Here is a 72,089-nt window from a genome sequence, read left to right on the forward strand (position 1 = left end):
ATAAAAGGTATATTCCGCATGTGAAGTTCACAGTGAGAAAGAACCAGTTATCAGAGGTTTTATCAAAACTTTTCACAGATTTCCTTCTCTAAAGACTGAAGTCCTCTTAGATCAAAGATTGAAATAGCATGAAGCTCAGTGGTTGGGTTTTTTTGGTGAAGGTACAGAAGCACTTTTTTCTGAAGTCTCCTAAAACTGCCTTTGTAAAGATCTACTATTTTGCTATCATCAAAAAATACCTTTCTAAATCTAATTCCTAAACTAAATTTGAAAACTTAACATTCTTGAGATACTTTCTCAATTCCTGCTTGTTTTTTCCAAGACAGCAACAGGAAATTGCCTAGTAAATAATGGACAATTTGGATTCAGACAGATTAACATAAAGCCCTCATGACTGGCACTGCAGAGTGAAGTAGCAGAGTGTTAACGGATCTGTGGCACGCTTCTGCGTCAGTTCAGGCATGTCACTGTGACTTCATTTGCTGGGGCAAAGCTCTGTCACCCTCCATTCACCACCCTCCTCTTTTCAGCTTTGGGTTATATCGGGATTTCTGTTTCCTGTGTGGATGTGAAGTACAAATGTGGTTTCAAGATCATAATGCCCACGCAGGCAGGCTCCTTGCCTTCTTGGGTATGTGATTGGTCACCGACACACTGTAAGTCGTCACACAATGCAAAGTATAAATGGCAGAAGTGCTAGCCTCGCTGAGGGTGTTTCTATGCCAACTGTCCACCAGTTCAAAGGCCTTCTGCTGTAAGCTTGATAAATGGTGGGTCTCCATTCAGACAGATTTATTGCTCAGGGATAGATTTCCCCAGAAATCCGATAAGCATTTCAACCAGCTTGATCTCATTTAGTTCAAGGCACGCCAAAGAAAGGTGGATCCTTGGTTTGTCTATCCCCCTTTGTCGGTCCTAACTCACGGTCTTTTTCAAAAATCAAAAGAATGACAAGCATTACTTCCGAATAGCTTGCCAAATAGCTATTTTGCATGATGCCCTATATTAAGAATCACTAATTTGCATTATAGTTTTATCTTGTTACTGTTATTTTATTTTGCCTACTCCTCATGTTGTTCCGCGATGCTGATCAACAATGCAGAAAAGCCTAAAGGAAAATACGTAGTTTCTGCATCAGGGTCTTCACTTTACAATACGTTTGTATGGCACTTAGTGCAGTGGAGCTTTGATGTGACTGGCTTCTGGAAACAACCGGCAATATCAATATTAAATAATGATAATAATACACAACTTCCTCACTTGCTTCATTTTAATCGTATGCTCAGTATAGTTCAAACATAACAGTTCACCATAAAGCAGTGTATATCTTCAATCTGATTCGCTCTTATTTACACTAAAGTAAAGCAGGAATACAGACGGCGTAAGAGAATGAAAAGAATGAATACATTCTTTTCCCCTAATTTTCTTAATTCTATTTTCTTAATCTATTTCCCTTAATTTCAAATTTTTTATGACAGCTTTCTTAAAACAGGTGTTGAAAAGCAGTTCAGGTTGCCTGAAATTTCTCACAATAAAAGCCTTACTTTTAATTGCACCCGATTTTGCCAGGCATCAGGCTACCAGCTGAAATTTTTCACACCAGATGTCTGGCTTAGATTGAATATTGATTTTCTTTTCTTCAGCATTTCAGCAAAAACAATACTAGTTGCTTCTAAGATTTGCGTAAACACTGAATAAAGCAGCAGCAGAAATCGACTGGAGCTATATTTTAAATATATAAATCTGTACAAAAATGCCACCGATTCCCTTAGCGTTCTCTGTAGACAAGATTACCCATATTCGTGAAGCGCTAATACTCTGCACTGCAGAAACACCTGGAGAAAATCACCAGTTTTGTTTTCATTGCAAAGTTGGAATGAAGTATAATGTGTAAGGCCACATGATTAACAAGGAAGACAAATAGAAATACTGATGATTTATTCAGAGAGACGGGCACCTCTGGGAAAAAGTAGTCTTTGATCATGCAGTTAAAGACTATCGTAAAAGGTACGTGGACAAGAGGACTGTATTAAGATTTCACACACAGTCTTAACTGCTTTTCTTATGTTTTTAAGTACTAAACTTCACAGTCTTTTCATTCTTTACTGGGTTTTTTTTACACTATAGACTGACAGAAACTATGGCACACAGTATTAAGCTTGTAGCATTTGCCACAGTAGGAAATAAAGAGCTGTTCCGTTGACATTTTATCCACCTTCCTATCAAAAGAGTCACGTCAGAAACCTACACTGTCTGGAATGCTGAAAGCTCAGTACTGCAGCTGTATCTGTATCTTCCCACAAGGTAACCGGGGACTGTCAATACCTATCAAATATATCTTCCAAAAGAGTTCTCATCCAGGTGGCTTTTCTGAGCTGTTGAGCAAATTGGTGGATAATTTCTTTGGGGACTCTATGGTTAATAAAGAAACTGCAGAGGGAATCTAAGATGGATGCTATCCCAAAACCCACACACTGATCGAGAGGCCCTTTTTTTAGAATAATTCTACCATAAACCTTTCTGAAGCATCTGTCTCAGGAAAGCTTTTATTAAAGGCCTTAAACTAAGCTGTAGTAAAAGCTTTCTTACTAAGTGAATGCTTATCAAAAACCTGTTGGTATTTTTTGAAGAAGTTAGTGGGTTTTTTTAAATAACGCTGTAAACCACTCTTATAAAATGCAAAATTTAAACATAGAAATCTATCAGAAAATAGAATTTTACCTCAAAGGTATATTTAGCCAGCTAGATACTGATTCTTTAGAGGTTTTACATCATGACTTAAACCTGTGGCTTCTCAAATACTGTGAATCACAGTCCTTAATGTAGATATTGACTGGGGTAAGACTTCAGTTTCTGTTCCTCACATTTCCTATTGTTCAGACTCCTCTGAAAGACCAGCCAGCAGGAAGCATTAAGAAAAAGAAACTGGGTGGGAGTTTAGCCTGACTGGCCATAAACAAATGTTTTTCTTTTGATCCGCTCCAGGAGTTGTATTCAGGGTGACTGTTTTCTAAGCAAAGTCTCAGTGATGGACATAGGTTCAAAGCACAAAAATCTTTACCGTTACCAAGAGAGAATTCAAATAACTATGTGTAGGCTCAAGAAACCTTGGGAAATATTGTAACATCCTTGCTTAAAAAAATGACAGATATTGTAGATGAAAGCTAACTTCCATTGTTTCCACAAAACATTCCTCAATAGCTGTGTAAAGAAATTAAGGAGGAAAGAGTACCAGATATAGCTGCTTAGCAAGAACTGGTCAGAAAAATAAAAGCTCAAGTTAAGCTATCTAATTTGGGAAGAAAAATTGTGTTCTGAAACAATCTGAATAAGGACCTGTGCCTTTAGCCTTCTGCTCCTTGATAGGTATCCTGCCTCTGCAAAAACTCTCCACAAAAATGTTCAAAGGATTTGATGGTCACTGAAATAAACATTCATTTCAATATTTGGAAAATGGCCACAAAAAAAAAAAAAAAAAAAAAAAAGAGGACTCGGGGCCAGTTTCTGGTAGTGGATTAAATCTCAAGTGCATTCAGCAACTTAGTTTGAAGTGTTCCAGGTTTGCACCGTGGCTAATTAAAGCAATACCTGGTCCTTCATCAGCATTTCATAAAGCCTACAAGGTAAAATTGAGAGCTGGATAGCCCAGTGCAGGATGAGCCCTTGGAAGCTTGCAGCTGGTAGGAGGGAAGATGTAGGGTTATTTGCAAAACTTTATTTAGCAAGGTACCAGTATTCATCAGATTACTCTTTCGTGCTTCACACTGATTGATCTAACTCAACCTAAAATGAAAAAGCAGTAAGGGATCTTCTGCCGACCCATCCTACCTGTCAACTTTGGACTGCCCCACGCTGGGGTTATCGGGTCTATTACTGTCACTGTTCAGAGCAAGACTTTCACAAGGGACAGAGGCAGCCCATGGTGATGGGCAGCCATGAACCACCAACAAGGACAGAAAAACTTGAACACGATTCAAGGTGAGTAAATGCAGGCTTCTGAGTCACCTTTCTTAAATATGAAAACAAAGTTTTAAGATATTTTTTCAAACAGCATGTTTTCAAGCTATACTTTTTTTGAAAAAAAAAAAAAAAAAGAAAATTATGTTGAAACGAACAATAAATGTTTTAGAAGCCACAAACTGCCAATGGCCTGCCTCTTTCCTGGAAAGGATGATTCAGTTCTAAGCGTTTCGATAGCAAAAGTAATTATCTTTGGAAATGCGGTCAGGTCTCGTACGGAATCTGCCTTGCAGTTGCAGTTAGTATCTCTGGCACCATAGTGTATCTTTTCCCAAGAGCCACAAAATGTACCGGTACTCATTTGTGCACACCCTCAGATATCCTGAGAACTGAGATTTGGGTATGGCTGTGGTTGATGGACGCTGTTGGGGTGCAGCTGACAGAATGCACACAGGGATCTGGAGTAGCAGGGTCCTTTCCCAAGACAAAGTACCAGAAAACTACCTGAAATACTAATAGTGGATGAGCAAAGAAGGGATAGTAAATTATTAAATCAACTAATGCTCACACCTCACCAAAATTATTGTCTTGGTCTTTGCAAGCTGCCTCCAGGTGAAAGCTTGTTCAAAACCCAAAGCTGTATCAGCTCAAAGGACCTATATCTTAAATGAAGACCTCATGAAAGAAAGTATGATTTAACTTATTTGTAGTTAAGTAACTACAGGAGTAGATATATATGTAAGGTGAAACTTGGCCAGCGCAGTTGATTCTTTGGGTGGAAGGTTGCAAACCATTCCTGAGTATCAAGGAGATAAAACTTGTCAAAAGAGGCTAACCAAATTAACAAATTTTCAGGATTCATAATGAAAAACAGGTGTTAATTAGGTGTTAATTAGGTGTTAATTAGGCCCTCTAAGGACAACTAGAATTTATTATAGTCCTCAATGAAGACCGAAGTTGGGATTTAAGCTAAGAAATCATTTATTTATTTATTGCCATTGGTTAGAATTTTTTTTAATTTACCTAAGACAGACTTTGGCTGACACTTTTTCCCAGAATTTTCCATACTTTGTGTTGCCATGTCTTCTTTCTCTGTATTAAGCTGGAGAAAAACAAAGTAAAATGTAATTAAAACTTTCTGTGAATTTAATGTAACATCCATTTTAACATCCAAGTATTTTCTATCACATTTTAATTGCTGGAACTTGTTTCTTTATTCCGAATTGACACACACTTAACATGGTTTCCAAAGTCTCTGACTTCTTCTCCTTATTTATATTGTGTTTAATTATGACAGGATTTCTGTTTAGAAGGCACCTTGATGCTCCCCTGAGTCTGAAATGTATCTCTGTTGCCTTTTACTGGGAGGTTTTTACTGCAGACTCCCAAAGCAAATGTTGCATCACTAGCGTCACTCAACAATCCATGAGATTGGCTGACAAAAATAGTACCATTTCTAACCTTTAATTCTTTGGCCGCCTTTATTTGGGCTTCTTCAACCGAGCCCAGGGACTTGAAAGCAGTATTACGCACGCAACTTATGAGTAGGCAATCATCATTTATTGCACATAATGTACATAATAAATGGCTGGGGCTAACATGCTACTTGGCATGACATGCTCCGCAGCCCGTGAGCAGGCAGCCGAAGCCGCTCTGCTGGCCAGGCAGTTGGCAAACAGGCAGGCAGGTGCCAGCCCTTGGGTCGTTCCTTGCAGTGGGCTGAGTTTTGCTGATTTGCCACCTTCCTCCTCTCCGTTTTTACATCTTGCCACATTGTGGTCTTCCTCTTCAGCCTAGGATGATTTTAGATTTTCTGCTTTAAATTAGTTCTTTTACCAATCTCGGTTCTGTACTCCTGTGGGCTTTTTATTTCTACTTTTCCATCGTTCCTGAGCCAATGGCACGTGCTACCTGCCTCTCAAGAGCTGACAGTGACTGCTACAGCTCGGTATGATCTTCCCTTTTCAAAAACTGGGGCAAGGGCACGTGTGGGTCTTCTTTGCACGTGTACCCTTACACTTATCACTTAGAGGCTCATTGTCAAGCATCATTTGGAGACAGAGAGCAAAAGGCCTTTCTCGGGAAAGCCGATATTACCATAGCTCTGCAGGTGAGGTTTATAAGAGGCAAGGCAAAAAGGGAGACCCCCAAGAACTAGCTGCCCCGCAGCTGGGAAATGCAGCTGCACATTCAACCAGGTTTGGAAGGGAGCTGTGGGGAAGGATGGTCCTGACCAGCCCCAGTGCCTTGGCTCTGTGCTTGCTCGGTGTTAGGTCCAAGGATGGTGCGGGGAAGGTGCCAGGGAGGGCAATGAGAGCACAGAGCTCAGCGTCCCTCTCCCTACCTCTGCTCGCTCCCCTTCCTCCAGCCCTTTTTTCAGCATGTCGCTTTTGATCAGCTCTTTCTTTTCTCCTCTTTGCCGTTGGTTTAGCATGATCCTGTTCCTTCCTTTCTCCCCCTCATTCCCTGTTCTTTCCTCACCCCAATTTTACTTCCTAACCCTGTTTTCCTGCCATGACACGACAATCACTCTCCCTTGAGTCATCCTTACCCCCCCAACGTCCCCTAGCACTCTGACGTCTTTCCCCCTTCCTCCCCCCAGCTCTGACGGACACGGTCCTCTCACCCCACTCAACCCTCCTCCTTTATAAAGGGATTTTCCTCTTTTTAATCCGCGAGCCCCTCGTCGCAGCCTCAGCGCCGCCGGCACCGCGGGGGAAGAGACGATCCTGCCTTTGCGCCTTGGCTTCCCCACACCCCTCTGAAGCAGGAAAACCCCGGGCGGGGGCCAAACCCCCCCCCCGCCCTCGGGTCAGCCCCGACGCCGCCCCGCGGGATGGGCGGCCGTGCCCCGGGGGCCGCGGGGCAACGCGGCGGCGGAGCGCAGGTGGGGCGGCGGGCGGCGGGCGCCGCTCCCCGACGGCGCGGGGCGGCGAGCGGCGGCGGCGGCGGCTGCTGCGGCGGGCGGGGGGGCGGGAGGTGGGTGGGATGCGCGGCCGCGCAGGGCGGTGCGGCGCCTCCGCGGAGCGCGGGGTGCGGACCCCCCCGCCCCCGGTAGGTAGGGCTGGGTCCGCGGGCTGGGTCCGCGCAGGGCGGCCGCGGAGCCGTCGGGGAGCGCGGGCGGGTGTTGCCGGCGCGGCTGTGTGGCGGCGGTCGGGGAGAGGGGCTGGGAGGGGGCTGCGGCAAAGGCTGGGTACGGGGCAGCCGCTGGTTATGTGGCCGGGTTTGGTTTTTTTTTTTTTACCCCGCTGTAGTTCGTCTGCCTTAACGTTTTTGCCGTTCGACAGCTTTTAAGCCTTCCGTTTGCTTCCCAGATTGCGAACGAGAATAGATTAATACTTTTAAGGCTGGACAATTCGATGTTGCAAAAAAGAAAGCGCAGATTTTTAAATACGGGAGATGATAGAAAGAGGAAAAGATTCAGCATTCCAACACAGAGACTCCGAAGATATGTGTTGCTGTTGTAGCTATTACTTGTCCATAGTTCTTATATAACTTAAAACAGTTTTGTCGCTTGCCTTCTAACTAAATAGAGACTTTTATAGCAGACCACATGGCCAAGATCTTCTATACTATTCCATGTACCAAACTATTTCTTGACTGGAGAGTTCCCAGACACTGGGGACCTGATGACACTAAAATAATGCGGTGCTCAGTAACTGATTTCTAAGAATTGTGTAGCTTTCAGCCACATCATTTGTCTCCCATTGTAATCACAGGTTACAATTGTTGCTTGTTGCTCCACGGGCATTCTAATTGGCATGTCAACTTAATTTCAATTACATCTGAAATACTCATTTCATAATTCACCCGAATAGTCCCTTTAATAAGCATCTGCGCTTTCTTTCTACGCTGATTCTAAAAAGCATCTTACCAGGTTTGTTAAAAGCAGACGTATCACTGCATTTTCTCCAGAGGTCTTAATGAAATAGCGATCACAGAAACAGTCGGGACTTCAACATGGCTTTCCATGTGGAGGGGCTGGTGGCCATAGTTGTCTTCTACCTGGCTATCCTGGCAGTTGGGATATGGGCTGCTTGGAAAACCAAGAACACTGGCAGCGAAGGAGATCGTAGCGAAGCTATTATAGTTGGTGGACGAGACATTGGCTTGCTAGTTGGTGGATTTACAATGACCGGTATGTAAAAAACACCTTTTTTTTTTTTTCCTAACCAGCGTATAACTTGTCAGTTTTCCATCTGAATGAAGAATGGTAATCTGCATGTTGAATAATGCAAAATGGAGAAAATATATGTACTTCTTTTCCAATTGCTGCTAATATTTTTTAATGAACAACCAAATGTAGCATCTATATAAAAACAAAAAATATTTTAAAATCATACAGGAAGCATATATTATATTTCTTATTCATTGCTTTCATATTCATCTGTAGAGCAGATGTGTTTGGGACAGAAGTATAGAATTTGTATAATTTAATAAGAAATCCAGTTTTAAAATAACTGTTATTGTTGTTAAAGCCATCCAAATTGGTGAGTTATTTTTGTTTAATCTGAGTAAAGCAAAGTTCATATGTAAAAAAATGGGGGGGGGGGGCGTAGCATCAATTAAGAATAAGTTTCTGAAAGAAAAATGGCATAAATCCAATCTTGCAATTCCACTGATTTCAGCAAACTTACTTTGTGGATTCTTTTAGCTTCTTCTGTAGCAGTTTGACAAAATAATACATTGCTGTGAATAGTACTATCAGTAGGAAAAGCCTGGGTGAAGGACGAGTTCTTCACTAATTTTTTAAGCAGTGCTGTCTTGACTCCCAGGGACAGTCAAAGCAGATGTCTTAGCTGGGTAAACAGGATATCCACAATATGGTCCAAAATCTCAAGTCTTACAGCTAACATACAGGATTGGAACAAAAATGCATTAGAAGAAGAGTGAATTGGCCCACCGTTTTTATCAAAGCAATTTAATTTTTCAGCATGCTTTGTTGATTGGTGGGGTTTTTTATGGTATTCTAAATCCCATTCAGGCAAAGCCAAATTGCCAAATTGGATTTATCCAGTTACATTTATGTTTTGCTGTTTTGCCCTGTTCTGCTTTCACAATTATCTAATAAGGGAGAGACACATACAAACTTGGGCCAAAATTCTCTGGTCTTTAATCGCGAGAAATTCCTGTCCCTTTGCAGGGGCATTTTGCTCCTTCAGAGGCTGAATATTTGGATATTGAGTAAAGAATGTTTGTGAAAGTCGATAAAGTTTGAATACAGGCAGATGTTCTACTTTTAGCACTTTGCTCTAATTTACTGTATCACGTATCCATTGGCTACTGAAGCATCAGATAGGCGGAGATTCTGCTCATTGCAAGAGCTGGTTTGACAGCTTTCTGCTGAATGAAATGTTTTCAAGAGCACTGAAACCAGAATATTTTGCAGAGATACCGCTTGCCACAAAACTGTAATCATTAGATCAGGGGAGAGGAGACGAAACAAGACATTCCCCACTCAAGTGGTTATGACGAACAGCTTTGCCTGTGGAAGAAGACACAAATTCTGGTCTCCTTAATGCTGTTTTACAGGAATACTTTTCATAACAGCTGAAGCAGAGATGAGACTTGGACTGAGGGTTCCTATATTGCAGGCAATTTCTATAGCCACCATGATTCACGCCCACACATGCTTATTCCATTTCATGCAACTTCTGGAGAGAGCATAGTATATCATCTCTGTGGTAGAATATCAGACTGATCCTAAAGCCTTTGCACAGCCTAAACACTCGTGGATTTTATACTATCAGGGCTCACATATTTTCTCACCTCTGCCTTCCATAATTATGGCAATTAGAGCTTGATATGGCAAGTAAATTACACTTTCAGTTTTGGAGAACCACGCCTGGCGCACAAAGTTAGGTGTGGGCACAAGTCTACCAAGACTCTGAGTTTCGTCTCAGTGAGGGTGATTGGGATACTGACTTTGTAAAGCCATAACAAAATAATTGCGAAGGTAAACTGATCAAAATCCACACTAATTTTTTACTAAATGGTCACGGTATTCCAGGGCATATTTGCTTCTTTACTAATCATAGGTGCAGATTTTGCACCTCATAACCATGCCTTCAGAGATATATGGCTATTCCAACATCATCTTTATATTTTACAGCTTTAATTGTTTAAATCTGAATTAAAAAGCAAAGCTTATCCCATAAATGGAAAACAAGACATTTTTGAAGATCTCCAGAAAGGATTTTGTTCGAATGGACATGAAGTACTTTGGGTTATTAGATAGGGCCTAATTCTGTCTCTCTTGCCTAAGACAAACACTACCATATTCCATGGATATCGGCTGCAAAAATGGTAGCGGTTTCTGGGGCTACTTGGTGAGGAGGATGACAGAACTCAGCCTATAAATTTAAAATCAAATTCAGAGCATAGGGACAGACTCAAAATTTCTAAGTAATTATAGTTAATTTCCTAAACGGCATTTAAAAGCCTTAGAACAAGTGAAAAATGGCCGTGGACGTATTTGGTGGATGGATGGATGGATGGATGGATGGATGGATGGATGGATGGATACTATGATCCTGAAGAAGCTGCTGTATCAACTAGCTACTGAAACACCTGAACACAAAGCCTGCCAAAGGCTGAGTGTGACTGCAGTTATTAAAACAGAAAGAATGAGAAGCTTGAATTGGGGATGGATCACAGCAGCTCATATTACAATGAGCTAACATTATGAAGTAGACACAGTAGACACGCCTTTAATCTGTTCATCGTTTTTACATAATTATAGTTAAAATGTTGCTTTAAATATTTGTGTTCCTTAATTTTGGGGTGAAATTCTTAGGAAGTGATATCTGCAACAAACTTGAGTGTATTTTGATTTCGGTGACTGAGTTTGAACCCCAAAGGAAATATTGGAGGTGACATAATCAAATACTTACAAACACAACCAAAAAGGTAATGATCTATTGATGTCATTTCTTCATTTTAGTTGAATGAAGCTACATATCCTTCCACAAGAAAAAAAGAAATATTACAAAATGTTATTTTTTTGTAATCCTTAGGTCAGGATTTTCATTTTGCAGGACTTGGTGCGTTTATTCAATAATTTGTGTGGTCAGACAAGGGATCGTTCACAAAGAAGTCCCAAAAACTCTGATTTTCATTCATGTGTCAATATATATAAGAAACTCTGATATTAATTTCTCTGTTCCTCATATGAACTAGGAGGAGAAATACACTCCATATCCTCAGTATTTGTCTGAGTATTTTTAGGGTGCATATTTTAAATGGATGTTGGTATTTGCTGCATTTTTTGGTCCTTCAGACAGCAGGCAAAGAGAGGATTAAAATAGATTATCACATGAGTGTTTCCATAGATTATTAAATTTTATATTCCTTTTGTCTGATTTAGAAAAAAAAAAAAAGAATTTCACCAAAAAAGGTATTAAACTAACTTTAAATTGTGGCTTAGCAAACTGAGGATCAGAAAATTAATATCTGAGGTTGAAATTCCATCCTATCGTACCCCATTATTTCTTTTCTAATGTATTTACTGATGTCATTGTACATGCTGACTACCCATTCACCCCCTCAGAAGAAGCCGTATAGCACCTTCCTAGAGCTCTGGGGTCCTTGGCAGATGTTCCGGAACAGTCACGTGCACAGAGAAATTGATCAGCAGCTATTTTTCAAACCCCAATCCATAAATCAAGAATAAAATTGAAAATAAGTGCACAATCCTCCATGACAGCTTACCCAGCCATACCTGTTCTCAGGGCACTGTTCTTGTCCCCAGCCAGGAGAGGGCAGTGGCCCCTGCAACATTTCACAGAAGGGAAGGGACCTGCCCCCCTCCACAAGAAGATAAGGGAGCTAGGCATAGCGCTCAAGTGCCCCTTGGAGAACACCCACCGCCTCAGTAGGAACCTCAGGTGTATCGATGCCAGACGTTGAAGCCTCCTTGCACCATAGCTGCAGCAATGCTGGGCAGCTGTCCTTGACTATGGCATATTATTCCTCATCTGGAAGTGGGTATTCTTCACATAGAATTCATGCTCATGTGTTTTCTAGGGAAGGAGGCAAATACAATTCCCTTTCTAAATATTTACTTTTGTTATTGTATACAGGTGCTTCCAACCTATTTCATAAGTTTATGCTGCTTGAGACACAACAGGCAACACACATGCCAGATAGTCATGGACTCAATGATCAATGGCTCAATGTCCGAGTGGAGATCAATGACAAGTGGTGTCTCTCAGGGATACGTATTGGGACCAGTATTACTTAACATCTTTGTCAGGGACATGGACAGTGGGATTGAGTGTACCCTCAGCAAGTTTGCAGAGGACACCAAGCTGTGTGGTGTGGTCGACACACTGGAGGGAAGGAATTTCCATCCAGAGGGACCTGGACAGGCTGTAGAGGTGGGCCTGTGCCAAATTCATGAAGTTCAGCACGGCCAAGGGCAAAGTCCTTCATCTGGGTTGGGGCAATCCCAAACATGGATACAGGCTGGGTGATGAGTGGATTGACAGGAGCCCCGGGGAGAAGGACTTGGGGGTGTTGGTTGATGAGAAGCTCAACATGAGCCAGCAATGTGCACTTGCAGCCCAGACAGCCAAAGGTATCCTGGGCTGCATCAGAAGTGTAGCCAGCAGGTAGAGGGAGGTGATTCTCCCCCTTTGTTCTCGTGAGACCCCACCTGGAGTACTGCATCCAGTTCTGGCTCCTGAGGCAAATCAAAACAGCATTACAAAAATCTAGTACTTGTAATGATCTGCCTGCCCTTGTTCAAACTACAGAACCAGATTAATAAAATTTACTCGCTATACATTAGAGAAAATCAAGAACTTTTTGCATGGAATCTGCAAACAGGAAGAGATAAACTTTATTACGTAATTTGTTATGAAATATGTTTGCAGTCGTACTCAAAATAAATTTTTGTGTTGGAGATTTTCTTTCATTCATAGTGTAGGACCCAATTTCTCAAATGTAAAAACTTCCCTTCAAAGCAGAGAATCAATTAATTAAGGGTCTGAGGTTAGTATATTAAAAATACTGCTGGTTCATAAAGAGATAAAATCAGAAATATTACAGATAGCACAGTTCAATTCTGGAATATGTCTTCAGGAAGCACAAAAATAAGTAAGTCAAAGTTTAGAACTTAAATAGCAACATAAAACCATTACAGCCCTATATGGAAATATAGCATTTAGGGAAGTCAGAGTTTACTAAATGTGCTTTGTGTAGCTGAAATTCAAAATTTATCAAGGTTTTAAGGGCATTTTTTTTTAATGGAGACCTTAGTAAATGATCCATTGATTAAACTCTTGTCTAATTTAAATGCTTTGAGTTTTCCCATCTGGGATGACTGTATCTTTATTGTTCTTCTTCAGATCCCCCCCTTATATATCTCCGTCATTTGGACTAACACAAAGAAAATGGTAATGTGCTTCATTCATTGTAAACAAGTAGTGAGGGACTCAGCCCTCACATCTTCACTGACTACACAGACACTTAGACACCTTGATGATTGTCTCAGTCCATTGGACTTCTTTTTTCGTATGCTTAGGTTGTAAGTTTTTCAAATTGGGACTATCTTTTATAGAAGGTTGTCATGTCTGGCACTTGTATAATACATATAATAAAAAAATAGCAATGTTATAAGTGATGACAGATTTATTCTATAATGTGGGAAGTTTTCTTTCTTTCTGCACATTAAAGACTTTTCCATCTCTTCTTTTTCAGCCACATGGGTTGGAGGAGGTTACATCAACGGGACAGCAGAAGCAGTATATGTCCCAGGCTACGGTCTAGCTTGGGCTCAGGCACCTATTGGGTATTCCCTTAGTCTGGTTTTAGGTAAGCAAAGAACTAAAGCTAATAGTCTCTCATTTTAAGCAGTTCTGATGGCAAGTCCATCGTGAAATGAAACAACTAGTGTCTGATAAAAGGACACTGAGGTAAACTAGATCCTTTTTGCTGATAGGTTTGGGTTTTAAAAAGAAAAGCCCTATAAATAGTCTGATATCTTAAGTCTCCTGAATGCCTTGGCAAGACCTAGTTGATTATTACGACCATAGTGATCGATGGAGGTCACAATAAGAAAGGTTTTGTTGTGGGATTTTTTTTTAATTATATATTCTAAGTTTTATACATTCAGGTTTTCTTTAAGTGCCTATATGATCTGGAACACAATATTATCAGGGCAGCTATAAATCTTGGAATTCAAGAGCAGCAAATATCCTTTCAAGTTAGGAAAGTGCTTGTACCTTACAGATCTTCACTAAGCATCTAAGTAACTTGTCTAATTTTGTGTAGGAAGGCTGTAGTAGATCCAGTCTATTTCCTTAAAATTGGACCATTCGTCCTTTTAAATGTGGTACAAGACTCCAAATCACATGTCAAAATGCAAATACACAATCCTACTCTATGCGGGGTCAGAGCGCAAAATACAGGCAGCATTATAATTTTTAATGCTGTCACCTCTAATTCCTGAAGCGTTGTCTCAAAACTTCCTTACTTTTCTTAAAAATAATAGCAATAAAAAATTTCTCACTGTGTCTCAACCACACGGAGCAGCTCACAACAAAGCATTGCCTCGTGAGCCATGATGAATAGACCAGAAAGGTGTCAGCTACATCCTCTCAGTTTGTGAACAGATCACGTCCCTAAGGCAACAGCTGATGCAACTGTTTAAAGAGAATGTTGTTACAAAAAATATCTTCATCTTTCATTAATGGGACTGGTGTATTAGCCTTTCTAATAATATTTGACCTCTCGGTCTATTCTGGGCCTTTCCTCATGGTCCTCCCACCTAGTCTGTCCTTTTGGTTGTGTATCCAGGTCTTCTTGCCCCTTTTATTTCTTCCTGTACAACTCGGTTGCCCTCCTGATTCTTTTTACCCCTCAGAAATGCTTTCCTATGGCCTGTCCTGGTCCTCCTCTCTTCCCAGGCAGAAACCTTCCCCATCGTAGATATTCCTCTCTGGCATGTGTGGGCCAGCTCCAGTTCCAGTAGTAGTTCCCAGCCCTGAGAGCAGCTCTATTTCCTGTAAGAAAAATAATAACAGTAAATGTCTGCCTGGAGATCAGTTGATGTCATTATGAGGTCATGAGGGTCGTCGTCCATTGATGTCATTAAGCGGTCGTTAGGATTGTAGCCACAAGCATCTTCCTGACTCTTAGCCTCTGTAGAGTTGACAAAAATTAATAATAGCCAAGAAAGGGTTGAGTTAGCGTCTCTCCTCATTTCCAGCTGTTTTTAAAGATATCCAGACTTTTTTTACTGGAAATTATCATGGCCGCTGCAAGGAAAAGAAGTCTGTGGCACATGACCATACATCTCTGCAGAGCACAGAGAGGAAAGCCTTTCTGTGGCATGATCTATACTTGCAGGTTTGCAAGGAGGAGTTGTTTATCCTTCTTTTTAAAAAAATAACTAAAATTATAAATGTAAGGCTAGAAGAAATATTACTGCTTCAGACTGGAAGGATTTAAGGTTGATATCATCTCCCTGTTAGTTCAATGTTGTTCTGCAAACCACTTTTCCTAATTTTTCAAGCAACATAGTTTTAACGGGTAGAATATCTCTGATTTCCTTTGACAGATGCTTGAATGTTCTAATAGATTATAACACTAGTGACTTTTGTTTTCTTCTTTTAGTTGTCTTTTCTAATGATGACATAACAAGTAGAATAGGAACAGGATCCATGACCAATCCAGGAACAGTTAAAAAATGCTGGAGTTTCTGCATCCAAACAATCTGTCTAAAGACAGTGTTACCATAAGCAGTATAAATAAATTGTGATTGGTAAGCTGGTACCTTCTGTTCAGGGAACGTAATGAAATGAAGAAATATGAGTGATATACGGCAATACGTAGAAATGTGGAAAATCTACATATCTTGTGATGAAGAATGTAACTAAGGGTCGACAAATACTGCACAGCAGATTTTATTGGGAACTGACTGATTTTCCAGGTTTCTTTATCGTACCTTTTATATTGCATTTCAGCAATTTTACTGTGGTAGAAGTCTGCTTAGTTATAGTCATGTGCAGCACTCTACTACACAGGTTTCCATACAGGGCTTTTTCAACTTTCCTGAGATACGTCCTTTTTTTTCCCCCAGACGGAAAGAATTTAAGGACTGTACATTAGAAAGGTGTGGCCTTTGCACGTTCATAAATGAACTAAGTGTGTGACAAATGTTCAGGGAGCCTGACACCTGCAGAGCCCGGAAGGCATCTGACCTACCCCGCAGGTGTAGTAAGGTTAATTTAAGCATACATAACAAATCTGAATTGTCCTGAAAGAATCATATTTACTGTGCGTGCACTAAACCATGTGTGAACTCCTATTTCTGACCCAGGAATCCCAGACGGTTTTATTTTTTGAGTAGGACCATGTGAAAATTCATACTGGATTCTGGTCTAAGAACGAATAGATTCGGTAGAAAAGCCGTTCCCTTAGGCTGATCCGAAATTAGACAAACCTCTGACAGCATCCATAATGGCAGATTGAGTAAATTGAACCAGACAAAATCAGACAAACTTATTTTTTGTCATCAGACCATAGACATTAATGGTGTGGATGTGTTTATGTAACTGTAGGCAGATGTAAGGTAAGGCTTCTTGGAGAATATTTTAACTGTACATATTTCTTTAAAAAAATCCCAAACAGTAATACTGACATTTTTGTACCCTTAACCGAAAATAAATGTTTTACCCCTTAATGACAATGCATTTCTCCACTGCAGCTGGTGTCTTATGCTACTTTTCTTTGTAGGTGGCCTTTTTTTCGCAAAACCTATGCGCTCCAAAGGCTATGTGACAATGCTAGACCCTTTTCAGCAGCTTTATGGAAAAAGGATGGGAGGGCTACTGTTTATTCCAGCTTTAATGGGAGAAATGTTTTGGGCTGCTGCCATCTTCTCTGCCTTAGGTAAGGAATAAGCAGTATAAATATTAATTTATCACAGGTGGAAAGGATAAACCAGAAATGCATTAAAATTCTGTCTTCAAATGCAAACTAGCCTAGCCGAATGATTCAGAATGTGACAGTTCTCAGACCTGTGCTAGCTAGTAATTAAACCCAGTAATGGTACCTCATTGAATATTTTGGTAATGGAAAGACACGCGTGGTATCTAGTCATTTCCAGGTACCTTTAAGTTGTCCCTTTTCAAAGAGAATGAAAAGATTTAGCAACAAATTTCCTTTAATTGTGAGGGTGACATGAGTGATTGCAAGTGTCCTTTCTATGTCAAGGCTGACCCAGCTTCTCTTTTACACCACTGAGATCACAGAAGCCAGTCAAGATTTCACTTAAAGATATGAAATGTTACTGCCAATGCATCTAAACAAAATAAACCTTGCGTATAGAAGACCTTCATATACAGCACTTTCCATATCACAAATAATAGAAGTAGAACAGATGCTGATCAATAAATTGAAGTATTATTGAATTCTAAATGACTTTCTACTTGACAAAATGAAGAAAATACTTAGAATTCAAGAAAGGATTCAGAGAATTAGTAGAACTATGACTCAATAGAAAATCACCCAACTACTCATCCAGTTCTGAAAAAAAATCAGTCTCCAGGGTTTTTAATTATATTTCAGGCCTGAATTTAGCAATCCCTTCAAGAACTGAGAAAGCCCTTGAGTTGAAGCACCAGTAGTTGACTTTTACCAGCTAATCATTCTCATAGCGCACATGCATGTGGTAATGCTTTCTAGCACAAGCTATTTTAAAAAGAAAATAAACTTTGAAGGTACTCTCCAACTGTGCTCTGATGAACTGCAAAGCAATGGGGAGCTTGTTTACCGCAATTTCATCACAAAACCCTTAAAGGACTAAGAACAAACTACATGCTGAGGTGATAGGAGTTGAATAACTTGAAGAACACTCTGAGTATTTGGAAAATACTTTCTTTTTGATTGAGGACAAGCTAATCTGTGATATTTCAAATCAAGTGGTATGAATACCTTTCTAGTAGGTTTATGTTAACAGCTGACAGTTAAAGACTGTCCTTGATTGTAAAGGTCATTGAGGGGTTTGATTTTAACTATTATTTTAACTATTCTGTGAATAGATCTAGTTATATTATAGCTCCAGATTTGCATGCCTATCCTCACTGATGAATATTTAATCCTAGTTCTCTTCACTTCTTGACCTTCCTCATGACTCTTTGCTTGGGATGGTTATAGAAGGGAAAGACAGGGCTTCCAGCTGTGAAAGAGGTCTGAGTTTGTAATCCTTACGCTCATGAACTTTGAAGGCTCCCTGTACAACAAAAAACCACCTGGCAGCTCCCAGCAGCTCGTATATACGACGCATCAGGTTGTGTTCTACTGCCAGATCTTTTCCAGCTATGTGGTCGAGAATATACGTCTAAAATACCTACAAGTACTAAAAGACATTGCAACACATTTTATTTAAATTATCCTAATTAGAAGGAGAGGATTTTTTTTAAAAAACAAAACAAAACAAAACATGGTTTTAAAAGACTGCAATCACTTGAAATAGCTAATACATCTTAGGAAAATATATAACTACCTCACTAGCTGCTGGAAGGGCAGTGCAGGAGGGCACAAGCAATTCAGGAGGTTTCTTGAGTGCACTGACAACAACTTCCTGACACAAATGATCAGGGAGATGGTGAAGGGAGGTGCTCTGTTGAACCTGTTATTTACAATCAAGGAAGAGCTAGTTAGGGATGTGAAGGTCAGAGGCTGCCTTAGCTGCAGTGTTCATGAGATGGACTTCACGGTCCTGAGAGGAAGGAACAAGGCAAAAATCAGGACCGCAACAATGGACTTCAGGAGAGTAGAGTTTGGCCTCTCCAGAGATCTGCTTGGAGGAATTCCATGGGAGACAGCCCCGGAGAGGAGTCCAGGAGAGCTGGTTGATATTCCAGCGAGGGCTTTTTACGCTGTCTCCCATAACATCCTCCTAGACAAACAGATGAACTACAGAGTAGATAAGTGGATAGTGAGGAGGACTGAAAACTGGCTGAACTGCTGGGCTCAGAGGGCTGTGACCAGCAGCATGGAAGCCACTGCATGGCCGGTCACCATTGGGGTACCCCAGGGGTCAATATTGAGCCCTGTATTGTGTAATGTCTTCATTAATGACCTGGCTGATGGGATCAAGTACACCTTCAGCTAGTTTGCAGAAAGTAAAAACTGTGAGGACTTGCTGACAGACCAGATGGTTGTACTGCCATTCAGAAGGACTTCAACAGAGCAGAGAAATGAGCTAACAGGAACCTCATGGAGTTCAACAAAGGGAAATACTAGGTCTTTCACCTGGGGAGGAACAGCCTGATGCCCCAGTACAGGCTGGGGGTTGACCAGCCGGAAAGCAGGTTTGCAGAGAAGGACCTGGGAGTCCTGGAGGGCAATGAAGTTGACCATGAGCCAGCAATGTGCCCTTGTGGCAAAAAAAGCCAGTGGCATCCTGGGCTGCATTAGAAAGACCATTACTTTTAAGTTAAGGAAGGTGATCCTTCCCCTTACTCAGCACTGGTGAGACATGTTTGAAGTGATGGGTCCAGTGCGGGGCTCCCCAGTACAAGAGACATGAACATACTGGAGAGAGTCCAGTGAAGAACCACGGAGACGATTAAGGGACTGGGGTATCTGGCATATAAGGAAAGGCTGAGACAGCTAGGGCTGTTCAGCCTAGAGAAGAGGAGACTCATGGAGATCTTATCCATGTGCATAAATAACTGATTTGGCAGTGGAGGGATTGGCATAAAAGAAGACAGAGCCAAACTCCTCTCAGTGCTGCCCAGTGACAGGACAAGAGGCAATAAGCACAAATTGAACTACAGGAAATTCCATTTAAACTTACGAAAAAACTGTTTTTACAGTGGAAGAGGTCAAACACTGGCAGACATTGCCCAGAGAGGCTGTGGAGTCTCCATCCTTGCAGTTATTCAAGACCTGACTGAACATGATCCTGAGCAACCTACTCCCCTTGACACTGCTTCAGTGAGGACTTGGACTTGAAAATCTCGAGAAGTGCCTTTCAGTCTTAGCAACAATTTGATTCACTGGGTTGGTTTTGGAGACCGGCAGCTCAACATTGTGGTTTGTTCTCTACAAACGAAATCTGTTTGGTGGTGCTTGAAGAAGTTCTTGGTTTCTAGGTTGACAATGGAGGATGGATTATCCAGTTTTCCAAGAAACCCACCCTTTTCCTATGTGAACAATTCACAGGCACTTCTAAAGTGGTCAGTGGACAATCGTCCCTATAACTGCTGCCTCCTCTACCATTTCTTCCTTGGTCAGAAGGGGCTAGCTCAGAGCATAAGTGAGATACAAAAGGGTGTGATACGTTGCGGCAGGCGTCCCCTGGCCACTGCAATGATACTTGTTCCCATGCAGCTGAAACTCACCCAGGGAGGCTTCAGCTGCCGGTGCGTGGCTGCTCTTCCCCAGGCAGAACAAGATAGTGTAGTCCTTGCAGAGCTTGAGCAGTATAAGGAAAGGCTGTTGGGACCCTTCCCTCCTCCATTTGGTGAGAACCTGAAACATGACGGACGCTGAACTTAGACCAACAGGAGCCTTCCTTTTCCCACTCACTTCACAGGTGCAGAAGAGATGTGTAGAAAATAGATAGGGGAATATCCTCATGCTGTTGCTAAGTGTCAGACAGCATAGCACATCAGCACCTGTATATGCAACTTAACCACGGTGAGCCTTCTCATCAGACGTACTGTGACATATACTAACATACAGTGTTTTGGTTTTCCTCATAGGTGCCACTATAAGTGTGATCATTGACATTAATGTCAATATTTCAGTCATTATTTCTGCCCTGATTGCAACTATGTACACGCTTGTGGGTGGGCTTTATTCTGTGGCCTACACCGATGTAGTTCAGCTCTTCTGCATCTTTCTGGGACTGGTAAGTTTGGCTTTTTTTCCCCCTTTTTTGTTGAGGATTTTGCCCCGAGCATTATGACGATTGCAAAGACCTATTGCCCACTTTTGATTTTGGAGTTACGTCTTCACTGAAAGCGTGGAGAAGGAATATCTCCACTCACAGAGCCGACTTTAAAGAGTCTGCATTTGCATCAACCTACAGCCAGTGCTTCGACAATAATGCTGACCGAGAGGCCCAATTCTTTGGCTTTTTCCAACCAATCTGATAGTGCAAACACTCTTGTCATTTTCCTGCTGAGTGTATACCTAACTCAGGATAGGACTGGAGCTGACTCCTTCCCTACCTGTCCATAGGACTGTGGCACAGGCGCTGGAAGGAGGCATCAGACATAGGAAGCGGTCAGTAGAGCAGTCCAGAAACACTGGCATTGGACTTGCAGAGCTGATACTCTCCTGCTTCTCTTTCCTGTAGCTGTCACCTACTCACGTGGCTCAGTTAACCTCCTGTTTTAGATCACCTTCTTGGTTTTTCTCTCGTTTCCCTCCTTTGGAGACCATAGTATAGGAAGTCTCACCAGATGACCTTGCTGTTTGAGTATGCTGGCATGAATGTCCCCTCATCAGCTGTCAATGATATGTTTGTGGGTAGCCTTTTCTTTTATTTACTGCTGTTCTTTAAGCCCTGCTCTGAAAAACATCAGTGCAACAGGGCTCAGATCACAGGGGTGCAATCAAAGAAGCTGCTGTCTTTGTTTTGCCGGTGGCACTAATAGATGGTCACAGGTGTGCAGAGATCTGAGACAGGCTGAAATAAATGGGGTGGCTCAAGGTGAAGGAACTGAATGGCACCTTGGGCACCTGGAGTTGTTTCTCTGCTTTCACCAGAGTTCCTGTGCAGCTCTAGGGAAATTGCTTGAGCCAGAGGTCACACAGGTGGTCACTAACCAACCCTCTGTGTGTCCTCACTCTGTGGCATCCTACCATGAGGCCTATGGCCTTATTTACAGAAGTGCTAAGCATTCACTTTTGTAACTGACTACATGGGAATGATGCTAAATACCCTGAAAAAGCAAATCCAAGTTCTAGCTGCCCACCTCAAATGAGAAGTTATTCCAGATCTTCTTCTCTCATACCTTTGTTCTTCACCTGCACAGTGGTGGTCCTTCCCTAACTTCCATGTTAATATTTGTGAACCATTCAGTTCCTACAGATGGTGTGCATTACAGAAATTCCCAAAGTTGTAGATAAATCAAAATACAAAAGTGCTTTTCCAATGAGAACAGCTTATGCACTGCTAAAGACCCTGATCCCGTGGGAATAACAACGTGTGATCCTGTATTAAAGGCAGCATGAACCTTACAGGGAGGGGAAAACAAATGAAGGTTGTATAGCAGTCTTCTAAATGGTTGGATCTGTAGCTTTAATACTGTTCTTTTAATTCAGGCTGGGCTTTTTATGTAAATTCCCATTTAAAATAAACAGCAATAATGTCATGTAGAGGGAACCGTATTCATAACCTCAAGAGTCGTTGGCGGGGCTGGAAGCCTCAGATAAATGGTCATGCTTTAGGTGAAGCAGTTTTAGATGAGATGGGACACTTTCACAGTAGGTGTCACAGCAGAATATGTCACAGGCTCAGGTATCCCAGCTTCCCCTCCAGGGTCTGGAGCAGGTTGTGTTCCCACTGGCACAGAGCTTTACTGCTCATTCCTCTGTAGTCTGTTCCTCTCCTGTTCTTTACCCAAGAGGAGATGCTGCTTCTAATCACTTCTATTTCCTACCCTGGCTCCTCATTTCAGCCACAGCTTCTTCCCTACGCTTCCATAACATCTGCCCCAGCCACTCCACATACTTCCCTGGTTTTCTCTTTACAATCCCATGTAGTCTCTCTCCTTCCATCCTCACTTTTCTGTACTCACATCTGCAATTCTCAGCTCTTTGTCTTTATCTTGCTGGGTGGGTCTTTCCCTGATCCTGCACTGTATCCCCCTGTCGTGGTTTAACCCCCACCATGCAGCCACTCGCTCACCCCACCTTCCCCCCATAAGGGAGGAGAGTGAGAAGAGGAAGGGAAAGAAAAAAAACTCGTGGGTTGAGATAAAGGCAGTTTAATGGACCAATATCAGAAAAGGAAAAATAACACTAATGATAACAATAATAATAACACCAGACACTCTCACCGCCTGGTGAATTGGCGTTGTCCTGAGCCGTGATCATGGATTCCTGCCCCCCTGGCTAGCCCCCATTTATATACTGAGCATGACATGTATAGTATGGAATGTTTCATTGACCATTCCATCCTTCTGTCTATTCTTCTGTGGGAAGCTGAAAAAAAAAAGTCCTTGAATAATGTAAACATCACTTAGCAACAACTAAAAACAATAGGTGTTATTGACATTCCTTTCACTGCAATCACGAGAAAGATTAACTCTTTCCCAGCTGAAACCAGGACACCCCACTATTTACTGACTCTTCATTTCAGATGTGTTATTAATTCCTCATTCTAAACTCTTTGCCACCAAGTAGAAGTTCTTTTTTTCTGGTTTCCAATCCCATGAGGTCTAGGTCTTTCTATTGACCTGCTGCTTCTCCCCCTGAGCTTCGGGTCTTGACATAAAATCCCAGTTTCTGCTTCACTTCCACGAGCTTTGGTTTTATTTGTCCTCCACTCAAAACAGTGAATTTTCTACTCCTGTTAGAAAGGGCTCAATGAAGAAATTGGATCTCTGCCTATATTAAATAAGTTAAACAGTTCCAAGGTGAAAACACAGGATCATCTGTAGTGTTAAATTGTTAACACAGTCCCAGCACTGTTTTGGCACATGTCAACTAGTATTTTCCCAGATAATTCTCAGAACAGTTGAGGGCTTTCCTTTTCGGCAAGGAAATGGATGCAAGCGTATGGATGCAAACCATGACATGTCAATAAACTGCAGGGCCAGAGAAAGTGTCTTGACTTGTTTTATTTACTAGTACAGAGGTAGTTCTTGAGACCACAAAGAGCTAGGTTACTGTCAGGAACTGGCATGGATTACAAAAGCTCATCGTGTATTTGCAGTACAGTCCCTATTAAATCCTGGGCTGTGGCATGCGGACTACAGATGGACCTTTAGAAATTTACCCTATGGAAAATCTCAGCTGAGTATGGGCAAACTACAGCTCTTCAGAAGCTCATCGCTTGGACATATTTGAGATTTGAGATTCACAAACAAGAATAAAAAAATCCATTTGATATTCTTGTTCCCCATGAATTTCACATCAAGAAGAGTATTAACATCCATTAATTTTGACAAAGCATTTATTTTCCCCTCAAAATATTTTGGAGACAGTTGAAACATTTTGGTGATCTTTCCCAGAAAAGCCCAAGCAGACAGCAAGAAAGGAATCTTTCTGCCTAAGTGCTTAAATTGGCAAAGTTTAATATGTAACTGAGAATAGAGGACTATGGTACATGATAAACAGCCTGAATAATAGGCAGTGCAGCAAAACATAGCCATAATTCATATATTCTTCATACATTATTGCAACAATTGTGGAACAAAGTAGAGGAAGATGTTTGATTTCTCCCCTCCTTGCTTCTGTTACCCCATACACTTAAATGTGGTGGACAACAGGATGACCATGAGCCAGGAATGTGCCCTTGTGGCCAAGAAGGCCAATAGTATCCTGGGGTGCATCAAGAAGAGTGTGGCCAGCAGGTCGAGGGAGGTTATCCGCCCCCTCTACTCTTCCCTGGTGAGGCCACATCTGGAGTACTGTGTCCAGTTTCGGGCTCACCCGTTCAAGAAGGACAGGAAACTGCTGGAGAGAGTGCAGCAAAGGGCTACAAAGATGATTAGGGGACTGGACCATCTTTCTCATGAGGAAAGGCTGAGGGAGTTGGGTCTTTTTAGTCTGGAGAAGGGGGGATCTGAAGGGGGATCTTATCAATACTTACAAATACTTAAAGGGAGGGTGCCAGAAGGATGGGAACAGTGTTTTTTTCAGTGGTGCCCAGTGAAAGGACAAGAGGTAACAGGCACAAACTTGAACATAGGAAGTTCCATCTCAACATGAGGAGGAACTTTGTTACTTTGAGGGTGGCAGAGCACTTGAACAGGCTGCCCAGAGAGGTTGTGGAGTCTCCCACTCTGGAGACATTCAAAACCCACCTGGACGCCATCCTGTGCAACCTGCTGTAGGTGACCCTGCTCTGGCAGGGGGGTTGGACTAGATGATCTCCAGAGGTCCCTTCCAACCCTCACCATTCTGTGATTCTGTAATTGGATTGTGGTAATCTGCGTGGTTTGGTTATCACTGGAGCCTTAAGGATGCTGTGCTTGCAATGGTCTATTCCATATAGCACAAAGCCTGGTTTTCCTCTCAGTTGGAGCTACTGAGGTTCTCATCATAGAGAGTCAGTGAGTTATACCGTTGCAAAATGAGTTGTCAAGTAAATGCGCAAAAAGTCAGTTGGTGAAGGAAATTAACCTTCTATCCAAAACCATCTCTGAGAAGGGTTTCATAACTGAGTTTTTGGTCTAGATCAAAAACAGAGAGACTGAAAATAGTCAGTCAAGAGCCCAGACTGAAATTACCCTCAAGGTAGAAAAGTGCTGTAACACTGGGCTGCCAGGTCTTCTGGAGCAAGAGAGATGGGGTTCACCAACAGCACCCCTCTCTTGTCACGATACAGTTTTGTGTTGAATTAAAAAAAATTCCCAAGCCTTCAGGGATGTTTGGGATGTATCATGCCTGTATACTGGCAAATCCTGATGCTATTGCACGCAAGTTGATATGTAGATATTTCTCTACAGTGTAGTCCAGGAAAGGGTGTAAAGACTCTAAGTAGAGTTTAGGAAAAACAAAATGAAGATGTATAAATGCATCTTTCCTGCTGATTTTGCGATTTGCACTCATTAATTCTTTGCTGACACTCACCCTTTCCAGGGCAGAGGTAAGCTATCCATTACCAAACTCTCTGGATTTCGGAGATGTTCCACTGGGATATAACGTGACTTTTGTGCAACTCAGCTCGACAACTTGGCTTTTAATCTGTAGCATGCAAGAAGAAAACCAGATCGATGTTAATATCAAAATTTCGTAGATTTAGAATGCTTTCTTTGGACTTGAACAAAGTGTTACTCTCTGGTTACAGTGGATCAGCGTACCCTTTGCGATGTCTCATCCTGCAGTGACAGACATTGGGCTCACGGCTGTGCACCAGGTGCACCAAGCTCCTTGGCTTGGATCTATCAACTCACTTGACATTTACACATGGCTGGACAATTTCCTTTTACTGGTAAGTGATGGCTTGTATGAAGGAGTGAAGCATTTGAGCACTCACACTGTGTTACTGTGACAGCTGAAAATAATAAAGAGTCTAGTTAAGAGTTTCCAGCAAACTGAAAACTTTTACCCTCTTGACTTCTGTTCAATATTTCTGCACATTTGAAGGATTTCAGTGAAATATCAGTAGAATATTGTAGCGCAGCTGTCAAAGTCAGCGTTGCCAGGAATGCAATTTAAATATCATCAGTCTGAAAGAGTTGACTTATGCTAAAATTAATTAAAAGTGTGCAGCTTAACTGATGTCATTGTTGGCAGCAGAATTTATATATTGCAGAAGGCAATAAAATGTTATACAAATGATTAAATATGCCTTAGGTATAGGTGATGTAGAAAAAGCTTTGCAGAGATGGATCGATGGATGAATTCATGTGTGCACACATGCCAGAATGAAGTGAGGTCTTTTGTTATTTAATACCTATGTATTACACATGGGATTGGTGGTTATTAAGTACTTTCCATTAGAAGATCTAGCAACATATGCTAACATTTTGCATTCTCAGCATCCCTGAGCAACTCTACACTGTTTTTATTATCATGTACTTTGGGATTCCTTTCACTGTTTTTTTTTTAAATAATCTCAACCGAAAATGTTCAGAGTTTTCTGATGATTGGGCTATTAAAATATATTGTTTTATCCAGCTTAAATTTTGTATAGATTCTCAGAGAGCCAAAGTATGACATGAGCTCAAGCAGCTGTATTCTGGCTGGTAAGCCTGAAGGTTTCATCTCTGCTGATGACCAAAGGAAAGCCTCTGACGTTGCCAAATTGTGACACATTTTCTTTTCATCTTGTTTGTTTCATTATAGCTCAAGAAATTTATACATGCTTGGAAAACTTTGTTAAAGGAACGTTATTAAGGTTGCAAAGGAAAACAGCCATAAATAGCAAGTCAAAATCAGAGTTGCCTGTGAAACATTCACTTGGTCCCTGTGCATACATTTTATGTGTATGAAACACCTGTGTACACACTATTGGGTCCAAATGCCTCCTGCCTCATTTAGTGTGTAGAACTGGATTGTGCGTGTTTAGTGAGCAATTTGCTTTATTTTCTTTCCATGCTGTTTAGTCATCAGTATTTATTTACTTAGCAGAGACTATTCAAATCCTGCTGTCAGGACAGAATTGTTAGCACTTGATTTTTAGCCTTTGATAATACTCTCTCGTGTCATACTTTGCAGACTTAATTTTAAGTCTAATCAGGATCTTCACTGTTATATATCCAAAACAAGAGAAGTGTTGCTACCATAAAAGAAAACTTTTTTTTAGTGCTTTCTCTTTTTCTCTTTAATTTCTATTGGTATCATGTTTGCTTAAGACAGTGGGAGAATGATTTTTCAGATTCTTATGTTCAGTGTATACAGAATGTGTTGCCTTGTTTAGATGGCCACATGCATTCATAAAGGAAGATAAAATCTTGCTTTCAAATCCTATCAGAGTTTAATTTTGGGAGGGGGAGGGTACTGGAGGCCAAATTCTTCAAATATAAAATATGAAAATAGTATTTTATAACCTTTCATAAGTCTTTATCAAGTATTAATACAGGTCACAATACTTAGGGATTACAGAGACTATGTAAGTGCAAAGTGTTGTTACAAAGGAATGACTTGTCTTAAAGAATGGGATTTAAGTGGACTTACAGAGGTTTGACATTACTTGTGAGAATGGAATTTACAGCTATTACTGACTGACTGATACTCAATAAATGTAGCAGCAACACGGCATTCAGCATTCAAGTGATGCTTCTACATGCTTTCTATATGGCAATAGCAAAAAAAAATCCAGAGTTCACTCCCGATGACGGGATGCTGCCCATTGTGTTTGCAGACATTAGGAGGAATCCCATGGCAAGCGTATTTCCAGCGAGTTCTTTCCTCATCTTCTGCCACATATGCTCAAGTTCTGTCATTTCTGGCTGCTTTTGGCTGTCTTGTGATGGCTCTTCCCGCAGTACTCATTGGTGCAATTGGAGCATCTACAGGTAAATGATTAAAAATTAATAGTAAAGTAAATGTAAAATTAATAGTTACTAATAACATACTGGTTCCATATTGCAGCCTGGAATCAGACTGAGTATGGTGTCCCTGACCCCATGACTAAAAAAGAAGCAGATATGATTTTACCGATTGTGCTCCAGTACCTTTGCCCAGTCTATATCTCCTTCTTTGGCCTCGGCGCTGTATCTGCTGCTGTGATGTCGTCAGCTGACTCTTCAATTTTATCAGCAAGTTCTATGTTTGCTCGGAACATTTACCAGCTTTCCTTTCGGCAAAATGTGAGGTTACATTTTCATTTTTACTTTTAGAGAAAATTTTAGGTGAGATTTTAACTAGGTGATGCATAAACTGTAATTTCATAATGAAACACCTCTTTCACGTTCCAGCATATGACTAGAAAACATATAGTGTTTCATTCCTAACAGTATATTGAATAAACTGAAAGTCATAAAAATATTTATGGTTGTGACTGATGATAGAGGCGAAAAAGCTAGCTCAGGGGAGGGAGCTTTCAAGATTTCTCATGGCACCACAGTTCATCCAAACAGCTCTTAATTATTGCTGCAACCGTAAGTTTTGCTTAAATCCTTAACAAAATTAGACATCTTTCAGAATTATTGATTTACCAGGACATCATCTGACAACAGAATGGGCTAGTAGGTTGGCGTTTTCTTAGGAAATGGAGAAGAAATTCTGGTGCTGACAGTTATTTCTGGCTGAGCCATATTTGGCTTATATTTAAAAGTTATTTCTGACACTCTGCTGTTGTTTTTTTCTTTGACACTTTATCAAACTTTTCCTTATGCTCAAAGATCAATGACTTTGGGAATGTCAACCATAACCCTTGGGTTTTTTTTCTCTGCGCTTGAGATGGAGATAGAGACAGAGATAGTAATTTGTAAATAACATTGAGTATGTCATGCAAAATTTCCTTTTACAATGCAGTATTTTATATTGAATATGTGCATAAATGTAGACGTACGTATATTGCCGTAAAAAAACCCACTAACACTGCCCTTTTTTTTCCAGGCTTCAGACAGGGAAATCGTGTGGGTCATGAGAATCACTGTTTTTCTATTTGGAGCGTCAGCAACAGCAATGGCACTGCTAGCTTCGTCAGTGTATGGCCTGTGGTACCTCAGCTCTGACCTTGTTTATATCATCATATTCCCCCAGCTCCTGTGTGTGTTATTTATTAAAGGAACCAACACCTATGGTGCCATTGCAGGATACTTGTTTGGCCTTGTTCTCAGAATAACCGGAGGAGAACCATACCTCTACCTTCAGCCCTTGATCTACTATCCTGGCTGCTACCCAGATGAAAACAATATCTATATCCAGCGATTCCCATTTAAAACACTCGCTATGCTTACCTCCTTCTTTACCAACATTATAGTCTCCTACTTAGCCAAATACTTATTTGAGAGTGGGACTTTGCCACCAAAGCTGGACTTCCTTGATGCTGTTGTCGCCAGGTACAGTAGAGAACACATGGACAAAGCAACTCTTGTAAAAAGTGACAATATTGTATTAAATGAACTTGCACCTGTGAATCCACGACACAGTCTAACTTTGAGCTCAACTTTCACAAACAAGGAAGCCTTCAATTATGTTGATTCGAGTCCAGAGCTGTCCAACACTGAAGATAATTAAGAAATCTGGTAGCCACAGGCAAAGCAATGCAAAGCAGGATATTCTACAAAGAATGGTAAGAGGCATTTTATCGGACGAAAAGCAAGAACTGGGAATAAAATGCAGCTGCACAATACTGTTTCTAGGAGCAGGAGTATCCCATGGGAGAAACTCTTTTCTGTTATTATCTAACATGTTGGATTAGATCATAGAGTGTTCACCAACAGATACACTCCCATCCCATTCTGTCCACCCAGAACTATATACTGTGTAATTAAAAAAATATTTACGATTGAAAATATATGTAGCAGAAAAAATGCAACAGTTATTTAGCTAGGACATCATATGAAGAGATTATAATACGGTCACTGAAATACTATCAGTCAACATTTTATTGGCATTAAGTGAAAATATATTGTCACAGCTATAAGTGATTTATTACTAAAGAGCTAGTTGCTATCTAGATAGATAACTCCCCTGGGTTTTTGGTCTGATCATTTTTTTCCTCGTAAAGAAATTCAAATAATACAAATCTAGTATTTTATTATTTGTATAAGACAGCAAAATGCGCAAATAGTAATAAATTCCTTATAGGAGTGCTCAACATCACGTATTAATTAAAAAAGTTAAAATGAAGGCACCACTTTTAAATGATGTTTTACCTAATGCAAGATGACCTCAAAGTAAGTATGTTACTATAGGTGTTCTTTTTATCCTGTGGTTAGTGGCTGTCACCAGTGGAGCATAACGAAATTTTTAAAGCAATAATTGGAGTTGAAACTCAGCTTGTGAAAAATGACAGAACTTTTATAAACTAAATAAAATTTTGCAACGTTAAGAAAAGAAGTCTTCTCTTGACCTATCATCAAAATGAACACTGAACACAGCAGTCTGACATCAAGCAACTGCAGCAATGGGACAAGTATTAAAAAGTAAGGAGAGTCAGGAAGGCTTGAAAAAACAGCTGAGAGGTTTTTCCATGGGGAAAATTTCCGTTTTTCACTTAATAAAGAAAGTATTCTTCTCAAAGACATCAAAAAGTCTTTTGGGTGGAACTTGCTGGAATTACTCTGGGAAGTGTAGATTTTCCATGGAAAATCACATTTTCTCAACAATTTGATTTCCCATGGGAAAAACTGGCTTGCTGGACAGCTTTCCACATCTGTAAGCGTCTATGTCTGAAAGCATCAGGAGCTTGGAGGGGAACTGAAAGGAAAGCCAAACCCACAAGCCTAGTGAAAGGCACAGGGGTGTCTTCCACTAAATGCTGGACTCCTTCATTAACAGCCGTCCTCCTGGGCCATCACGGTGACTCTGTGGAGTACCAGCAGCGGCCAGGCACAAATGAGACCTCACTCATGAATGACAGCACTGGCCAGAAGCAGCAAAGCGTGGAGATGAGGCCTTTTCCGACTTTGCCCTGGCCAGCAGGTAGCACGCAATGTCACTTTCATTTGCCCACGGCCGAGATGATTGTGTCTGTCCCCATTGGTACGTGCCTTTCACAGTGGGAGATCTAATAGCTAGATTTCTGTACAATTAAGAGTTATGCTCCAATAATTCCTTTTAATATCTACGCATGACACAAAATGTTCAACTGAAATCCAGATATCCTCCAGTTGCTGGTCACTGGTGAAATTTCTTCTTTAATGTTCCCAGCACGAGGAGCTATCCTGGAGGATAGGAGATGTAAGAATAGGTTTTGCTGCTAAAGGAAGAAGCCATCAACTTGTGCATTCAATGTTGACATAAACTTTCACAAGGTTGAATCCTTAGATATGTTTTTGCTCCTTTTGTGGAGTTTTAACAGCATATATATATTTTATACGTAGAGAAAATTAATTTTAGAGATGTTGATTTTTTTCTCCATACACTGCATTTAAAAATAACACTGCATCTCAGTTCTGAATATGCATTGTGAACTGCAGTACTACTGTGCTAACAAATGTTGAGTGCTTGGTGGGGAGGAATGGAAACCTGCAACTGGAAATGGAAATCTGCACTACAAACCCAGAAGAGCCAATACAGCAAAGAAATGAAAAATTCCTGCGGGGTGAGTAACGAGGCACCAATGAAATTCAGGGTCCTGAGGATCTCACAAATCGGACATGAGCCCAGCGGTGCTCATTCCCCCAGGAACCATGGAAAAGAGAAGAAGGAAGAGATCCTATGGAAGAGAGAGAGGGGAGAACAGAGCCACTGCTAAATTATTATCCATTTCTGGCCCAAACCCCTTCTTATAAGAAAATACTAAGCCATGGTTTTGCCCGCTTACATAGCCAATGCCTTACACTGCACTTGCAAATTAAGTGAGGGGATCCCATTTTACAGCCACCTGTAGGTCTTCCTGAAAATTTTCTCTTACTTCGTTTTTGTCTAGGAATTGCTAGAATTTCACTGTGAGAAGGTGCAGAGTGGCCAGATGCTTTCACCACAGCAGCATTTCTATATTATTTATTTCAAAAATCCCAATAGTGGGAGAAGAAAGAAAGAAGGGGTTTCAGCTGAAATCTTTTAAGAAATTTTGATTGAAAAATAAAAATCTTTCCTTTTCCCATGTATTCCCTTGTTGCCATAAAAACATAAAGGCTTTTAAAATGCTGAAAATGAAAAAGCTAAGTGAAAAATTGAAATGCATCAGTGCAAAACTTTCAAGCCAGATGCTTTCAACTTTATCAGAATATTTTTTACTGTTTATGCTATTGAATATTTTTGTGAAATCACTGTGATTTCACAAAGTATTCCTGTTTAGATGGAACTATGCATTCTCTGGTGGAAAATGGTTCCAACAAAGTTTTCCAATCCTCTCTGCTGAGACTGAAAGGTTATTGCACTTTTACAAGCAGCACACCATGGAAGCTTTATCATGCAAAGGAGAGAAGTGGCACCAAAGATTGTTCATCGTGGGACCTTAACTCTGCTTTTCACATCCCAAATCTCTGTGTATATCTTTGCATGAGTCCAACATGGGCTGCCGTGGTTGCAGTGGTGGGCTACGTGGTAGACAGGAGAACACCAAGAGCCAAACTAAACAGCCCTGTACAAAGTCTGTTTACAAGTTTTATTGCCTTAGTTCAGCTATCCTACCATTACATTTATACAAAGCTGTTCATATAACCATATCTATGATTGATAGCTGGGGAAAAAGAAAAAGAAAAAAAAGGAGAAGGAGAAGGAGAAGGAGAAGGAGAAGGAGAAGGAGAAGAAGGAGAAGGAGAAGGAGAAGGAGAAGGAGAAGGAGAAGGAGAAGGAGAAGGAGAAGGAGAAAAAAAGGAAAAAGAAAAAAAAAGAAGAAGAAAACGAAACAGAGAACCAAATACAACCGAGTTGCTTCCACAAGCAAAATGCCAACAGGATGTGATTCTTCCAAGTAAACTTTATTTTCGGGGGAATCATCAGATGCTCTTTCTCCACTTGTGCAATTTGTTGACAGTAGTACTGTGCACTAAATTGGACCTATAATCAGTGAAGCAAACAGCTCATTTTCGGACACAGGTTATTGTTTCTGAGCCTACAATTTCTGGATAAAATATTCGTATCACGATCATACATTTTACTTTCATATTCTTAACATTTGTGAATAACACTTATTTGACAGGGTTTTTTACCTCCTTTGCATGAGATGTGTTCATAAAATCAAGGTTATTAACATAGCTGAGATGTCAAAAAAAGTTACGATTTCATCTATATTTGTCCATATGGGATGGTATATGTATTATAAATAAAACATACTTTTGTGAACCTGAACTGAATGTAAACATTAAGTGGATCAAATGAAGTAAAGTAAAAGATTTAGTCTTATTTTCATATAGTACAATTTAGGATTTCAAATATAAATATCATAGGAAAAAAACTGTTACTCATTTTTCCTTCTGCCCTTTAAGCGTATTTGACCAAGTGTGCAGTTAGACAGTAAGTTATTGTAAGTCTGCTATTAATCAGGGCAGTATTTGTGGCTGTTGTTAAAAAAAAAGTATATTTTTGTCTGTGTCAGAAATGTTATATTAAGACTATACCTAACAAAGCAGATAGGAAGCATAATATAAATATATATGTTTTAACTTCATTTGTATTGTATTCAATAGTGCCCATGCAATTCAGGAAAATACTGTCTGGTTTGGGGTCTGTTTTGTTCGTCTATTAAAAATAAAGACTTTTATTTTATTATCACTCAGCATCACCTGAAGTTTTGTGTCACAGGCAAAGCCCTACAGAGGTGAGGAGGGCCTGGCAGAGTGAGAGATCAGCTCAAGAGGTCAGCGGGGCCACTGTGGCTACAGCCCTGCCCCAAAACCTGGCTCCTATGTTGGAAACAGACCTCTCATTTCAGTCATCTCCTTGTCCTCACAGCCACAGAGAAGAGCAGAGGTCCCTGAGCTCTAGGGGAATCTACATCCAGTGGGACTCCCTGCTGCAGATCCCTTGCCAGGGACCTTTCTCCTGAGGATGTCGTACTGGGACAGGAGCTGTGGTTTGGGCTGCAGGGTTGGAAAAGAGCAAAAAATGTGCTGCAGGAGAAGGAATGCATGTGCCTAAAGGTTGCAGATGGGTTCCACCTTTCACGTGAGCAGACTGGAGCAAGGGCTTGATAGTTTTTCCCTTTGTGGTGGGCCATAAAGTCATCCTGGGCATTGCATGTGTTATAAATACAATTACTTAGAAATCAAAATTTTAGCTGACTGAAAACTAAATCTGTGCTTCTTTCCTCCTGTTAAGAGCTTGATCTAATGTCCATTGAAGTCAAAGGAAAGACACAAATGGGTGGCTATCCAAATGCTACTATAATGACACATGCCAAATGTACCATGTATTTATCCCGCAGATGCTTTGCAAGAATATGTGGGCAATACTGTCCACTCATGGATGGGGACAATAAGGCACACTGGCTTGTTTTCCAGGGCACTGAGGTGATCACTGATGGAGCAAAGCACAGGCGGGGATTTTCAAACAACGTCGAATAGTGTAGACCTTTCCTTGAGGCCATCGCGCTCTGGTCTCTCTTGCAGTTCGGGAGTTTGATCTCCACCTCCACCTTTGCAAAACTGAATATTTTTAGGACAAGAGCCCTGATATCTTGTAAATTGTATCTCAGAATGAAAGCAAGTTCGTAGCCCTTCAGATTCAAAAAGGCAAGAAAAAGCGTAAAGGGTGCACTGATGATTGATTGCTTTAGAAGCATTAATGAACTGTTTTGCCACATGACATCATAGGTAAAGTACCACAGTAGAGGTCAGCTGTGGTCAAAACCACAACAAAACTCTACTTAGAAGACTGTGAAGAAATCACTTGAAACTTTTTTTTACTTTTTTTTTGTTTGTTTTACAATAATAGGTTATTTTTTTTGAAGTATAATTTAGGGAAATTTTTTCAATATTTTTCTGTCAAATTCACAGAAGGGACGGGCGTAAAAACTAAGATTGAAGAAGCAAATGGGTAGAGAAAGAAGTTAAGGTCTTTGATGTAAGCATTTTTAATCAATATTGAATATTGAACCAATCACTTTCCACCATAGTCCCACAAGGACTGGTGGCAGGTGAATACCAGGCAATTACGTGAAATCTATGAAGTCTCTCTTTAAATTATGTTTAGTTGCCAAGCACAGTTTAAAATCCACAAAAGAACTGAAAAGACCAAAAATACTGAGCAGTTTTACACTTGGAAAGAGTGAACCTAGGTAGACCCAAATGCCATGAAGTCTTCCCAGCTAGGACAGTATCAGATTTCTCCCTGGAAAGGTTGGAGAACCATTACACCAAGCTTGGGAGACACTTCAAAGGGATTTAAAGAGGGCAATGTTAATACATGAAATAATGCACGGAATTGTTCCCAGGCCATTAAGGTGGTCTTCTGCCCTCTTTTGGCTGAAGTCAAGTGTCAATCTCCCAAACAAGTGCCCAGGCACAGCTTAGGGGCTGGACTGCTCCAAGAGCTGCAGAGGGCCTTTCCCAACAGGGGCCTCCCTCTTTGCAAGGCTGGCAGAGATTGCAAGTGTAGCCTCATGCCAGATGGGTTCAATGCCCAGAAGTATGCCTGAGCACCCTCAGTTTAGTGGTGAGGATACAGCCGCAGAGTTCTCCACTCCTGACCTGGCCTTTTGGGCTTCCTTTGGGGTCAAAGGAGAGAAGCTGACACTTATCAAACATGACTAGTCTCATCCTAATGCACGCATTACCATGAGATAGGTCACACCATAGAAATGCCTGTACAGATGTTTAAACATTTGTGAGATGTGGCCCACTCCTTTCTCTTGCTCCTTGAGAAGGAGGTTGAATCCATGAACATGATCACACCAAAGAGATAGCTGAGGAATTAGTGCTCGGAGGGGGACTTTGGGGCGTTTAATCTTTAGGAAGCATTCACAGAAAAAGCATAGTTCTCAGGGGAGGGTTGGCACCTGACGGCTTGGAGCACTGACCTTCCACAACCAAGACTACAAAAACAGCGAAAGGAAAGCATCAATGTGGTTGCAAGGGATATGTTGTGACTGGGAGAGACACATGCTGTCTCCACAACTGGTGTAAATAAGTAATAGGTGAAAAACAATGTAAATGAGGCTGTAGTCAGGAATAAGTCTATGCTTGAGAATAAGGCAGTGGACAGCAGGGGAAAAAAAGAAAGTACTTCTGTGGATGAAAGAATTGATCAGGTTGGATATATTTAATCGATTTAGGAAACATTATGAGGTCAAAAGGAAAGAATGAAGTTGTTTGTGGACTAATGCAGGTAACCTGAGCAATGAGGTGGAAGAACTAGAACTACTGAAGCAAGATGCGAAAATCTCTCGTACAGAGGAGGGGAAAGATGATAGAATAGCTCGCAAGATGGAAAAGGAATTGAAAAGAGCGTTTGATGAGGTTATATACTGGGTTATAGAGGCCTAAAGAATTTAAGTTGAATGTGGATACACACTTTTAATATTGTTAGTGAAAGAAATACTACTTCAAACTGCTTGATCATGTAAACATTTGACATTTGGTGGAGAGTGGGGAAAAAAGGCTATTGTATTGGCAGAAAATAAATAGTTTTAGTCCTGTGAGTAATAGATTACTTCCTCAGTCAACACACAGACAAGAAGGGGTGCTATTTTAACTTTGAGCCTACTGCATTGATACAGAATTACAAACTATCTGGTGCTAGAAAATAACCTTGTATTGGAAGCCCAGAGTGATTGGATTATCTTCATATACAAAGAGCAGCAAGAGGAGATATTTAAGCTGAAAATATATTAATTCAAAGACAAATTGGTGTACAATACAATTGAATAGATTTGTAATGGGAATTAGAGACAAATTCCTCATCACGTGATTGAATTTCTGAAATAGTTGGAATATTGTAGACAAAAAGCAGAAGTAGTGGTAAAATAGATTGTGTGAATGAAAAAGCAATGATGGTCAGGTCCTGGGTGTATCATAGTCCTACATCCCATGTTGCTGCTGATCCTAATATACATCATCCTAGGAGTCTAAGCACGCTTGAAGTAAGTTTAAGTGGCATCCTTCAATGTAAAATGGCAGTAGTAAATCAATTCTTAGCCACTTGTTAATTCTTCCAAGTAAGAGTTTCCATGGTTATGACTGAAGAACTGAAATTCATTTACTTCTTTGGAAATGGACAAGGCCTTTTTTTTTTTTTTTTTTTTTTTGCCAAGCTACTAATAAATTTCACTGCAAGCAAAAGGAATTGAATATATCCTGCCAATTTGCTAATGGAATATAATTATTATCTGTGTATTAATAACAGAGATTAGAGTGCTGCACAGAACTTCGCATACTCAGCAGTTCACATCTATCAAAGCATTGGACACAATTTTCAGAAGGACTTAAAGGGAAAGATGCTCCCAAAAATGATGGGTGACTGGGGGCATGCCATTCAAGGAACAGGGCGGCTCCAGTTATCTGGCTTCTTGTGATTTCAGCATGATTAGGTAAGACACAGATTGTCTTTGATTGATAATATCTTAATCACAGAGATGTCCACTTTACATTAGCTATGCCAATAACCACTGCAGAGCCATGACTGAGAAAGGCTTCTCCTCCTTTGAGGTTGGGCAGGAGCATGGCCATGGTGAGAAGAATGAAATGGTGTCTGCTGCCCACCAGCCTCTAGGTCATGCCTCTGTCTCTCCCTCTTTTGGTGCCTGCATTACAGAATCACAGAATTTTCAGAGTTGGAAGGGACCTCTAGAGATCATCTAGCCCAACTCCCCTGCTAAACCAGGATTGCCCAGAGCACATTACTCAGGACTCCATCCAGGCGGGTCTTGAAAATCTCCAGAGAAGGGGACTCCACAACCTCCCTGGGCAGCCTGTTCCAGTGCTCTGTCACCCTCACCGTAAAGAAGTTTTTCCAGGTATTTGAATGGAACTTCCTATGTTCCTTTCAATGGGTAACTTGTGCCCATTACCCCTCGTCCTGTCACTGGGAACCATTGAAAAGAGCCTGGCTCCATCCTCCTTCAACCCACCCTTTAGATACTTGTATGCCATAATAAGGTCTCCCCTCAGCCTTCTCTTCTCCAGGCTAAAGAGTCCCACCTCTCTCAGCCTTTCCTCATCAGGGAGATGCTCCAAGCCCTTAATCATCATTGTTCTGGTCTATGGTCAAGCATAGTGATTAAGTCTGTCCTCAGCACCATGGTGGGTTGTCTGGGTATGAACTTGCATACAGCTTACATACCAACAGCCAGTCAATAATGGGAGAGAGTCTTTAAAAGGTCATATCATCCCACAGAATCACAAAAAAAAAAAGCAATGAAGTTCTGCTGGGTTCAGCTGGGGGTCGGACTAGAGGATCTCCAGAGGTCCCTTCCAACCCTGACCATTCTGTGATTCTGATTCTGTAATTGCATGCTATACTGACTAGTTCCACAAGCCATCCTCTTAATAAATTTTAAGGTTTTTCTTTTTTTCTGTCCCATATACCAGCACCTTTGAAATCCAGAGTGTCTTAATTTGCCTTCTTCCACAGTGAGGTTTTCCCACTCCAGTCATGATCAACAGCTACTGTTGTCATTGCACAGAGTGCAAGCCTAGTCGTCCATCATCTAAGAAGAATATAAGAAGTTAGCAATAAAAAAGATTTCTAGCCTCTATAGTTTGTTTCTTACACACAAAGATGAGGTGACAGAAATATGACAAAGAAGCAAACTGAATACCAGAGGTAATATAATTTTTGGGGTTTAGTATACCAGAGAGCTATGTAAGCTTTATTATTCTGTGTGACTGTGAAAAAATATTATGTTCCAGAAAAGCAACAAAATAGTAAGTTTTTCTGCTTCATTCTTGTTTCCTGCCCATCAGGAAAGTAATATTTGAAGAGGTCATGTTCTTTTATATCAGTTATCTGTTCTGCAGGATATTGTTAAACGTACACTTTAATTATACTCTGAAAACCATATACTAATTGCAGATTAGTGATAAACTTCAGTAACTAGCCAGCCTAAACAGGACAACTTCTATTCCCTAAGTTTTAAGGTAGGCGATTAAAATGAATTATTCCATCTGTATAAAGCTACACAGAACACCAAGTTCTGGCTTATGGTAAGAAAAATAACTATGGAAAGAAACATAACTATTACTTCTCGTTCACGTGGGAGATTTTTTTTATTCCAAATGTTTTCAAGACGATAAAAACTGCCAATAAAAATGCAAATGTCTGGAAAGTCCTCTTATACAGCACCTGGATTGCAGCCATGAGACCACGAACATCCTTCCTGGTATCACACATGTGAAACATGCCGTTAAGCAGGATCGGCTGCACATGTGGAGGCAGAAGTTGTAGAAACACTTATGTCAGGAGAAAAGGACAGAAAGATTTAGAACCAATGAGTTAAAACTCTAGTCATTCAGAGATGTTGTAGTGGTTACTGCCAAAGGCTGATTGCTATTCCTCTACTGCATAAATTAGTATGGTATTTGCACAGTGTTTGATATTTGTTTGTGCACTCACTACAACAGCTATCCATGTAATAAGTCCATGCTGAGGAGCAAGCACAGTTACCCAATTTTAGGTTTGAAAAACAACTTTATATTTTCCATCAGTCTAAAATCCATTTTTCTACTTCTGGTGAAGTGTCCTCAAGGATTTCACTTGATCAAAATTGTTTATAACATTTGAATAAGAAAATAAGTAAGATGTTTTCATAAGGAGCTTATTTCCCTGATAAAAAGAAAAGAGGGACCCTTCATTCCTGAACAGAACCTCTCACAGGATTTCAGTGCTAATGTTTTAAGGGGACCTCATTTTTAAAAAGAGTTGAACATTAGCTCCTTGAATACTAAATCTGTTTAAGCTACTTCAAAGCAGAAATACAAACTTAAGAAAATCTGGGCTGTACAAACAGTTCGGTCCTACGCCCAGTGAGCTGACTACAATGTATGCTTAACTCATCTTGCATGATTGCTTGCGTGAAAACTTGGGATACTTGGCATTGCCTTTTTATAACTAATTTTCATTCATAAGTGGTTTCTATTCAGATACACTATGAGAAGAATACATGCACCATTGGCGAGGCAAAACCAAAAATGAGATAAGTCTTGTAGCCCATATGTTCAGAAAGAAAGGCTTCATCTAAGGAATGTCTTATGACATTCCCTTTTACTTAACCTAGTAAAGCATTTACAGTTGCACCACTCACCCTTTTCCCTCTCCTCATCTCCTGTAGATTAACATTGCCTTCCAGCAGCCTAAGGAATACTGAAAAGGTTTTTAATGAGACTAGAGAAACTGTCAGTAAACAGATTTATTTCACAACATTGTAATTTAAAAATAAGCACACCAAAAAATGAAGAGGTCTCATATAAATTACAGTATCTGCAGTTACGAGCAGAAATGTCAGAGAAAATAGGCATTTGGCAATATGACACTGAATGGCAATATGACACTGAATGGCAATATCAGGACAATGTTGAGTGTTTCCATTACTCAGTTTAGTAATGAAGGCTAATGGTCCTGTCTCTGCTGTCACCGTATGCCAGCGTAGTTCTGGAAGTAACTAGTGGGGATGCAATTAAATAGGTACAAATTGTAATTGAATATTCAAAAATAAAAGTCACATTAGTAATAGAGTATTGTTAATCACAGAAGGAGCAATTGTGATAGATGTTATCAATGCAGAACATCTGATTTACCAACCCATTTGAAATACATGGTCTGGGGTGGTTTTCAGTCATGCAGAACATTGTAGGGTAACAAATGCCTGTACCAGGAGCAAATAAAAAAGATTGTGCCTTACTAAACAATATGTGTCTGGAGACCTTGAGCAAGGAGGGAGTAATGATAGCTACTAATAACAAGCTAACTTTGATGTCTAAATCAAGGCACTTCCAACAAATGAAGACAGGAACAGATACATTAGATGTTCTTGTCCTGCACTCCATCTCACCTGTGCAGTAGCCAGCAGTGGCCTGTCTATAAATATTCTGTATGGATAGGTACTCAACTTCTAGATAGGTAGTGGAGTTCTTGTAATTGACAGTCATCAAAGCATCAGGAAATTGCTTTTCTAAATGCAGGTCCACCAGGTCATATAGGTATAGCGGGAACTGAGGGACTGTGACAAGGAAGAGAAGAATACGACTCACATAGCAGTGTCGTTTGGGTTGCATGAGAAGATGCATTACAGCGGGCTGCAGCAGGCCTTGGAAGCATACGACTTCTTTCAAGTCTTCACACAGCCTCTCTCCCATCTTTGTCCTCCCCAGCTGTCTCTAAGGACAGGAGATAATGAAAGGATTTGAATCACATGTATTTATTTCTTCTACCATAACGAAGATTTGCACCAGACTATTGTTACAGTGATTTTGTCTCATTTCTGTAGTTTATATAATTTCTCCTTCTGCTTTTATGTTGATTTTTACAATCATTGCAAAGGCCAAATGGCTGCAGTTTCACTGCGCTGAAGAACAATACTAATATGTAGGGAGACATAGTTCCTGTTCTGGAGAGTTAATCGCATACACCCGAAGATGAGAGTATGCATAAAGCTAAAGGGGATAAAATGGCAGGACAAGGGCAAACATTCATACAAACTAGCTAAGCACACAACTTCTGAGCTTCATCTTATATTTTTGCTTTCAAAAATAAAATAATAAATGCCAACTTAGGCTACATGCCTCTTAAGCGTCCCATCTTCCAGACCTAACAGCGGGACCAGGAAGGAAATGGTATTGTCTGCAGGACCAGGCAACAGGACAGGTGGCAGATCCATCCAAAATTGTCTTCTGGGTTGTCTTAGACCATCTTGGGCCCTTTTACGAAATGGGTGGTTAATGCTACTCTTGTAGTTCAGGCCAGCTGGGCAAGCAGCCAGATCAGGAGCAGCTGAACATGGGGGAACACAAGGGGACCAGACCTGACCTGTCCTCCTATCACTCACTTGTTGCCTGGCCAAAAGTAAGTCACTGCATCTCTCTTCACTTTTGCTTTTCCTCTTCTTGACTGTCTCGTTTAGGTTTAAGCTCTCTTAAGACAACATCTCTTCCCATGTGTCTGCAGTATCCCAAAGGAGGCCTAAATTTGTCTAGAATGCCTACATACTGTTGTAACATAAATAATAGCAGAGATGATAAATACATCCCTAGTCTTCTGCTTCGACAGCCATTTCCCCAATACAATCCTATTAGCAATATTAATTTGAAAGCTGGATGTTCTTTGGCTCTCATTTGTTCTGAGTAACGTCTGGCAGGCTTTTTATAACCTTGTGAATGCCATGTGGTGTTAACAATTCAATGTGCAGAAGAATTTCCTGTAGTAGAGGATTTATAAAACTGTCATGTTGCTGTGCAAAGACATCCCTTTCCAGTCTAATGTGTATTTGGCATGGTGTTTGCAACCAAATTAGCAATTGCTAATTGCTTACGATAATATTTTTGTTTAAAGAGGCATTTCATTTCACATGAGCTGCCTGCGCTTTTCCAACATTCCTGTGTTTGATAGGGAAATTAGAAACATCTCAGAGGCTTATAAATTCAGTGCTCTGTCTCAATGCCTCAAACGATCCCCTCTTTAATGAAATGTGAATCCTACAGGATTAGCAGGTAATGAACTTCTCAGTTGTTAATTTCTCCAGCCTGTTTTTAAGGTCTGCATTATTACTTTTATACTTTATCTGTGCTATCATTATCTCAGACTCGGGGTTTTACTGTGTACACCTGATGTGGTAGACATTTGAGTTCTATTGCTGGCACTTTCAGAATAAAGAGCCGTTCTCTCTTTCAAATACTGAAATGTCTCTTTGAAGCCAATTATTAAAGAAACCCTGGAGTAAGAGCACATGTCACAGACAGCCTGTCAAACATATGCTGCCAATATCATATGTTAATACTAATCCTGTGTTAGAAAACAACCGTTCCTTGGATTTCATCGTGCATAGCTTCAATGTTAATTGGATTTTTCGTATGTATGTAAGTAATTTTCTGAAGGGCTTTAAACTGTAAGCTCTTTAAACCAGGACTTATGTTTATACTTGTCTCCTGTTCTTGGCCAAGTATTTTTACAAAAAACCCAAGCAACTAAATACAATAGCATTTTTCACATGGTTCCCAGATTAGTTACCCAACTGGCTAAGTTTTACTGTCTTCTCTTTGTAGACCTCGGCTCAAGTTTTGCAGATGGATGGCAATATAATGCCTAGAATGCTGAGGCAATTCTCAGAGCAGTGCAGAGTGGTAAAGTGGTATACATATATGTAGGCTTGTAAGTACCTATACAGAGAAGGAACCTAATTAGAACAGTTAGAAAATATATATATATTAAGTCATTTTTAAAAGACTTGAAACATGGAAATTTTGAAATATACTGACTTATAATAACACAGCAAAAATATTTCTTTCATAGCCTTCTCACACCATAGTTCCGTGTCTTGTTGTCCTGGTCCTCAAACCAGGACACTTGTAGATTTTTTAAATTATCTAAAGAGCAATAAGTGTAAGTAAGTGAAATGTCAGAGGGACCTTCACAACAACTGTCAGGAAATCCATAGTAAATATACACACAATTAAAATACTTTATTTCATTGTCGCTATATCCTCTTCCTCCAAAGTGATAATGGATGATAGATCTTAGAACAAAAACTCTTAGAGCAAAAGTTTAGACCAAAAGCTCCCAGAGAGTGATTACTTGTCTTCACTCTCCAAGATCCAACTGAAGAAGAAATACTTTGGAAGTGTATCATTTTGTATGGATATCAAAGTGAAATCAAGAGGGAGAGTGAAGCGTAAATCACCACCATCAATTCTGATCTTGTTGCAGTCAAAATCTCCAATGCAAGGCCAATGCAGCGGGAAATGAAAAACTTTAGATGCTGAAGGTCTTGCTTCCAATAAATAAAATTCCCAGGTGTATATTGGTCCCTTTCCACTATTACTTGAAATGATTGTCATACCATATTGCTGCCACCGGCAGTACATGAAGGGGTTTGAGGAGGGTTAGTTTAGTTTCTGCAGTGCTTTTGTCTGACCATACTAATATTAACCAGCTCTGCCAAACCCTAACATCTCAAGCAGGTCTAAGTTTAGCTTGTTTCTGCAAAGCAATTCCAAAATAATTCTGAGTAAATCAGTGGCACTTGAAATAGATCAGAAGGAAATTATAACAATTCAGAAATCTTATGTTTAATGAAGATGAGAACGTCTATTTGAATAAAGCATTGACGAAAGGTGAAGCTCTGTTACTGCTCTGGAGCTGCCCTGCAGTCAGTGGGTAAAGAGGATGGAGGCTTTCAGGGGTAAGGCCTGGCGTGACACAAGTATCATATCATCCTGTACCCTTATAGGTCCTAGATTATAAAAGTACTGTAATGTCAGTATTTATGTAAGACAACAAAACAGATCACATCACATCACAGTCATATAACGAAGTAGTAATAAATCATGAGAGAACAAAACAGAGTTGCTGTAGCCCCTTGAGCTTTTCCCAGCCTCCAGCCTCCAGTATAATTTAAAGTTCTTTCTCCTGTTTTATCAAAAGAAAATTCATTTAATGCTGCTAAAATTTTCTCATTTGCCAGGCCGGTTGCTCCAAGATACACTAAGCTATGACAGCTTATCAGCAGACACCACAAATGGATTGTTAGCTCAAGTTGGAATGATATTTAATGTCTGCTTTTTTTAAGGCATCAGAAAGACCCTGAGAGTCGCTGAGACAATGCCCAGATGTCAGTACACAGAAGGAATAAAACAATGTATAGGTCCACCCTACTTTACATACTCTGCCGTTTAGATAGCTTGCACAGAGATGCATCACAGATCTGAAAAAAGACTTCTGAAAGAGTCACTGAAATTAGAGAGCAATATGAACAGCAGCGCTCTGTTTCAAAAGACCTACTTGTCATGCAAAATGGGATGGAATGATTTCATCAGCTCACCATGGGCAGAGCTGCAAAAGCGAGCTGTTAGAAAGCTCGATGAAGGAGATGCTCTGAAGCACATCTGCAGAACTGCGAAACATGGTATTGAGAATGTGTGGTATCAGGAATTCAGTTCTAAGAAGTGGGTTGTCATGTTGCATCAAAAAGTTATTATTCATGGCACGTACTTGAGGCCTTTGTTTTCCGCACAGGTAAATGCTGCAGCTTACATTCCCTCATCAATGGATGTCACTAGAGGTATCTTCCTACAGGTCAGTCCTGTAGGGAGCAAAGGCAAGCTGTCTAAAACCTTGAGATGGCCAATTTAATGCTAGCTAAGTACTTCCTTCACATCCAGGGGAAAGCTACACTCTCGCAACCTTTTTTATTACATGTGCCTGTACCTGCATCTTCTGACGCTCCACAAGCCTGGATATATTGCTCGCTTTAAACAGCTGCTCTGTTCCAGGTCTGTGGTGGGATACTTTCAAATCCCTTTTTGTGCTTTCAAATCCCTTAACATAAAAAGTCCTGGACACATACTGTACTATTAATAATAGGAAGACGGAATGCTTCTTGTACAAAGTTGGCTTTTTTTTTTTTTTTAAAGTTAGCTTTCTGCCTATGTTTCTTAGGAAAATGTATGTTCTCCAGCTGAAAATATCATCTGATACAGGAGACTGCACTAATCAGGCAGTTTAATTACCAAAATGCAATACCATGAGACAGATATATTTGGCATTTATATGTCCTGCACGCTAGTTTAAAATGATGGCAGAATTGTGCCCAGAACTTCTATTGCAGCCAAAAGCTGTTTGGTTTTCTCCTAAAAAGTTTCTTGCCGAAGACTTGTGTTGCAGGCATTTCCCAAGAGGGTTTCTGATATTGGTTATGTTATTCTCATGGGTCCAATTTTCTAAGCCACTCTCCATCCCTCAATACAACTGCTGTTCATGGGTGACCTGAACATGCAAACGCTGGACTCAGCATGCCCTTGGCTTGCAAGCAAATTTCACACGTCGACAACTAAAAGAGAAATTTTATTAAGGCAAATAAACTGTCACGCAATCAAAAGTGTTTATATTGTTAAAAAAGATGTAATTATTTCTTTGCTTTCCAAAGCTGATTCGTTAACCAACATTAACCACCCATGGGAAGATGTGCGTGTTATGAAGCCAAGCTATCGATACTCTGCTGATAGCTGAATGAGGACATTGCAACAAATTTTTGCAGTTACAGACTTTAAATACAGAATGGCAAACAGACTGATGTCTCCTTGAGGGGCTTTTAAGAAGCAGAAATCTTAATGAGCTCATCACTTTTAAAACCTGAATACCTGCCTGGGGACAGACGATGTGAATGGTAGACGAATCACGCGGTTACGTTTCTCTTCAAGCTTAGCATCCAGCTAAGCTCATCCGCTGTTTGCCGTCGCACAATGCAACATGCACCAAAGCAACACTGACCAAGACAGAGGTTATATTAACCCAAAGTGACATTTTGTTTTCTAGTCATTCCTGTAAACAGTGAGAATGCAAACTCTTCAAACAAAGTAGGTTTTCTGTTTCTTTTGCAGTTGTTTATCCTATTTAGTCTTTAAACAGCGAATACGGCTTTTAGAAATCTTGGGTGCTTCTGCAGGAGCTAAGCAAGTGGGTGGTGTTTGGTTTGTAAAATTTAATCATGCCTGGTCAGAAATACAACATCCACTAAACCACTGACTTTTATCACCTCTCAAACACTATAAATGCACAATATTATCATTTTGGAGCTTAATTCTTCCTGTAGAAGAAACCATATCAAACACAGTTGTTTGTTTTTTTTTTAATTATTGCTATTATTGGCTTCTGGGAAGTATTTATAAGCCCTTAAACATATAAAACTAGAAATCTGCAGGTGTGTCTCTGTTAAAGAACTCACTAAATGCCTGTGACAAAAACTGTTTTAATCTGGAATATTTCAGGTGCCCTCAAGTTCTCCTTACAAATCCAGTTATCCTCACGAATGGGGTAGGTTTTGAAGCTTGTTCTGTGAGCATCCTGCTAAACATCTTTCAAGGACCTGGAGAGACGTTCCTCCAAGGGCCAGTTAAGCCTGTATGACGTGAGTTGGTTTGGTTTTCTTTTCTTTTTAATTTCTGCTCAGCAATCCAGAGACTTGATGAGTCACTTGCTCCATGAGATGTTCAGGATGGTGCATTAAGCCTGGGTAATTGTTAAATTGAGAAGTGGAGGAAGGAATCTTTTTTTCCTAGTAACTGGACTTGGGCAAGGGAAGACTCTCCTACAGAAAACAGGGGATGGTCTTGGGGCTTCAATGCAAAATCCCAGCGGTGTGCAGCCTTTAGGCCAGGGCAAGAAAGGGGTTTGCCCTTGCCCAAGCTGCTCTGCGTTAAGGAAAGAAACGTGGCTGCACAGAATGTGTCTTTGACAACACCTCTTCTGGACAGCAGCATGGTAAAATTGCAGCCTAAGTGTACGCCTGGCTCTTTTTCTTCTTCAGCATCACTTATCTGTGGATAACACAGCAAAGCCAGGACAGACCCACAGCGCAGGGGGATTTTATTTTCATGCTACACATTCTCCTGCTGTCTACCGGCCTCTTATCATAGTAAAGCCCCAGTAAGGCATCTCGCCACTCCTCAGCCTCACTGTGTGATATCTACTCTCCTTGGGTAGATATTAAGATTTATCTTATCTCCTTGCTAAATCACCATGCAGTCGGCATCCCACAGGCCCTTCAGGCACCTAGGAGCAAACAGACAGTCACTGGCTCCCCAGCTTCATGCTGGGTGATGCAGAAGCATTGTAGAGATGGTTAGGCTATAGTCCATAGGTGTGGTCAGGTGTCCTGCAGAGAGCTAAAACGTACTGTGGTTTTCACAATATTGCTGTAGGTTGTATGGTATAATTTCAGTCTCGGCTCTCGGCTCTGTCTTACAAAGACAACCAAGTCAGATGACCAAAAAAAAAAAAAAAAAAAAAATACATGGGAGGGGGAAATCTACCAAATGAGCATGTGAACACCACTGTAGGCACAAACATGTGTTTCAGACAGAAAAAATAACCAGGAGAACAAAAGTGCTGCTTTACAATAGTGCTGTCATCTCTGTTTCGCCAGCTGATTTCTTTGTGACTTCTTGGATTTCCAGCAATATTGCATGTAGGCACATTATGGGTTTTTTTTTACAGCAGTCTTTCCTATTCTCTTAGCTTTCAAACTCCTTTTATGACCATTTCAATTATATGCTCCAGCTGGAGACCTGAGCTATCAATGACTAACAACTGCAGGAGCTGATTTCACATAAACTAGGCAAAAGTCCAGCATGCGACTTAGAAGTAGTCATTCTGCCAGGGTTCATGACCTGGAGGAGCTCGCTATGGCTCCACTACTTGTACCTATAGCTCTTCAGTCATTATAGGGCTGAAGGCTGTACTGTAGTACAGGGCAAATCGGCTGCAGCTTGTCTCCCTTCATCCTACTTAGAGCTAAACGGAATAAACCAGCACAGCAGGAGTAAATGAGCCATGGCAAAACTGATCTTAACCTCCACCCCCCTGACTTGGCAGCCAGGCACTAGGGCAGGAGACAAGATAATTCCTGTCAGCTCCAGCGGGCTCTGTAATGCAATTTGACAAATCGAATAGATAGCTCTTATTAACGTAACTAAATGAATTATTGCAAATGGGAGAGGTGGACATTGATCTGTCTTCATGTATGCATTCTGCTTTGGAGGAGGGGAGATTGCCTTTAAATTCAAGCTGCTGCCGCCTGAGGTAGGAAGTCACTGTAATGAATCAGTTCTGCAGTTTCGGTATGCCCAGCCACCCATTGAACACCAGTATCGATGAAGATAAAAGGGAAATACAGAAGAGCATTATGGACCTAGAGCTATCCATGTTCATACTTGGACATTCAAGTGAATATTCAGGGACAGATTTTCCTAAATATGAATGCTTGTTTTCCTTTTCTGGTGGTGGAATAGGACTAACAAAGATGTGTACAAGTTGTCTATTTTGTTGACTGTTAGGATCCCAATGAAAGACAAGGATACCCTGACTACATTCCTCAATGATAGCACTTCCTACATAAACTGCTTAAACAATATATTTCACAGCAAATACACAGATAGCTTCCCCAATGAAAGCAGCCGAGTCCAGGTCTCTAAAATCAGGCACATAAATCCAGAGCCTCACTAAACGTTAATATTCCTGCCATGTTATGAGGGCTGTGACACAAGAACATCCAAGTGTCAAACCTGGATATTTGATTTCAAAATGTGCTTTCCTATGTCTTCATATTCTCATAAGTTAGGTCTGAGACAGATAGAGGGTAGATTGTGTTCTCCCTCTCCTCTCTTGTCTGTACCCAGAGCCAAAAATCCCACTGTGCAGATGCCAAGCATAACTTTGCTGGCTGAAGCATAGCATGGGAGACCTTCCAGTAGTGGAAAAATTAGGCAAAATAGTATAAGCAGAATAAAGACTGATTTAGCATGCGGTAGAGGAAGTCTTCTTGGAACCATGTAATGAGATGGACTTCTGGGAAAGGATATTAAGCAACTCTTGGCTTCATATACCTATCACTTTCAAGATAGGACTAGCAATATATCTTGCTGAGCCATTGTGCTGAACACGTGAGATTCTGCCAAGTGGTTCAGGTAGGATGGTTCAGCTTTCTGCCTCCTGCAAACTCGTGATGTATTTTCCTTTGTTTCCATGCAGTAAAGCGCTTTCCCTGTTCAGCTGTGCAAAAATGTTGTGGGGTTTTTTTGCTATTCTTAATGAAACAGAGAGTTTCAGTTTTAGTTTTGTATTTCTTTTGACTTAGTTAATTTCACTAACAATAAGTAGCTGATTTAAAGTACTTCTGGCAATTTTTATAGTATTAATTCAAGGGGTTTTTTTAAATCATTCTTCTAACATCACAGTGGGGGAGTATTAGTGCAGACTTAAAGTATGCCATGTAAAAACGAAATCCATGCCTCACAAGTATTCAGGGAAAAAGTGTGACTTCAAGTGCAATATTAGCTTAGACTTCTTTTGCTATAGGTGTTTGATTTGAAGGCATCTCACGCAACAGCTCATTGTTTTAAGGGAGACTGTCTATACACCAGAACAGAAACTCACTCTTTCACTAGTTTTGAAAGTTCTGGACAGCAAGGGTGCACCTGAAGATCTTCCCCAGCTCTTTGCCAAAGTGCCCTTTTAAAGACAGAAGCCCTGCTTGCAGAGACAGGCGACATCACAACTGTCACCAAAGCACATCCCCTCAGCGCCAAGAGAACCCTGCTACTACTGACAGTCTTCATCAATCTGCAGGTTTCAGGTAATGTCAGCAGGAAGTTGTGCAAGAAGCATAAGCAGCAGATAACTCTCTGAGAAGAAAGCAGTATTTTCCCTCTCTCCTCTTCTGCCTTTCTGTGAAAGGATATTACAATGACCACTGAAATAAAGAAATTCTCAGGATTGTAGTGGGAGAGAAATCCCAGCTTCTCAAGGTGGGTCCATGAAATGAACCTCAGGCTTGTCCTGCTTCCCTCCTGTTTGCATTTCTGATACAGGGATAACAGCTCTGTTACCTAGGCAAAAGTACACATCCTTCTCCCAATTTTGAGAAAAATGTGACCGTTACCTTGCAATCCCAGCTATCTTTTGCAGAATGAGTGATTGATATTTGTTTGCTGATCCAATATACTGTGCTATAATACACCAGGGACCTTGGATTACTTCTGACTTCATCTCTGCTTTATGTTCTATAAAGATGCCTGTTCCCTCAACAACCAGAGCTAACAGACCTTCCTAAAATATTGCTGGGCAAATTGCATGGCCTCCCAAATTTAATTAACCGTTCAAGTCAACATATCTCAAATTAGTTTCTAAAATGGACCTGGGGCAAATACTGGAGCGGATGAATGACAGTGTTGCTTACCGCAGTAAGTCATCAGTGTGTACAGCTCAAATGATCCCTGCACAGGCTGGTGGTAAGGTGGAAATCCACTATTCCTAGGGAGGGCATAAAGGGAAAATAAGAAAAAAGAGATCTGAATACAGCCTCCATTTCAGGAAGTCCCTACACCACTAATCGTGGTTTAGACTGGCTATGGCAGGGGAAGGATCTCTATGCCTCTTTCATAACAACCTGCATCAGTCTGCTGCTTACCACTGTCAGAAACACATCTGCCTTTAAGTACTCTGCATGTGTGTGAGTATGTGCATCATATATGTGTATGCATACATATATATATCTGTATACATTTTAGTCTGGAAGTAACCTAATGGATCTTACCTGGGTTAAGAAACACTGTTGACAAAAAAAGTCTACCATGCAAGATGCTCCAGAGGTCTTAGAACGAGTCCTGAAGATGAAATTCTCCTTCTTGTTAGAAAGAACAGATCAGCTGAGAGAGCAGTCCCCACGCATATACTGGAGGAGGTTAAAAATGGCAATGAGTATCTCCCCTCATAAGTCAAATCCCCCAAACTCAAACGGGACCCAGTATCTTGCTCTGCATAATTTCCTTGTGTTTTCTGCTTCTTTTCTTTGGGCAACAGGATAAGTTAACTTTTCCAAATACCCCACCTCAGTTTTAATGCAATTGAAATACATATTGTCCACCATTTTTTCATCTTGTAAACCTGCAATTTTCAGATCATTTGGGAGAGTGAGATCCTGCCATGGTAGCTGCAAAACAATAAGGAGACAGACATGTCCAAGCCCTTCTGTTTCTGCCTATCAGTTTTTGTTGCGCCCTGAGCAATGAAGTGTGGTGTGGCAGTAGCACACAGTACACTTTCACTTCAGGCAAGGTTAGACTACAAAGCCAGGTGCCTCTGTCTTCTTGCTGGTCTTGTCTCAGGGTTTGCTCAAATGTTTATTTTCCCTAAAACTTTAATATGTCACGGTATCTTCTCTCCATACAGAGTGAAATCATCCAGAGTTTTTTCTTCTCTTTTCTGAATTTGTAAACCAAGCCCCTAAAGAAAGGACATGGCCAGTTCTCAATGACTGGTCAGTCCTAAATATCGCGGTCTCCTTGTTTTGTCACTCTCTTGCATTCTTCAACTGGTCTCCCCTCTCGCTTTGTCCATCCCTTCCTTGGTTTCACCACAGGTGATCATTTTACCAGTGCTTTTGCATATGGGCTTTGCACTTCAAAGACTGTGTTTATTCAAAGGAAAATAACCTTTGCAAAGCTGAGTCCACTTCATGCTTTTCTTCTAAGCTCTTTCTATACCAAATCCTCCACAAGTTACTTATTTCAGACCATATGCATTTGAGATGTCCCCCAGTCTTGAGGTCTGAATTTTGTGAGACTTTATACTAAAGTAAGAATTAAGCTTTAATGTGAAGGGTCTACTCTGGGTGGCCTAAGGTGTTCCTATTTGTCCTCTACTAATGGAGTCACTAGGAAGAGTGAAATGTCGCTGGAGGGAGCGTGCGATACCTCAACCATTATTACTGTTCACTGTGGAAACAGCAATAAAACTGTGGATTCACCCTCTTCCATCATGCTCTCCTTTTGGAGAGCCGCCATTTTAGGCACAGAGGCCATGATCTTGGGGTATCTTCATGTTCCAGAAGAATGCTGAACAGCCATTGAGCAAGACCACAGAAAGAGGAGGTACGAGCAGCACTTCTAAACCGTAAGTAATGGAGTTTGCTAAAGCTGGCTTTGACTAAGGAATCCAACAGGACACTAACAGAATAGAGATCTTTCATATTCTCAAGGGATGGAAGATCAAGCAAGCAGTAAGACTGTCTTGATTGGTGATTGTGTCTGAGTAAAAAGAGTTAGGTGCTGTCTGCTTTGATCTTTGGCTAATACAAGAACATGAAAGAGGGAAAGCAGAGATATACTGGATCTGCAAGAATTTAGATACCTCTCTGATCTGTGGAGAAAGGGGATTACTTCTTGATACATTTACAGTGTTTTGTGGCAGTGAATCACTTGAGATCTTCCTTGTGCTACTGAGTTAAATAAAGGCATTTTGATCTTATGCTGCATGGTCAAGATGTTTTTTTCCCCTGACACCAAAAACGTTATTTCGGCAGTAAATTGCATGGGAGACAGTAGTTTTGATGACTTGCTTACTTGGAATAAAAATGCACCTAAAATTTTACTGGCTCTTGATGCCAAGGTCAGACTGAAAGAGCCAAAGGAACAGCACTGGCTTTATTAGCAATCTTTATTGCTCAAAGCACTAGAAAATGGGAGAGGAGAGAAACAATAATCTGTATTTTCATTGGTTTAGATATTCCCTTGGGATTAAGTATTCGTGTATATTTTCAATAAAAATCCAGCACTGACCTTACTGCTGTGCCTAGGGAGACAGCATCTGGATAGCGTTATCCCACCATGTTCGTTCCTCTTACTCATTTTTTTTCCCCCTGTAAGTAGTATTCACCATAAAAGGCTGTACCTTTCATTTGTCCTTTTGTTTTATGCTTTACTATGTATAACTAATAGTTTAATAAGTAATTAGAGCATATTATTCTTATTATTTAAGCCTCTGGTCCTGTTGGCTGTGCCTCACGCGATGGGCTTGGGAACGCTGCCAAGCATCTGTGTTCTGCTGCCAGTGCCCTTATTGACTCCTGCGTATCTATAAGAGCAAAACTCAGACACACAGCTTTCTTCCCCTCCGTCATGCATGGTTTCCACACAGAGAAAAGCAAGTTGCTCAGGATAGGCAGGTGCCATGGCATGCTCTTGTCCAAGTCCCGTTCCAGACAGCTGAGGGCCCCATACCCTGGGATGTACTTCAGTGCATGGCCACCACTTAGTCGTGTTGAGGAAAAGGATTTGCTCATTGGCTTTAACTCAAACAGCACATCCTTAAACTGTATGTCCTTTAAAGGATGGGAGAATTTGTTTCTGTAAGAACCTGTAGCCATTTTACAGCTGCCCGAAGCTTTTGGAGAGCCAGCTGGTGACATGCCAGGCCTTCCATCTTCTCTGAATCATTTCTTCTCACTGAACTGAAAGTGCCAAGGATCTCCGGTAATTCTTAGTCTCTTAGGTCTTAGCAAAACCCCTTGCAGCAAATTAAAGGATAAATGAACATTGCACTTGTTTGGCTTGTCCCCCTGCCAACCATGATTCCTTGATCACCATAGCCATGAGTTTCACTCCATACAAGAACTGGCCCATAGCTTTCCAACTAGTCAGGCAGTGTGGTGAGCAGCAAAACGCTGGCATATGGTTGTCCAAAACAGTGGTACACTCCTGCCCAGCAGCTGGAATTCAAAGTTACCAATAAAAAATCTGTTTTCTACCCCCCCAAAAAAGGGTATAATACATGCTACAGCATGTTCACTGATTGGTTTAACAGTTTATCTGTACATTTCACTCAGAAGTATATAAAATCTCAAACATCTGCCGAGGCAAATATCTTAGATATCTGGAACTCTGCCCACTTGCAAGTATTTTCCTGGAAATTTCCAGGTGTGGTTTGGCCCTAGTGATGCTGAGGGGATCTGGTTTCTGTTAGGCATGTCAAACCTAACAGGGACAGTATTTTACCACAGTACAGGACCTGCCAGCAGAAGCTTACAGTTTCTCTATAAACTGTCATGTAAATTTTTCGCAATTAAATAAGCCCAAGGCAGTTTTAGAAGTATATAGGGCTCTTCAAAGGACACGAATCTGTTGTCCACATTGCCTGTCCCACAGAAGAAAAGACACCTGAGAGGAAGAGAATGGTCAGAGACTCCGCACGCATGAAGAGAGCAGCTTAGAGAAGCTGTTATTTTCCACTGTGAAGGGGAAACAGTTAAAGAGGCAAGCCAGAGGCTTTTCCAATGTGAGAGAAAACAGCATAACTTCTGATTGTTATGATCTAAATGCTGTCCTGGGAGACTTAGGGTGAGTGTGAGATCATGTGGAAGCAGAAGCAGTGTCAGCAGAGAGGAACGTCCCAATAATTCACCCTAGACAACCAGAAAAAGTGATGGATGCTGCACTGACCACAATAGATTTCCAAAGAAGAGCAGTGTCATTACAGCAGGCGCATGTTTTGCTTCAGGTCCCAAGGAGGAACACAGTTAGCTCTGAAGAAAGCAAGCACCCCTTGGTGCAACTCCATTAAATGCGATACCTGAGAAAAATGAGGTACAGAAGTGTTGCTCTCCCTTTTACTTGCATTTCTATGACTGGATTTCTGTTTGTCAGGTAGTCACAAGTTTAAAGAGCCTTAAAACTTTTTAATGCCTGTCTCAAATAAATAAAGATGATTATATTGTTGGGCAAAATTTTTCCATTTATCCACCTTCCAAACTGTTGGCATCACTCCCAAGGGGAAGTCTAGACATAGATCTGGCAATAACTCTTCATTTGTACTCTATTTTTGGGAACATGAGGTCATCTTCATGCATTCAGAGCTCTAACAAAGCTTCACCAACACCTGTTGCTTTGAATAAGCCTATTTTGAACAATATGTGATGATATGTAGAGATATTTCAGATAACCTAAACAAATGGGTAAGGTAAGAGAAACAATCGAGATGTACCTGCACAGTCCACTGCCCAAGTTAATGAAACCTTTTGCTGGGGCAAAGCTGCTTTCAGCAATCATGCTACCTCTAAATTAAATCTGCCTATATGATCCCCAGAGGTAAAGCAAAGGCTGCTACCCAAGAAGCAAGACTGTGGTTAGGTGGGGAACAAGGACCCACAGGAGAAATAGTGAGATGGAACAGCCCAGATGATTGAGTGGAACAGTAGACTGCACGTGTCTAGGAGGCAAAAAAAAAAAACAACTCATGAGAGCTCCAAGTGTCTCTCTGCAATATTGAGACTTAAAATGAAGACATACCAGTCAGACCATAGAATCATAGAATAGTTTGGGTTAGAAAGGACCTTTAAGGGTCATCTAGTCCAGTCCCCCTGCAATGAGCAGGGACATCAACTACATCAGGTTGCTCACAGCCACATCCAACCTGACCTTGACTGTTTCCAGGGACGGGGAATCTACCACCTCTCTGGGCAACCTGGTCCAGTGTTTCACCACCCTCATCATAAAAAATTTCTTCCTTATATCTAATCCCTTCGGTGTCTTTCAAATCCAGTTGGGGCGGGGGGGGAGGGGGGTGCTGTTCTGATAAGGTGAGGGTTAACCTGAACTCACAAAAGCTCATCTCCCAAAGGGTGGAACTCCAAATCTTATTCTCTCTCTGCTTCATTCTGTTGGACACAATACATTACTCATTACATAGACATAGTGCAACCTCCTCAGGATTGTCGGCTCAGAGTAAATTCCCTGGAGGATGCAAAAGTTAAAGTGAAAAATCAGTCCTTATAAATAGAACATTATGATAAAACTGAGTGTTTAAAATACAGCAAACAGATTTAAGAGCATAGCAAGGTTCAACTGTGACCAGTCTGTCAGTGGGAATATTTATACTGGAAGGAATGCACTTAGCTTAATGGACTATGGCTGCTACCACCCTCACATGTTGTATCTGCTGATCATCATGCTAAATTCATTTACAGACCTAATGGGCAGCACCATTACCATGGACTCACATGGCTGAATGAAAGGAATACAGATCTGAGAGGGTCCAACAAGTGCTTCAAGCAGATACTCTTCTTAAACGCATTAAATAGGGCACAGCGAGAGTTGAAGTAATCTTTGATTTGTTGCTCCTTGGACTGATTTCCTTTTGCTGGGTCCACTCTTGAATGTGTATGAGAGGATGAAGGAAAGGAAAAGGGGTTAGTTTATAAAGGCCATGTGTTAGTAATTCTTCTCCAGACTCCTTAATATAATGAGGTGCCAACTACCAGGCTTTCACTTCATTTTACCTTGTTATCCCCTAGTCTTAAACCCTTCGAGCATTAAGTAGCCTGCTTGTACCATTCACTTCAAAATAAGGAGATATTTCATAATTCCTCTTAGTATGTGTGCTTCTCAGAATACTAAGATTAACTTCGTTGTCAGTGTTCAAAAGTCAAATGTTTTTCCAAAAGCCCATCATATCAGCCACCTTTACTGAAATGGGGTTTATACACATCCTGTAGCTCAGCCAGATTGAGCAGAAGATATTAGATACACTGATTTGATAGTATCCAGCCAGCCAATATAATAATGCCATTTATCATGCTGTAATACAAAGCTCCTGAATTACTTCAGAATACACAGTCACCGCTCACAAGGAAAAAATGCATAAAAGTATTTTACCATTAGCTTTTGCAATCTGGATTCCATTTCTTTTACACAAAGGTTTATACCCTCTTTTATAGAGAACTATGTACAGCGTACCTTTGTAATAAATAGTCTAATCCAACACGTGACATGAACATATGACCATCATGACATGGAGAATCAAATATTTCTCAGTCTTATCATGGTAAAATTCAGGTTGCTATGCAGTCATAATGGTGAAATTATTTCATAAACAAATATGGGTCTCCCAAATATTCATGAGGCTATTCTTCTTCCTTAGTATCAAACATATATGAGAGTTCCAGCTGGGAGCGTTCCTTGAAAATAAAGATGTCTAAGATTTCTTGCACTCATCTTACAGGGGCATTTTTCACATTTAGTGATTTACCCCATTTCCTTCTGGCAATTTGTCTCTCATGTAAGCTTATCTGAAGGTCAAACATTAAAAATAAAGCTAATCCTTCATCCTGATAACATTCAAATATTTGTAGACGATTATATTTCTCCAGGTCCCAGCATTATTTTCCAAGCTACCAATATTTAACTCTTTGGCTTTCCCTCAAATTCAGTACTTCTTGTCCCCAACTAGAAACTCAATTTCCTTTAAAATATTACTTTCTTCATTTTGATCCAAAATGGCACTGCTGATGTTAATATTATCACTAGTTATAGAAATATGGAATTTCTTCCTATTCCATTCATAAACAAAACATAGTTTTATATTATTTTCACTTGTCATAAAACAGCAAGGGTTCATCAATTCATACCCAGCAAGGACTGCTATAGCTGTTCTATTTTCTTGATAAAAGAAATGTGGCTACTATTGCATATTCTAGATTAGAAAGATACAATTCAGTTCTGTTTTCCGTGGCTAGTACCACTAACACAAGTGAATCTGATTAGATGTAGACAGTAAAGGATTAAAGTGTATTTCTTACCAGTAAAAAACCCAAATCAGTTATGTGGTTTCATAGGTAGTTAGGTATATATGCACACACATATGTGTGAACACACATATATATGTATGATCCTAGTCCTGCAATTTTCTTCTGGGTGAATAATTCACTCAACGCTGATCAGCAGTCCTTTGTGCTCCAGTACCAACAGCTCCTGTCATTAAGATTTAGGGTGCATGGGGTGCTTGAAATGGAATTATAAAATCTATTTCTAAAAGAATGATTGATACAATTCATTACCAGCTTTCAGGATAAAATAAAAACTTTCCAAACCCTAGAAAAAATAAAGGCATGAGGCAAATCCAAGAGATAATAAATCTCCTGTGCAAATATTAACAAAATGAACTCAAGATGCAAAATTCACTCATTGCCATGTTGAATACTCTATAAATAAAACATATTTTCTTTTTCACTAAGTAACAATTCAATGAGTTAAAATAATTCAATGTAGCTGAAAATGCTTAAAAGCTGTCTGTAGCAGAGTGCACAGTAAAGGTCCTTATTGACTGATTAGCAATTTGTTTCTACAAACACTGCACAGCAGTTGCCCTACTTTGCAGCAGGCTATTAGAGCCTAATGAAAAATGTGCATTTTCATTAGAGTTAATGGTCTTGAGCAGAAGCCCTATGCTTCTACGAGGCCTTATTCTGTACTTAAATTCTGGATTCATGTCTGTGATTATAGCTGTTGTCCCTTCCTTGTGTAATATACGCACATTGCAGAGTTTCGTGTTACGCTGTGACTCCAGTGAACGGGAGGAATAAAATCCGTCGCTCTCAGGTGGTGAAGGCACTGTCCTGTGGGATGAGGCAGCGAGTCTCTGTCAGCAGATGGGCTGAGGCCCAAATGGCAAAAAAAAACAAAAATATTTTTACCTTTAGCTGGGTGTTTTCTGCTTTTGACATTTCGGGCTCTCACTGGACTTTAAAAACCGTCAGCACAGGGAGCAGTCTGCTGTACGTAACAGCTGAAGTTAGGAAGTGACACGATAAGGAATGGCAGGGTAGGTAAGTTCAGGATTAATTAGAGACCACCACATGGGCTGGGGATTTGGCTGCCCGGGACAGGCCAGAGCCGTGCAAGGGGCAGCACCATGGCGGGGAGAGCGGGGCAGCGCCCCAGGGCAGTCCCTCTGCTGTCACTGGGCACAGAGCACTGGATGCCAGCACAGCTAACAGCAGCCCCTGTTGTACAAATCCACAGTCACAAAAAGCTAAGGATAACCTAAATAGGCAAGGAAAACAAAAGAGGTACTATTTTACTGCTAAACCGATGATAAGAGAGGCAGAGAGACCACAGCTAAGCCATCTTCTCAAGTCTTATCTGAGCCATCCATAATACTTACTTCTTCTACCCTAATGAGTACTGCATCCAGCTCTGGAGTCCCCAGTATAAGGACATGAACTTGCTGGAGCGTGTCCAGAGGAGAGCCACGAGGAAGATCCAAGGGCTGGAGCGCCTCTCCTGTGAAGAGAGGCTGAAAGAGTTGGGGCTGTTCAGCCTGGAGAAGAGGAGGCTCCAGGGACATCTTATTGCGGCCTTCCAGTACCTAAAGGAGGCCTACAGGAGAGCTGGGGAAGGACTTTTTACTAGGGCATGTAGTGATAGGATGAGGGGGAATGGCTTTAAACTGGAAGAGGGCAGGTTCAGATTAAACATTAGGAAGAAGTTTTTCACTTTGAGGGTGGTAAGGCACTGGAACACGTTGCCCAGAGAGGTTGTTGAGGCCCCATCCCTGGAGGTGTTCAAGGCCAGGCTGGATGTGGCCTTGGGCAACCTGGTCTAGTGGGAGGGTTGGAACTCAATGATCTTCAATGTCCTTTCCAACTCTAAACCATTCTATGATTCTATGATTCTAATAATACTACCCTATCTTAACACTGTCCTCAGTTTTGTAATATAGGGAGCATGTTTTGAGCACTACACCTATTCAGAGCTTGCAAATTGGCTGATCATTTTCACAATACAGTCACACTAGCAGAAAGATGTTTGTCACTGTCTTTGGCCTCTACATTTTTTGGATCAGTCGTTGCCTGTTCTCAGGTATGTCTTAGTAAGCATACATTGGGCTGACTTTCCCATGGAGCTGCATGTTTTCCCTCCTACATTATTTCATACCAAATTAGGGAAAACATGCGTCCAGACTAAGTGAGTAAAACTTGTCTTTACATGAGTATGCGTACATGTATACATGTACATGTACACACACTGTACATCATTTGCGTACACGATGAGTTTTTTCTCTGATTTGGCTTCATGTGCTTTGGAGCCAGTTTTCACAGACATCTTTGGTCTGCATATACATAAATTGTATGACACATATATATGCCTGACTTTGAGACTTGCTTTAATTTTCCTCCTGTTTTTCTTGCACCCCTGAGAACTGCAATGCCTGGTCCTTATCCAGTTCTGGTTCATAGTTAAAGTGGAATTTCCCAGAACCTATTGTCCAAAATAATAACAGAACTGTCCATTTTCCTTCCTTTCTCCTTTCTCGTTTCTTAGGGATGATTTCTGGAGTGTTCTTTATTTTCCTGTTTTCTGTTTAATTTTTCTTTCGACTTCTTCAGCTGAAACAGGGCTTGTGATGATAATGACGATAACAACAGCAGAATTGAATGTGGTGATTTTTTTGTGCTCTTAAGATTTTGCTTCCTGTAAAAAATTGCTATTGATTGTTCATCAAGGTATCTGCAGCAACCCACTATTTATATCCTCTCCAGTTCAGACTTTTGGGAGAGAATTACATAGCTTTGAACAAATGTTCTGTATCTGGAATGTTATTTTTTGATTGCTAAGTTTCCTGTAAGAAACTCTTTTAACTTCTTGATTCTTGATTCTTCTAGAATCAAAACCTTCTGAAGTTAATCTCAGTGAAATAAATATCTGTTTTCTTAAAATTAAAACATAAAAGGAAGGGCGCATTCCCACCCTGTCTGAATGCCCTGAGCACCTCAGTAACTCAACCAGTTTCATGACCACTATCAGGTAGTTACAAGCCCATAAACACAGTCCATATCCTCTAATTTTGAAAATTACAGAGCAAATATCTACACCTGTTGATATCACATCTCCTGTAGCCCTTGGGTGCGTGGAAAGATCCAAAACATCCATTTAACCTAAAATTTTCTCAAGCCTCCAACTGAAAGGGATGAGTAGTGGCAGCTAAACTGTGGTCAGAGGACAATCGGCAGTCCAAGGACTACGAATAAGGTATAGTGTAGCAACTTGTCAGTTCTCCATCAGTGAGCCACAAGTGTTTTGCAGGGTTTTTAATGCCCTGTTGGCCTGGGAACTGATGCTTCAGGGCAAGTTCATTCATACTGAACACAAGAACACCTGGACCAAACCACTTCACGCTGAAAACACAAGCTCCTCAGACCTCTCCATAGCACTGTTCACTTGCAGTACAGGAGGCTACTGCTTGATTTCCCATTTTAATGAACTTTGCATAATAAACAAAATACAGTAAATCTTCTTCTGAAGTTAGAATCCCCAAATGTTTCATGGCTCCAGTCTTCCCATCCTGCCACTTGGCATGTTCCCACTGCTTCAGCTTCCGCTCGTGGCTTTCATGGCTGGGCATCTTTTTTACTGCAAGAGCCTATGTAAACAAGAGGTCTTAAAAACACATTATAGGCACTTCACAGGCAATCACATTAACTCAGAATATAAATTACATTGAGAGAACTGTTCTACTCATTCTGATTGTCAAAGTGTCACCTAGCACAGTGCTCTCAATCTCTTTTAATTAGAAGGACAACAGATCTTTATGAAAATTGCACAGGCCAGCTTGTGCTGTGCTGTCTCTGTAGGCTTTTATTTACAACCAAGGGGAAATTAGATTTCATTTTGAAAGTTCATATGTCACCTACATTTGCTAGTTTGTTCTCATTTAAGTTTCCATGTATGGAAACATGTAAAGCTTTCTACTATTATTGCTTCAGTCATGTTGCACACGGAATGACAATGTCTCGCATGGCTTAATAAACACTAACCTATGGCCTTCAAAGATACGAATAAAACTTAGTCGCTGGTTCAAATTATTTGTGATAATTTGCACAGGCACAGACGTCTGACACATACCAACAGGACTACAAAAAAGAAGTAAGACATGGTTGCAAGGTAAGGCGTGTTTATATGCGGGAGCATGAGTAAAGATCTTAATTAGGGGCAGGCAGGAACTAGGAGATGGCTAAGTCTTGTCAACTCTCACCACTTTTTAACATGAGCTGGGGAGGTTCCTAATCAAATGTACAGAGTCTTCATGTCCACTCCCACGTCATAAGCTTGAATCTAGTCCCACCCCTGCAAAAAGGGCTCTCTTGTGTTGTTTTGGAAATGGTTTGTTTTGTTTTGCCTCTAAAACGAACATGAAAATTCTGATTTTTTTTTTACATACTCACTTTTGGGGTAAAGGGAGTACATATCTTCCACTTCCAGGTAATACTATTCAGTGTTAAAAAATGTATCTGAAGTCCTAAAGGGAACTTGGGGGTAGTCATCTTTGCTAGCTCTCTCTTTAATGTCTGTTCAGAGTTTGTCAAAGCCACCAGGAGTAACTTTCTATGCTGAGGAAATTCTGTATTTCAATAAATTTTGTAACTTAAAAATAATACTGAAGGCATTTTTCCTTTTCTGCCTAATAATTCCCTCAAGACAACTCGTACATTTGAAAACAGAATTTTACATTGTTTTGAACTCAGCGTGGTTTTTATGCTTCTTGGAGAAGCAGTTCTTCAGCTCTACGATACCTGTTCTTTCAGGGACACATTATCCTCCACACTGACAGCACATGAAATTTATTGGGAGCTGCACATCTCAGAGAAAACTGACATGATAAATACAACTCTGCTGCTGCCCTCTCTGAGGATGTAGATATTTTCTTTGCTTATAAGCTCTATTATTTTGTGAAAAGTGAGAAGGAGAAAAGGCTGTTACTAAATTTTAACCCATTACGTTTCCAGAAACTGACATCTGGTTTCAAGCTTTCCTGAAAGAATGGGAGTCACAGAATAATCTTCCCAATGGCTAATAGCTGGGCTGGCTTTCTGCAATGAACTCGGCTGACCTTAGAAGAAAAAGAAAATTACATTACGCCAGACAGAGTCCAGATGACCTGCCTTTTTCTACAATAACTCTTGCTTATATAGGAGCGTAAGGATATGAGGCTGTTGAAGGAAATCCTAGGGAGATTACAGGAGATATGCTCCTATGTAAAAACTTAAAATATAGAGGAGGAATGAACCCATTGTAAGTTTTTTGCAAGCATATCTGCTGCTTGATTGATGTTGCTATAATCCATCTTAAATTACTACCGTTAATTCAGTGCATTAGTCATTAATTATTTACAGTTATACACAGAAGCATTTGTCATAAACATTAGAAGAGAAGAAAAATGGCTCCTACTAATGCTATTGTGTGTTTAATTTTGCCATGTAATGTGACCTAAGTCATTAGTCACTGATGTATTTCTTTCTGGAATGGGCAAAAGAACAATTATACAGTTGCCCAACAAAATTATAAAATATACTTATTTTCTGCTGCATAACACAAGCTGACAGTCACAACAGGAGAGGATTTCTCGCACCCTGAATCTGTAACTTTTATAAGAAGACCAGAAAAGCCTACTGCCTCTAATGTGGTCCTTTTCCCTCTCCTCTGCCTCCCTAAGAGCATATAAAAACAGTCTGCAAGGAGGTGTATAGTAAAAGGCCTGTCGTGCTAGCCAGGAGGCGCCAGCCACTGCATTGCGTGAATCTTAGGATCACAGAGATGCTGAGGCTGGAAGGCACCTCTGGAGATTGCCTCTAGTCCAAGACCCAACTCAAGCAGAGACAGCTGGAGCAAGTTGCCCAGGACCATGTCCAGTTGGACTTTGGATGTCTCCAAGGATGGAGCCTCCACAACCTCTCTGGGCAACCTGTGCCACTGTTTGACCTCCTGCTCTCTAAAAAAAAATATATATTTTCTTAAGTTTAAATGGGATTTCCTTCATTCCAGTTTGTGCCCATTACTTCTTGTCCTGTCAATGGGCAGCACAGAGAAGAGCCTGGCTCTGTCTCCTTTACTCCACTCCTCCCACCACCAAATCGGATACCTATGCACATGGATAAGATCCCCGGAGCCTTGACTTCTCCAGGCTAAACAGTTCCAGCTCTCTCATCCTCTCCTCACAGACATGAGGCTCCAGTCCCTTAATCATCTTTGTGACTCTTTCCTGGGCTTAGTCCAGCATGTTCATGTCCCTTTCATGAGGGACCCAGCACTCCAGCTGTGACCAGTGCTGAGCAGAGGGGAAGGACCACCTCCCTCAACCTGCTGGCCACGCTCTTTCTAATGCAGCCCAGGACGCCGTTGGCTTTCTTTGCACAAGGGCACATTACTGGCTCATGGTCAACTTCATTGCCCTCTAAGATTCCCAGGTTCTTTTCAGCAAAGCTGCTTTCATGTTATTTTAGCTAAATGTACACGACTGTCTACTGCGCACCTTTTTCCTCCGCAGATCCATTGTAAGCAACACAGAAACAAGAGAAAAATTGCCATGGGAAGCATAGGATTCTTTCAGTATTCACAAACATAGCAGGTGCTTTATGTCACATACAGTTTTTACTCCCTTCACAGTGGGGAAAAAAAAAGAAAAGGCAAATAAATGCTCTCTCATGAACACATTTTGTTAGGACCCAAGCTCAGTGCCCACACTCCCCCGCTCTGCCTGTGGGTAGATCCAGACGGGGCTCTTTCATCTCTCAGTAAGCACGTTATGATGAGGCATGAGTGGTAATTTGCCATCTTAAATAAACAAATAGGTAAGTGACGACTGTGGAAACAGGGCGCGCAAGTTACGGTTTGCCTGGAGGGATTTAATTTCTCCACTGAACATTCTTATAAAGCATCTGAGCTTTGTAGCCTGGTGATTAATCTTCCTGAAGACCAGGCTGCTTCTAACAGGTTCTGGAGGCTCCTATCTGGAGCATGCAGCACTGCTAATTAGTAAATCCACAGAATGTCTGACATGCATGATTCCTTAATGAACCTGATTTATTAAGTATGTGTATTGATGCCTTTTGCAGTTAGATACGCAGAAATATTATGGGTAAAGCCATTGGCTGTACCCAGGATGAATAATTAATCTTGCAAATAAGCCAGCAGAGTGTGGGATATAAATCAAGACATCTGCTGCATGTCACCTTAAGTCTAAAGGAAATTTTTGTTGTCTGCTTGCATCCTTAGTAAAGCTCGTCATCATATTTGCAGCCATGTCCAACACTGTATGATACAGAAGGAATTACTCGATCCCCGTGTATCTGATAAAGTAAAAATTGCAGTGATCAGATGACTGTTTTTTACAGACAGATATCAAGAGAAATAATGTTTTCTACAATAATATAGTACTAAACTTTTGTCTAAGTGCATGATGGATGTTCTATCTACAGAATCTAGTATCTGGCCATCGATGGAATGGATTTCCCCATGTTTTTAATGCGAAGGACTACCTACGGCTGCATCTATGTTAAAAGGTATTGGCATAATAACCCTGAGTGAAAAAAAAACATCATAGAAACAAATAAAAGCATGGTTTGATGCCACAGAAAATTACACTATTATAAACGGATTAGGCAGATAAACAAAATAATAGAAGTGTCCAGAATTTGAAAGACACACCCTGAGTGCCTTGCTGATCACACTGATGGAATTCAAGTAGGAACCAAGGAGGGACTTTGGGATTCTTCCTATACGAGTTTCTTCTTACTATAGCATTTAAAATAGTTCACTTGTCACACCACCTGGCCACTGGTTCTGTAACTATCCGGAAAGATGAAGAGAGAACTGCACAGGATGAGTGGCACTTCCCAGAATACACCACCAATGAACCTTGAATTAGGTGCTGCTCAAGTTCAAAAGCATGCTCTGACTCTGATGGAAGTCAGGACCTGCTCGTAGCCATCTGGGTTTAATGCACAGGTAATTACATTTTGCTACATGTCCACTGACAATCATGGATGAAAGCAAACTAAACAACATCATTACAAACTGGAGTTATTTAGTGTGCTGAGGATGGGAATAGGAGAGGTAGAAAGCCACAAAAGAAGCCTACGTTTCTTGGGTCCTCTCTCTTAATACAGCTGGTGATTACTGGAAGCTAAAAATGGTATGAGAGTATACACTGAGACTGTTACTCTGTTTCGTCTTCAAGAGGTTTGTGCTGTATGTCTTTAAATTGCACAGTGACTTGTTAAATATGTACTTCTAATGTGGTAGCTCCAGTCCTTTAAAATTGTCTAGCAGTACAAAGCAGCTTGCAGCATTATATAAATATTTTTACAAAGACCTCTTCAGAGGCCGTTTCAGACAGGGAAGCGTGGTGGTAGCAGCCTGGGTCTGCCAGCTCTCAGATGGATGTGGATAACAGCTTGTACAACACAGGTATAAAATTAGAAAAATTGGAAGTTACTCTGAAGTATAGTTCAGCGCTCAAAAGCCACAGACCAGGGCAGTTCAAAGCATTCCGGCTCACAGCTAAAGTTAACACCTCAGGATAAAGACCAAGCGAAGGTTCCAAAATCAGCCCAAATGGAGCTACCGCTTGCTTTTCTTTTGTTTTAAGAAAAAAACAGCCATTTTCTCTTGGCTAGTTAAGGCCATAAAGGACTGAGCTTCCTGTCATCAGTGCATGACTGCTGCCAATGACAGTGAATGACAGTGTTCATATTTAAGCTATAGAAAAAAAACTCTATCATGATGATCTTCAGAAACGCTCTAAAGAGCGCCTGACATCTCGCTGTTTCTTGGTGCAACTGTGAGATCACGCAGCCCCATCCCATTGATAAAAATGCAGTTGTTTACCTCATCCGCTTTAAATCAGTAGGCTTTTCTTCTGCCATGTGGGGGGAGAGAGTCCAAGGGTACTGCATGCCAGTCTGTGCTTCTCACAGCAGCGTAACTCACGCTGCGGTCATAACCAGCTCATACCACCAGCTTAGGTGTGTTATTATTTCTGGCACAGAGACAGAAGAATAGAAAATCTGCAGCATAAACCCAGAAATATTAACTTTGAAAGGCGCTGGATCCCTGTCACTCTTCCAATAAAAATGAGGAACGTAAGCCCTCTCTACCCCCAGACAGATCCATTAAGAGCAAATTGCACCAACCTCTAGGCTGGTATTAAGTGGGGATGCACATAATCTGAGACTAAGTAGAATTTCAAGTATGATTTAGGTATTGCTTTCTGGGAACTTTCTATTCACTCTTACTTATCTGTCAGACCTCATATAGTTCATAGTTTTCTTTGAATATAGTCACCTGAAATGGATGCAATGCGTTCATATATAACTTTAGAAACAAGACAGTGTTTATTATTACAGTCATGACCTATACTAAAAGCATTAAATAGCATCTATGCAATTATTTTAAATTTTTGAAACAATGCTCTACAGAGTAAAAGTATTCTAAGAATTATTAGAATAAATATATATTAAGAATAAATATTCCAAGGATCACTTTATGCAGGCTTTGGAAGAAAGCAATGATTTATTAATCCAGCTCAGCAGATGATTTCTAGAACTTTACAGTGTCAGGACGTACGTTCTCCTTCACAGTCTGGGCCATAGCTTCTTAGTAAAATCCCATGACAATTCATTTCTACTCAGTCTTCCCACACGCACTATGCATATTATCCGACTTCATCTTCCATTGGCAATTAAACAGCATCTGCATACTGCAAATGGGTAGATTAGTAAATACAAACTTTTTAGAGATGTTTAGATAGGAATGATGGCTCCAAGCCATCCACCGTCTTTCCGTTAATGCACAAGAACTCCTTAGTAAAACACTGGTAAGTGAGAGAAACACTGGCCAGGACTGTTGCAAATAATTTTGAGTGGACTGCACTTCTTTTCCATTACCCTGAAGCAACACCTTCAGCTCAGATACAAAGCCTTTCTCGTCCAGGCCCCTCCTGTGTCCAACTCCAGCAAGCCATGCTGTCACGTCAGCAGCTTTCTGCTCCTACTGCCCACTGGAGTGTATCGGCACAGATGAGGGGTCTCAGGGAAGTTCAATGTGCCAAACTCCTCTCAGCAGGACTTGCTGTTACAGAAATCTAGGAGGCAGCAAAGATCTTTTCCCAGTAGCACCACGCAGCAAGAAGCTTCCAGGAATGCCCTCTCTGCGGGGAAGTGGATTGCTGTGTGTCTCCAGGCTTGACTTCACTCTCTCTGATGTCAGCATTTCATTTCCTGCACTCTCCAGCTACTCTGCATGTGGTCAATGCGATGCTAATCTGAAAAAGAACTTCCTGAAATGAGGACATAACACACAAGGTTCACCGTGAGGCTTTCCTTCAACTTAGCATCATCGATGTTTGCTTTAAAAAGTTAGCTTTCTACTTTTTTTTGACACACCCTGTGTTACAGGTTGGAGGGAAGATCCACATACAAGTTTGAGCATTTCTAATCTGTGCGGTGCAACTCAGGAGAATGAGGTCGGACAACCTGGCATCCTACGTAATTAACGGATAGAATAAGGCACAGTTTCAAAGAGCGCTCCAAAAATATGCAATGCACTGCACAGAAAGCCAAGAAATTATAGCTAATTAAAATTTCCACCTCTTCCCTGGAGTTTAGACATGGCCAATTTGCTGTATTGAGTGAGATGCCCTGTCCTAGAGGAAAGTACCTTGAGATGCTTTCAGGAAGAGGTAGCCTTAGATCCTGAACCATGTCAAAAATACATGTTTCTAGGAGCATGTCCTCACATGTCTATACAATGCTCAGAGCGAGAGGAACATCCATGAAGCCTCTGCAGCTCAGCAGCCGAGAATATAGGAGCCTTCAAGGCTGAGAACAGGAATGTAAATACTTTACTTTGCAACCTACTGATTGTGATGTTAACCTGGAGGATGGAAGGCCTGGGCTCTGGTTTACAGGGTGAACAAGTTCCAGTCATCTTGCCAAGTAACCTCAGAATGTCTGGACTAGAGTCATCTTGTAGAACAGAGTAAATTAAAAAGAAATATTCTGTGGATCTTCACATCACTGGTAGGAAAGTTGTCTGCTGCTCTAAACCGCATCTTATGCTCTGAAAATACCTTCGATTTCCATGATGTCTCATTGTGGAAAAGTAAACTTGATCATCACAGTAAAAATACTGTGGTGGGTTGCTAGGGCAGCATAAAAATACTACCTCTACACCTCCTTTCCAAAGCAGTATTGCAATAGTCTTTACAAACCGAAATACTTGCTTGAATTATGAGAGAAAAACAAAATATCTATATTACTCTCATCCTTACTGGACGTAAGGAGAAAGATAGATATTTGGACAGGATCAGTTTATTATACTGCCAGTAAGAAAACCTAAAATTAGAAAGCAATAACTGATTTTAACAGCAGGTCCAAAACTCTGGGTTAAATTAGGCAGTCTTTGAATATGTCTGTTGCATTCTTTTAGTAAGCAGGATTGTTCTGCTTAAAAAAGAAAATCCTCACTTTATAAACTTTGAGCCAAAGCACTTAAAAAAAAAAAAAAGCACAACTGCTGAAAGAGCTGATGTTCTCTTTGTTTGCAAGTGCAGTGAATAACTAGTTTGTGGGTAGGCTGCAGAACATATTTTAAATTACCCCCGCATAGGCTAGTAAAGTAGCATTTTTCAGAATAAGGAAGTTTGCATGAATTCAAGACCACAAAAATACTGGTGCTGGTTACTTTCCTTTTCTCTGCAACCATCATTGATTTTTGATCTGTGTATTAGCTGTAAGTAAAGCTGTATCACGCAGGAGACTTTTAACTTTTTCTGTCTGGCTTTGCAAAAGCATCTGCACTCCTTAAATTTGCTCTTCATTCCAACTGTACTCTTCTCTAAGGCAAGAAAATGACCTATAAAATGTTTTGAAAGTTAATTTTGAACCAGCACCAGAATGGCTTTTAAAAGCAAGCCTGTACTATAAAATCCTGCTTCCAGCTACAATTTGTTGATGTCTAATGGCCAAATGACAATTAGACAGTCTGTACTCACATATGAAAGAAAATGGATACACAAAGAACTCTCAATATTTCTATATCCCAGCTAGCAATAGCTCCAATTCAAAATGTAGTTCTCCAAACATATGTCAAAGAATGGAGAGGATGGGTCAGGGGGGCAGTCGTTTGCGTCACCATAGGTTTCACTAGACAGAATGCATTAAGAATATTTATGAGTTGGAGGAGCAGAGTCGCCCGTAATGCAATTGCAGCTCATTTAATTGAGAAAAGGGAATGAAAAACGCTTACCTCAACATGTCTGTTTAAGCCATCTTCTGATTTACTCCATTTGTATCAATACAGGAAGTCAAAGAGGCAAATTGAATTTATGGACCAGTGGAAGATAAACCAATTTTCTCTGGAGAAACCCAAGTAACATAGCTCATACCTAAGCTGCCTCTTCTGTTTTCACATCAGTCACTGTACACAGCATTTTACAAAGCAGTAAACCAATTTAAATCATCCATACATGTCAGCTATTGTACTGCCCACGCGTCATCCCGACGGTGCAACTTTGCTCTTTGTATGACTGCTGCAGCAGCACAATTCACCACCTCAGCCTCCTGCCCAGGGTGGGGGTCCCGGCATGGGCATCCCCACCTGCCTCAGGTCTTGGTGGCTTCAGTAAGAACCTCCCAAAGCGCTGGGTCCTCCTGATCCCTTTTTTTCTTGTAAGTCTTCTCACTTGCAAAGTGGTGCCTGGCTATCAGGGCTACCAAGTGCTCCTGGCCATCACCTATTACTAATTTCCTGGCAGCCTTGCCCCACCACAGAATCACAGAATCACAGAATGGTCAGGGTTGGAAGGAACCTCTGGAGATCATCTAGTCCAACCCCCCCACCAGAGCAGGGTCACCTGCAGCAAGTTGCACAGGATGGTGTCCAGGCAGGTTTTGAATGTCTCCCACTACCCCAAGTCTTTCTCTTATGGTTAACATAAACATGTGTGCCTTTCAGGGTTGCTTGTTCTAAGTGGTTTCTTCAATTCTTTTAATTAATTCCAACTGAAAAGCAACAGTGTGTCAAAAAAAAAGGCTTTAACATAAATAGGCATGTAGTCAAAAATACAGCTGACACAGCAGAAGTTTTTCTAGACTTGGCATTTTTCTGACAGAAAATGCCAGACATATCAGAACTGAAATGTTCTAGGGAATATGTTGACAAAATGTCCAACAGACTCGAGGACAATTCCCATGGAAATCTGTCTTGTTGCTGGCCCATTTGCCCTCCCCTCCTCTCTCAGACAGTAGGGGAGCCAGCAGCAATGAAGCAGCAGCAACTACTGAGTCAGGGAGTTATATTCCTAGGGATCCCGTGATGTGTGGTTTGCTTTTGAAAGAGTTTGAAAGACTTTCTTTCACAGTGGGCCGTGACAGGAATCTAGCCCAGGACCTTCACACCCACGGCACCTTCCTCCCTTTTGAGCCAGACACAGGGCACTTTGGGCAGCGTTACTAAGTTGTCCCATATAGGCTAATGTGTAGGGCAAATGAGAGTTAATCGCAGCCATTGCAGAAAATCCTAACCCCCTCAAGGACTAGTCAACTGTGAACACACAAGAGAAACTGAGATTAGGTAGTGCCCAAAGTTTACCTTTAAACAGACTAGTGAAAATGACACACGTGTGAGACTGTGTGACACATGACTATATATCCTGATAAGGCTGGCTACTCAGGGAATGATTTTTAAAAAAATACCAGGTCAAACTTTCAGTAGGTATAAATCACCCCTGAAGCAAACAGAATTATGCCGATTTATGCCAGTGAAAGGTTTAAGTGTACATGCCAATAAACATTCTGATTTATTCTTCAATTAAGTTTCAATGTGAATATCTTT

At 40.8% G+C, this 72,089-nt stretch overlaps 1 protein-coding gene across 1 annotated transcript; it reads left to right on the forward strand.

Moving 5' to 3' along the window:
* Positions 1 to 7,920: 7,920 nt before the first annotated feature.
* SLC5A7 (solute carrier family 5 member 7) lies at positions 7,921 to 29,787 on the forward strand (the record flags this gene model as incomplete). Its single annotated transcript, XM_082491047.1, has 8 exons — positions 7,921 to 8,098; positions 13,663 to 13,776; positions 16,702 to 16,857; positions 20,682 to 20,830; positions 25,946 to 26,089; positions 27,965 to 28,118; positions 28,195 to 28,412; positions 29,164 to 29,787. The coding sequence occupies 8 exons, from the start codon at positions 7,921 to 7,923 to the stop codon at positions 29,785 to 29,787; spliced, it is 1,737 nt and encodes a 578-aa protein (XP_082347173.1).
* Positions 29,788 to 72,089: the final 42,302 nt, after the last annotated feature.

Source organism: Vanellus vanellus (assembly GCF_965231255.1).
Source record: "Vanellus vanellus genome assembly, chromosome: 1".
NCBI classification, from domain to species: Eukaryota; Metazoa; Chordata; class Aves; order Charadriiformes; family Charadriidae; genus Vanellus; species Vanellus vanellus.